Raw genomic sequence first — 71,652 nt, 5'->3', positions numbered from 1 at the left:
CCGCTTTTCAGAAAATCAAAGCTGCGATGACTTCCCCACCGATCTTAGTTCATTATATCCCAAAAGACCCCTGCAGCTCGCCTGTGACGCATCGCAATACGGCATAGGCGCCGTTCCTTCTCAAGTTTCTCCGGACGGAAAAGTTCAACCTGTGGCTTACGCGTCTCGTACCTTATCGGAGGCTGAAAAGAACTACAGTCAGATTGAGAAAGAAGCACTGGCTCTGATCTTTGGAGTTAAAAAATTCCACGTGTATATTTACGGCCGTTTCTTTACCTTGATTACAGACCATAAGCCTTTGCAAACCATTTTCGGCCCGAAAACAGGTATTCCAGCAATGGCTGCTGCACGGATGCAGCGCTGGGCAGTGACGCTGTCTACGTACAGCTACTCGCTCCAGTTCAAGAAATCAAGTGACAACACTGAAGCAGACTGCTTGTCAAGATTGCCACTTGACATTGTGGCAGATGAATCTACCGAAGGAAACGAAACTTTCTATTCTCTGCGTCTAGATACGCTACCTGTCACCAGCCGTGACATTGCTCGTGCCACACGTCACGACCCTTTGTTAAGCAAAGTACTCGACTTGACACACGTGGGCTGGCCATCGTCCATCACTGACAAGGAAATGAAGCCTTTCTTTGACAGACGTCTGGAGCTCACTGTGCATCAGGGGTGTCTGATGTATGGCATGCGGGTAGTCGTACCACCAAAACTGCGCAATCTCCTGCTTGAAGAGATACATCTGGGTCATCCAGGTATTGTCAGAAGCAAGGAATTAGCCAGGAGCTACATCTGGTGGCCTTCAATTGACAATGACCTGGAAGAGCAAGTGAAATCATGTGAAGAATGCTATCAACAGCGGAACGAGCCAGTCCCCGCGCCCCTCCACCCTTGGGCATGGCCGACATCGCCCTGGCAAAGGGTGCATTTGGATTTCGCGGGTCCAGTCAAGGGGAAGATGTTTTTGGTCGCCGTAGATGCACACTCAAAGTGGCCCGAAGTCTATGTGATGGAGAAGACGACATCACAGCACACGATCCAACGTCTTCAGGACTTCTTTTGTCGTTTTGGTGTACCTGAGGCCATTGTTACGGACAACGGTCCTCAGTTCGTCTCAACAGAATTCAAGTCTTTTATTAAGAATCTAGGAGGCCGTCACATCTTGAGCGCGGCCTATCACCCGAGTACTAATGGCCTCGCGGAGAGGTTTGTCCAGACATTGAAGTCTGCTCTCCGAAAAGGGCGACCGCAAGACTCCCTGGAGTTGACGGTACAAACGTTTCTTCTGACGTACCGCAATACCCCTCACACGACGACAAAAGAAACACCTGCCAGTTTGTTCTTAGGCAGAAGACTTCGCACAAGACTCGATGCCATTAAGCCTTCCGTTGGGGGAAGAGTAGGACATCAACAGTTCGTCCAGACCTCGCAGCGAAAGGCGCAAACAAGGATTTTTAGTGTGAACGACAATGTTCTCGTGAGGAACTATAGAGGCTCCCAGAAGTGGATTCCCGGCACAATTCTGAAGCAATCTGGCCCAGTGTCGTTCCAGGTTCGAGTCACGACTACTCGGGGCATATATATCTGGCGCCGTCACTAAGACCAGATGCTTCATCATCGTGAAAACTCGATGCAAGCCACATCAGACGGATTCCTGCCCGACCTGAGGGATCCAGAGAACTGCGTCGACGAGCCTGTGGTCAGTGAGTTTGCAACCACCCCACAGAGGGCAACCGACAGTCCCGCTGTGCAACAGCGCTACCCCACAAGACATCGTCGTCCTCCAGACAGATACGACGCATAACGTTTTTGGCATTGTGTGCAGTGTGTGTTTTCCTTTGGTTTCTTCAATTACGCCTGGGGAAATGTTATATCTGTGGCAGTGCTCGTGCCTTGACGTGCAGCGTGCGCGCGAGACTATCGCGTGAACTGACTGACTGCCTACCCGAGCGACAGCATGCAGCCGTGTTCTAACCGGGCTGATTTCTGTAACCCGTTTTTCTTGTAAATACACCACAATGGGCACCACGCTGCGTCGGTGCTTAAACGCACACAGGCGCGCGTTTCTGCGTTTATAGAATATCGGCTGATCAGGGAAGGGCGAACACCAGTTGCTTTTCGCGGCAATATTAGCGAACCCGAGTTGACGAGGAGGAATGAAGGTGCCACACATATACAAAACTGACACACTGTGAACTTAATGTAGTATTAAGTATGTTTTGCACTCTGCTGCTTCACCATAACAGAGAGAAGTCACGTAACTCTGCTTTCAACACGATTATATGTTGTCTTAAATGATGCACGACCTCCTCTTACGAGTGCGCGCGAAAAGCACGCCCGCTCGTGTAGGTTCTCCTTCGCTCGAGGTATTCGTAAGTGATTATCGGTGCGGGCTGTGGTACACCAACTTATATTCCGCTAAGGTTCACAGCACTCATGGGGCGACGTGACCGCGGCGAAAGCTTGCTGTCACCATCCACTCAACATCAACATGCATGCAATTTAATGTCTACAAACACACAGTCAAGCGTGTGACCTCCACGCCTGTCCGTCGCTCTCCAAGTGCCACACTTAAAAGTAAAACACGGCAGGTATTTTTTTTTTCTTTTTAGTAAGCGTGCAACGGGACACACTGGGTTTGGAAATGTGCCAAACCCTGAACGTATACCTATTGTTTAGCTGTCTATCTAAATGGAGGGAGCGGATGCAACGCTCAATTCAGGTTGCTTCCATGATATTCATTTCGTAACGTATTCCCTAAGAGACTTCGCAGTCAAAGCTCACGATGTACACAAGTGCGCCATAATAGTTATCAGAAGTGTTTTAATGATTTTCGAACATTCCTTGAGAAGTGCTTATTCTGAATGATCAACGGTATATGCAACGTAATTGCCACCAGAACACGGTATGCTGCCATCCTTGAAACTCAAGAAAAAAAAAAAAAGCCCTACTAGAAAGCATAACTATTTAAGATATAAATATAGCCCGGATAGTGTAAAAAAGAAGAAAAAAAGACAAACTACGCGACAGCAGTGGGGAAATGCTCACTTCGAGCACTTAGCCTTCGTAAAACATGACCCCACTATATAACTCGATAAAAAAACACTCTTCAGCTGGATACGCCCGGTTAGTTCATGCTTTTCGCCCATCCACACTGAACCGGTTTCTTTATGGTGACATTAAGACGGTTCCGAGCGACATAAAACAACCTCAGACGCACTCTATAAATACTGCGATAAACGTGTGCCAAGGCACATAATCGGCAAGGACCAACGCGACTAGACGGAAGAGCTCGACGCTCCTTCGAACAAGGATCAAGATTTATTAGTGGAAGTCTCCACAAAACATCATGCATCTAAAAGTCATTCGATAGATCAGAAGCGAATGCTTTAAATCCAAAGCCCTCTTCCGACCCAATACGTGTTATCTTTTCCCCCTTGCCCTGAGCTTGCCGCCGTTATCGAGAATATTCTGGAAGCCCTGCGACGCTACCAGAGGTTTCTTCGCAGAAATTCACGATTGCCACGCCGTGAACCATCGGATACCGGCAGACAGTGGCGTTATCGCTCAAGTGGGTGATGTACGCAGCCTATTTCAGTAATTAATTATCTATTTCAGTAATTAATTATGAGTTGTTTTTACTCATAATTTTCCTTCGTATTAACTGAAGAATACTCTGGTTTTGTAGTCGAAAATTTGCCTTTGTACATGAATGGAACTGGATATATTTAGGTTCGCCAAGAGGCATTTTCTTATTCGTTATTTTATTAGCATACATCTCACAAGACTAAACCATGCAGAGACAGGAATTTCAGTTAAATGTAAATTTTACACTGATATACCCTTGTCAAAATAAATATTACCAGAGCTACGTGTTCTTACATGCCCACCGCCTTCACTCACTAAAAATTCACGAATGTGTACCTATTTTCACGGCTCTGTGGTTTGACACAAAGTTGTGAATGGCACCGATTTAGGAAGTGTAAAAGCAGGTATAGGCGCTTGTTCAATTGTGATCGCATTAGAATATTTTGTGCTGCAGTAACTGCCTGACAAACTAAAGTTTTGGTAAACTCCTACTACTGGGCGGCTTATGCCGATACTCATTGGAACATTAGCATGCGAGCGACAAGTCCATATATAAAAAAGCTTGCCTTAAAATATCTTTTTTGTACAGATTGATAAAGTAAAATAGTGGCTAAAAACTAACATTGGAAAAAAGAAAAAAAAGGAGAGGGATGAAAAAATAAAGGGAGAGTTGTGATAAAGCGTTAAAACCGATGAAGGCACTTAGAAAGGAGAACATTAGGCTTTAATACACCGACAAGGACTCGGAACTGAGACGCAAAATAACATTATACTTAATTTTAGACGCAATTCATATAAATGTTTTTGTAACGATTACTCATCAATAGACCGCCCGGTGGTTAATTCTACAGAAGCTTGTGTTGGATTAATTTAAAACATATAATCAAATTAAAAACAGAAGCCACTATTGTTGGTTGTCCATGAATTGCGATAGCATTCGTCATGATACTCGCGACGCAGCTCAGTGTGAATACGACGACGCACGTTTTAAGTGAACACTTTATTGTATGATTGGTTCACGACGTAATATCTGACATCAGGGCGACTGCAGCGCGCCACTTCAAAACTGAGTGATTGCTTTGTTTCTTTTTCTCTCTTTTTATCACTCTCCTTTTTCTTTATTTTGTTCGATGTTAGTTTTAGCCTCTATTTTACTTCATCAATTTGCGCAACGAAAAATATTTTAAAGCACGTTCTTTTTTTCTCTGATATGTACCATTCGCTTGTGTGAATTATGTTCCGATTAGTATTGGCATAGACCACCAAGTAGTAGGAATTTAGCGACAAATATGGCGTGTCGGGCAGTTCCTGCTGCACGGAATATTTTAATGCGGTCACAAATGAACAAGCGCCTATACCTGCTTTCGCACTTTTTAAATCGATGCCATTCGCAGCTCCGTGTCAAACCACAGAGCCGTGAATATAAGTACATATTCGTGAATTTTGAGGCCGTCAAGACGACAGATCTAAGAAGACGTAGCTCCAGTCGTTTTATTTTGACAAGGCTATGTCATTGCCTTTTGGCGAACATATATATCCAGTTTCGTGCATGTACAACGGCAACTTTTCGAATACTTAATGCGAAGGAAAGTTGCGAGTAAAAACAACTCATATTTAGGATCGCGCGCAGGGACTTTTATTTCCACCGATGCAAGCAGACAAGATCATTGTAAGTCATAGCGAGTTCTTGTCCAATCGTGAGATTGCACCCCAATGAAAAATAGTGAGGGGTACCTCGATGAGCCATTGTGAGCTTGTGTGAGGGTGAAAACGTACGTTCCTTTCTGCATTGAGTGCCGCCAGGAAACAGAGCCCGCAACAAACAAGAAATGGCGACTACTCCGTGGTCACTGCGCGTTCTGACAGTGAGCTTTGGCCAGATTCCTTTTGCACCGTTAAAGCTGTTGCTCATGATAAATTGTTTTACCCACAGCTTGTGCTGATGGCGACATATGTGGTATTTCCGAAGAGAGAAGGAATGCAAACCTTCAGCTTTGATTGGTACCCAAGCACGCGCTCCTGCATCTTTGACTACCGCCTAATTCACGAGAATACATCCCTTTTAAGGCTGCGGTCCCACGGCAGCCATCTTGAACAAGGCGTTAGTTCAACCAATAGATGGCGACACGCACCCGTGGGGTGTAAAGCCCCTTGATAAAAGCGTTTTTTACAAGTACCGCCAACCATTGTTGTGGAAGCGCTCGAGACACGTGCCATGAGCGGGTGCTCCGCCGCCATTCGCTTCCAAGGCCCGCTCATTTCAGTGCTGCGCCGCCATTTGCTTCCAAGGGCCGCTCGAGACATGGGCCTCATGCACTCGCGCATTTGACGCTACTTGCAAGACAAGCGCAAACACATCGAGGGGCTTTAGTGGGGTGGCCTAAACATCGGTTCACAGTGGGATGGCTCGAGCACCATCACGTTCCCCTCATGGCCTTGCTCGCGCCGCTGCCAGCTGTGCTCAGCTGACTCAAGTAGCGTGGCCCAGCAAACGGATGTATGCGAGAATGTCAGGCTTGGTATAAATTGTTCTCCGACATGCGGTTCGGCGGTTGTAACGGGCTTTCGCAATAATCTTACCAAGAAGGAATCAAATGTTGATTGACGTGTTAATATTCTATCAATGAAAATTTTTTCTGCAGGAATGCACGCTCAGTAGGCTCAATCTTCCAAGACACCAGTGGAAGCGGACGTCAAGTAAACTGCTTCGCGATTTATGGCACTTACCTCACCATTTTAATGACGACTAAAATAACGTCACGAAATATCGTGTTTCACGGGGTCCGGAAGATGTTGTGAAGGTTGTTACATTATAGTTTCGAGAAAACAAACGCCGTTGCAATATTTGCGGAAGTACCGACACACATAATGTTGTAAGTACAGCTTATAAGAGGAATATGATGAAAACCATCAGAAGAAATAGGGAGACGTTTATTTGCAATGATGACGCTATGAATGAACGGCGTTTAGCGACGGAAAGTTATGAGCGTTCGGGAATTTATAAGTTCACGTGATTGCTAACTATGGACATGCGTTTTTGTCGGGAGATGGTGTTGCGGTGATGACCTGATATCGGACGATTCGTGGCAGACGAACAAGCAAGTTTCTTCTCAGCGAATGGTAAGTTTCCAGTGTCAAGCACAACACGTGGCTACCGACGTTGTCGACGTTTCGAACACTTACCGCTTTCGACAAAAGTCCTGGCACACAGGCTAACTTTCTGGAAAGAGTCGAAGTCTTCATTGAGTCTAACGCCATCATGAACAGTAACTGAAAACGATCCACTATTCATTCGGTGGGTGGCGAAACGTATCCGCATCTGGGGAGTCATGGGCGATGCGTACTCTAAGTGGCTCGAAGTTTACACGATGCTTGCCACGACGTCCAAACACGTCATTGACGTTTTACGGTCTCTCTTACCTACTTTCGCCCTACCGAAAATACTTTTCTCTGATAACGCGCCAAATCTTGCTTGAAACAAAAAAAAAAAACAAAAAAAAAAACAAGTTTTTGGAGAGAAAAAAAAAGGCATCATGCATCACATTAGTGCACCATACCATCCTACAACTAACGGGCATGCAGAACAGATGGTGTGCGAAACAAAAAAAAAAGAGAAAAAAAGCCCCTTTTGAAGCTTAGGGAAGAAGCAGTTCAGTGAAGAGCCAGGTTGTTGTTCCAGCAGCACCCGACGGTCTCATCTTACACGGTAAAAACACCCGCCGAAGCAATATTCGGCGGACAAAAAGCCACACCCCTCGATCTCATGATACTATGGCTTACAAACAAAGATCGATAGATTCCCAGATCGGGAGTAATTGCAGTTTATTCGGTCGGACAACTCGTCTACGTAAGGAATTTCAGCGAAAGTCGGGCCTTCCATGTAAAACTTGAGTAGAAAAGGCTCTATGTTGGTTGACCAGAAGGTGTCATCTCTCTGAATACGTTGGATATCAATGCCCTTGTGTGTAAATATAACTAAATCACAAAACTCTCTTCGTGTATTGTGTAACTGCCCTTGTATTTGATAGTAGAAGCTATGGTGGTGATTTGGACCTTTCACACCCAGGCTACTTTTTCTAATTTTTCGCCTCATACTCCTTTGCGGTTTAATTATGCCTCAAGAATATTTTGGAAAGGAGACACTTTACGTCAACGAGGCCACTTGTTCCAAGTAGTCAATCAGAGAATGCTGCTAGAAATCCGTCCCTCCTATTAATGAATAAGCCGCACTTCTGCACAGCGCAGTTTTCCTGTTCCACGTACAGTTGTAAAGCAGCATCCTCATTGATTTTACCATATTCTGTTGCGGGTGAAGAAAGTCTTTGGGTACACGATACTTGAAACAAGTCTGGCACTGTACGTTGTGGTTCGACACCCACTAATGTCGTCGTCCTTATAGAGCCTCATCATTTAATCATTAACTCGTCATCTCATATTGCTCTTCATCAACAATAAGTACAATAGGCTACCGCCATATTACAATCCAAGAACAAAAAAATTCTGTCGTTCAGTCTTTCAACAAGTTTATAATTTATATAATGTTATTACGTTACATTACCTCGAGACAATCGACGTCCATCGTCGATCTTCAAATACTTATACCTGTATATAAATTAGACGCACAAGGGGAGGGGAGGGGTCGGTGGCCGAGTGCATGGTCTATACCACTGATCTCTATCTTAGTAGGCTGGATCGCGGATCGGGAGCCCGTCGGTGTCGCCACCGGCGGCCATTGCTTGACACCAGGCAATACACGCAAGTCTATGGGAGAAACGCACAAAAGTAAGCATATTGAAGCATGTACGCTGTGCTCGGAGGCGAGTATTTTGTGGTGCGCTGCGATCCTTATGTCGGGTGTTTGAAGATCAAATCGGTATTTGTCAAACGTCCGGTCGCCGAATAAAAGAATCAAACGTACCGGAGCACCTACTCCTGGTATCTTTTAATGTTAGAGTGAATTGATTTTAATTTTAAGATAATGATTGTTGCAGAACTGTAAGTTTATGCAAGACAATATCCAGGTTTTGAAACAATCTAGATCCTGCATCCATATGATAATTTTTGAGGTTTGGTTAGTTTGCTTGCACATGAAAGGTCGTAAGCGTTCAAATTTTGATTGCAGATTATAAAACTTTGAATGTTGATTTTAAATTAATCAATATATAGTTTAAATACGTACTCCAAGTGCATTTAAAGGGGTACCAAAAGAAACCAGAATTTTGTTTTGTCAAGGGGTGTAGAAATATTTAGACATTTAAATTTCAAGCAAATTCAAAGCACTCTCCGACTGATGCAATCCACTTGTTGAGAAGTTTCCTTCAATTAAAAGAATTTTTTTAAACTCCTAAATGTTGATGCCTTTGAGTGCTTCTGCCGCTTTTAGAGCGCAGCTCTTAGGGGCCCGTTCCCGGCTTGAGCGGCGTCGCCGTCGGCGTCGGCGTCGCCGTCGCCGTCGGCGTCGGCGTCGCCGTCGCCGTCGCCGTCGGCGTCGGCGACGCCGTCGCCGTCGGCGTCGGCGTAACCGCAACCCTCGTAACCCTCGTGAGGGTTACGAGGGTTACGAGGGTTAATCTCATGAGGGTTACCCTCACGAGGATCACGAGGGCCACGAAGGTTACTTACCCTCGTAACCCTCACGAGGGTTACGAGGGTTAGTTACCCTCAAAAGGGTTACCTTCACGAGGGTTACCCTCACGAGGGTTACTTACCCTTGTAACCCTCACGAGGGTTACGAGGGTTAGTAACCCTCGTGAGGGTAACCCTCGTGAAGGTAACCCTTTTGAGGGTTACGAGGGTTAGTAACCCTCGTGAGGGTAACCTTCACGAGGGTTACCCTCACGAGGGTCACGAGGGTTATGAGAGTTACCCTCACGAGGGTCACGAGGGTTATGAGAGTTACCCTTACGAGGGTCACGAGAGTTACCCTCACGAGGGTCCCGAGACTTGCCCTCACAAGGGTTACTAGGGTTACCCTCACGAGGGTCACGATGGTTACTCAGGTCGTGACCCCCCCTGGGGTCACGTGACCTGGGGATACCCCCCGAGGTCACGTGACCCCCCGTTGACGTCATAGGCACTGATGACGTCGTCAGTGACGTCACGGATGACGTCACCGGCATCCGCATCGTCATCGTCATCATCACTGATGACGTCATTAGTGACGTCACTGATGACGTCACCGGCATCCGCATCGTCATCGTCATTATCACTGATGACGTCATTAGTGACGTCACTGATGACGTCACCGGCATCCGCATCGTCATCATCATCACTGATGGCGTCATCAGTGACGCTACTGATGACGTCATCGGTAACGTCACGTGGCCCCAGGTCACGTGACCCCCCGACGTCACGTGACGCCCCAAGGTCACGTGACTCCCACAAGGTCACGTGACCCACAAGGTCACCTGACCCCCAAGGTCACGTGACCCCCCGCCCCCCGAGGTCACTTGACCCACCCCCCAGTACCCTTCCCTGCTCCTCCTCAAGAGCTGCGCTCTAATTCGGCGTTACAGGGAGTTGTAAACGGCTTTCATTTTTGTTGAAACTCTTACATATCGAGAATATATCTAGCTTTTAACTTCTTTTTATTTGGGAGAACGGAAAGCATATTCATATGGGCCGAGGCCGTGTATATGTGGGGAGTGCGGGGCACGGGAACCATGCCGTTTCTGATCAAAAACTGCTGAACACTAGCGCGTTGTGGGCAGGTGCCTTGTCGTGGTGAGCGAAACAGGCTCGAAATACCTCGGCCTCTCATTTTGCCCACACAGCGATGAGTGTTGAGCAGCTTTGGACTGAAAACGGCGTGGCCCACGTCCCCCGCCTTATCTACTCACTCAACCTAGCGCTCGGTGATTTTGTATTAAAGCGTATAAACAAGTTATCAAAACTTAAAGTCTGCAGACATAGAAGAGGTGAAACAAAAAGCGGCGAAGCACTGAAAAGAATCAAAATCGACGAGTGTAAATACTATCACAAGAAGTATTTTTGCACCAGATGGGGAGCACGAAAAACTGAGGTGAGAAAGAGTTTAATGTGTCAAAACAAATACTGATTTTGTAAAAATATTCTTTTCATGTCGTTTGTGCGTTGCCCTCCTATATCTGTATCAGACTTTCATTTGTACCACGCTTTTCATGTGATTATGAACATAACTACCCAGTGAGGCAGTCGGTAATGACTCTCAAGTGTTTGAGTGTGTTTTTTTATGGAGACTTATTTTCTTATTTTGACTCGTACAGCCCTTCAGTTTCTTTCTGTTTCTAGTTGTTTTCCTCCGCATAAATATAGATTTGACAGATTGAAATAAATCTATGACGTTCTGACGTGATGAATTGCGCTGTCACAAATCGTCAAACGAAGAACGGGCGAGTCACAAAAAGGGGGGAGAGGGGTCGTATGAAAGAGGAGCTGTACTACTTTTTGATTACTCAGAGCAAGATTCGGTTGTCGGCAAGACTACCGTCTTGGCAAGCAGTAGCTCGTCTTTTCCTTTGTGTGGACAATGACGCGACTTGTTGGAATTTGCGAACCCGCAACGCAAGCCACTGTTGGGCAATTCACTGGTGTCCTGGTGTCAATGTTGAACCACGATTAAGTCTATATGCGCAGAGAGCGTCAAAATATAATAGGATATTAATTGTGTCCTGTGAAAACTATATTCCAATGATTGAATTTAGGCGAATCTCATAGCGGCTAACTACGCATTATATGTCCGTTCATTTTCCCTAAAGAAAGATGGCGTACACAATACGTCGCCATGTCCGCTCAGCCAATAGGCCTGCGCGTCTTATCCGTGACGTCACGCACTTTGACCGAGTGTTTTGGAACGCGGCTGCTGCCGTCGGCTAGAACGCGTTAAAAAAAAAGGAATTATGTAGTTTGCGTCAATTTTTTTTCATGTTTTTTGTTTAGTTTAGAAGCCTTGACTAGTTCGCAGAGCATAAAAATAGTTTTTAATGGTAATTGAAGCCTGGAGACACGGTGTCTCGTAACTTAACTTTAATGTGCTTTCTCTCATCCTCGCCATCTGGCAGGGGCAACTTTCTGTGGCATTAAGATTAAAAGGTGATACAACATACATTTCGTAACGCACGTCTTTATTTTGCCCGAGTGCACTGAATCATTTCAGAGTTTGCAATTTCTTCAGATGCACTGCAGCTTTTCTAGACCTCAACTGGTCAGTCTTCATTTGCACATAGTTCTTAAGTAATGTGTTGGCGGCTGCCCGCAGGATGTTGCTAAGCACTGTGTCAGGGTGGTGCCCATTGTTGCAAATGTCTAGGTCTTCGTTGTCCAAAAGCAGGTGCCTTGACAAACTTAGAAGCACCTCTCTTTAATTGCCTTCAGCATGAAACCGCGTGGCATTTTCTTCTAATGTGAGTTTTTCTAGCACAAGCTGCGTGTGCAAAACCGCGTTGATGACAACCGAGTGAGGAAACTTGAGGCCACCTCTCGTGAGGTTTTCGATGAGGACGTTCCTGTCCAGTTGCAGTTCCCTTTCTTCCGTTACGAGGTTCAGCGCACATGCCTCACAGGGAATTTTCTTGAGCGCTGCATGCGCACAAAAGCCTGCTATGTATGTTATAGCTGGCAAACTGGGTTCTTTTTCTTTTAAATCATCTTCTGTTATTTTGATGTTGTAGTCTTTCATCAGTTTGTCTGCATCACGAGTCACACCGGATGGCTTGCACAATTCTTGCATATCTGGGAAAACCAGCGAGTCCTGAAGCCTCAGTTTTGTCTCGGACTCAAATATCTGCTGGACCGAGATGTGGTAATTTGTCCCAGACAGGCGACGATAGCAGCCAAACCTGTCCTCTAGACTGTCCGTCTGGAATTTGCCTAGTAAAACATACTCGTTTAGCTCCTCGAGGCAGTATCTCGTGACATCAACAAGTGAGTACGATGTCAGTCGGAGCGCCGTGTGTGTGTCTGTTGTTAATGCCCCAGCATCCATTTTGACAGTGCCCCATATGTCAAGCCAGTTCACAAAATCATTGAGAAACTCCAACTGCATGTCTGCCAAAGCTCTGACTGGTTCTTGATTGGGGTCCCGAAGGCGCCTGCCTTTGCAAGGAGTTTGCACATTGACAATGCTCCACCACCGATGTATCACATCAATTAAGTCTGCGGTTTCTGAAGCATACGGCAAACCAAGTTGCCTTCCACGTGTTCTAAGGGCTTCCGCAACGAATGGACTCATTACCTTCAGGGCAAGTTTTACATTCTGGCGTTCAATGTTCGATGGATGTAACACTTTGTACGTCAGCCCATAGCCAAATTTTGACAAATCTTGTTGCTCAGAAGCATGTAGATCACGGAGCGCCTTAAATGAGGCTCCTTTTATCTCCACCCGCGACTTAGTGCTTGAGAACTCTGGATAGAAAATGCAGGTGTCCGGATTTTTTTGATTGATCCAGTTGTTCCTGATACACTTCAACAGGTGTACAGTGTCTACAATGTAGAACAATGGTCGTGAGGCATCTGCTGGATGTGGGTACACTATATCTAGCTTCTTCTTTTTTGAAAACAAGGACATCACCTTTCTGTTTATTGCATTATTGTCTGTGATCACCGCAATCACAGTGAGCCCCGCTTCCTCAAGTCCTAGAATAACCTTTTGTACTACTTCATGCAACCGGCTCGCATCAATCCTAGAGACTGGCAAAATGTGGACCACATCTTTGTGCGCTGAAAGTAAGGACTGGGTCATGAAGACATGCGCAGTTTTCGTAGCTTCGGAAGTGTTTGATGCGGTTCCGGCAAGAGAGCCTCCTTTGTACTCAAAATACTCTTGAATGTGGATTTCATCCATCATTAATGTTACTACTTTTTCGTGTGGCTTTAGGAGGCCTGCCCTCTTCTTTCTGTAACGCAGGAATCCTTCATCATTCTGCTCATTTGCTGGGGTTGCGTTGTATTTGCTGCAAAGCTTCATCACTGTGGACCTGTGAGGCAATGTTAGTTTCCCACTGCTACGAACAAATTTGTATGCATGAGGCGAGATAGTGTAAAATAAGCTTGAGAATACGAGAAGTTCCGTAGAATACCTGAAAGCTGTTCCTTTAAGCAGCAGGTGCAGTTGCTCCATCAGGAATGCGAGCGCTTCCGTTTTTTCTTGCGGCAAAAGTTCGTTGCTTGCGAGGTCGTCCAGAAGCGAAAAAAGTAACTCGACACAAGCTTTCAGTTTTTCGTCTTTTTCGCACACGTCTGGGGCTTTGAACTCTTGCACTCTGTCTAGAACACATTGAAGTTGTCGCATGTCGTCCAATGTCTCGGGAATGGTGACTTCATCAAAGCACAACGTCACTCGTCGCCAAGAGGCAGTCACTTTCATGGTGTCCGTAACAACGACGGAGCGTTCCACTTCCGGGTGTCCCATGCTGTCATCTATGTGCACAAACAGAACCGCCGATTTGGCTTTTGTATCAGCCAGAAGTCTGCGAGGTGAAGATCTGGAAGCCGTGAAAGGAACTGGTCGTAGGACGACACCCTGTTCTTTTGCTCCTCTTCCTTGTGTGCTGATAGTGAGAGCTGGACGGCTTCTTGTAGCCGCGTTGCCTCAACACGCTTCCTCTTGGTTTCCGGCTTTTCTCGAACTGGCGCACAGTCAGACAAGTAAGCAGGGCTATTGGGAAATATTGTGGGCACTGCATCTGGTGTCAACCGTGTAAGGCTCATGAGAGCTTCTATAGTTCTTCCATCCGAGTCAGTATACGAAGTGGTAGTCCTCAGGTACTCTTTCTTGAAATGTAGCCCACAGACCTGCAAATAACGGAAGGAGGGAGCGCTGTTTAAAGGAGGGACTGACAACTGAAATGCATTGAGTGTAGGTTCTCTAATGCATGCGAGAAAGTCTTGAGCAATCTGCTTTATTCCGCAGTGGTTTTGAGGAGAGTGCAGTCGAACTTCTTAAAACCAATTTTTTTTTTAGCTTTTATTATCTAGGAGGCTGCCTGACTGGCGACTGGCATGCTCCAGACCATGTAACAAGTAGTTACGGCGATTTCACGCCGAACAAGACAGACGCTGGCGTGAAAAGGTCCGATGACTTAAAAAAACAATAACGCTATGGAGTCACACATTTGCCTTAAAGGCAATCATAGCACCAAAAGAGGGTCTGCGATGCCGGTTAGCACCACATGCTGAAAATAAATATTTTGCAGTGCTACCACGCGATAACGTCGAAGCGCACGAAAGCGACATGCTATAAAATAAAACCAACTGTTGTGCAGCTTATGAACTTTTTGAATAAAAAACAAACAAACGCCAAAAATGTTTAATGGACTATCGACGGTTGAAGCGAAGGTCACGACCGACGATGCACTGCCTCGCGCAAGTGAGAAACAAAAATTCCTCTCCGCTGTTGTTTCCAAAGCGGCATGACAGGCGTGTTAAAACAGACCCACGACTAAATCGCCCCCCCTCCCCCTTTTCTCCCCTCGTTGCTACTAAAAGCTTGAATTCTCTGAAACACACAATCTTACCTTGGGATCACGCAAGGTGGCGATCTCAATGTCGTCACGACGTACCGCACGTTCCCACTTCATTCTTCTGTCGTCGTCTTTCGGAAACGAGAAGACACGAACCTTCGGCCCGGTATCGTAATTCCCGCGACAGTTGGGAACACAGCAACGGCCCATCTTGTTTCGTAAACCAGCCAGTGCACAGAACCGACAAGGTCACAACTGCTCGCTCACATCGGAACCACAGTGCACATGGTTTCACGTAAACAGCGACCGAACGCGCACCAAACCGACAAGGTCACAACTGCTCGCTCACATCGGAACCACAGTGCACATGGTTTCACGTAAACAGTGACCGAACGCGCACCGAACCGACAAGGTCACAACTGCTCGCTCACATCGGAACCACAGTGCACATGGTTTCACGTAAACAGCGACCGAATGCGCACCAAACCGACAAGGTCACAACTGCTCGCTCACATCGGAACCACACTGCACATGGTTTCACGTAAACAGCGACCGAACGCGCACCGAACCGACAAGTTCACAACTGCTCGCTCACTTCGGAACCACAGTGCACATGGTTTCACGTAAACAGCGACCGAACGCGCACCGAACAAAAGAATGCTTGGATGGATGGGATGGATGGATGTTAATGGCTATTCCCTTTGTAACGGGCGGTAGCTTGCGCCACCTAGCCTAAGTCTAAAAAGACAAAAAAGTGATTCCTCCCGCCCTTTTAAGACCAATTTTTCTCCCCTAACTATCACCAGGCAGTGTGGGATATCACCAGGATGACCTTCGGGGGATCGGGCAAAAAAACTAAAAAACATCACCCCCCTGCCTCTTCCCCCCGGCGAGGGAGTCGCCAATTTTCCTCTGGTCAAACCTTTTCGGCGTTACCCCAGCACCGGACCCACTGGGAGACAGGGTTGAGACTTTGGGCCGGAGCCACGCGGGAGGGAGTCCCAATTTTCCTCTGTCCCGCCTGTTCCCAGCTGTGCTAGTTAGTTGTCCATCATTTAATTTTCCCTAGATAATTTCCACCAATCTTCTAATCGTCTCTTTGTCACTGTAATCTTTTTTTCTACCATCCCTCCATCGTCGCCAGTGAAGATGACAGTTGTGACCGTTGACGCCGCTGCGCGACCGGCCGAGCGAGCGAGGTTAGCGACGGCGCCGCTAGCGGCATCTGCTGGGCAGGCGGCAAACTAACGTCGCGAAATCGTCGGGCAAGGTACGGTGACGTCAGAGCATGGAAAAAAGCAAGCGCGCAGGCCTTGGAGTTCTACAGCGGCACGTCCAGTAACCGCCTTAACCTGTCAGACGCATAGTTCATAGGTGACGTGACACCAAGTCATGTGACGTCCTTTTCTCCGGTAAATTTAACAGGGAAAGTGAATTGGTGTCGAAGTTACGTGACGTCAATTTTCCCGCTAAATTTGGCGTGGTTACGCCGGCGCCGCGAAACCCGGAAACGGGCGAGTGAGAGTTTGCGCTCTAAAATGGCTTGAGGGACGTGCGAGCAGCTGGAGCGCGGGAAGCAGTCTGAGCTAGGGCACCGTGGGAATCAGTAGTCATCTCTTCATTCTCCACGATCTTTATTTCTGCGACCACCATTGCGCTTCGCTGATGATGAACGGCAAAAAACCCTGACACCAGAGGTCGCCGTTGGATGAGGAGAAGGGTTTGTCCAACGGCGCCCTCTGGTGCTAAGATAGTTCCGAGGTAACGGATCTTTGATACCGATTTTTATAGAGAAATCAGTCACGCATAAATAAACCTTTTTTTTTTTTACTTTGAGCCCATAGATTGAGATTATGAAGAGGCTATCGCAGAAAGTGGTTTAGTGCCCCTTCAAAGAAGCTGTGCAACAATTTTAACGTTTAAAGAATTTGCATCTTCTACTTTTGATATGGTTTATATTGTCGTGTTCCACAAAGGTGGTTCATTTAAAAATCTCAATAACTATAGACCCACATCTGTATAGCCACTTTTTTCAAAAGTTGCGGAAAAAGTTATGAACTAAAGATTGTATAACTACTGTACAGGAAAAAAACTGATAACTAACTGATTACCAGTTTGGTTTTCAGAAGGAAAAATCAACTGAATCTGCCCTGATGCAGATTAAAGACAAAATAATTTCAAATATTGAAAACCATGATTATACAATTGGAATGTTGTTAGACTTTAGAAATGCGCTGGAAATAATTCGTAGTTACTTATCCCGTTTTAGAGCGCAGCTCTTAGGGGCCCGTTTCCAGCCTGAGCGGCGTCGCCGTTGGCGTCGGCGTCGCCGTCGCCGTCGCCGTCGGCGTCGCCGTCGCCGTCGGCGTCGGCGTCGGCGTAACCGCGCCCCTCCCTCTCCTCCTCCTCCCTCTCCTTCTCCCCCTCCTCCTCCCCTCCTCCTCCCCCTTCTCCTCCTCCCCTCCTCCTCCCCCCCTCTTCCTCCTCCCCCTCCTCCTCCTCCCCCTCCTCCTCCTCCCCCTCCTTCTCCTCCTCCTCCCCTCATTGTCCGGCTTGAGCGGCAAGGAGGAAAGCAGTACGAAGGTGGAGGAGGGGGGAGGAGAGACGAGGAGGCGGAGGCGAGGGGAGGGGAGGAGCTTGAAGGACGAGGAGGTGGTAAAGGAGAGGGAGGGGGAGCAGGAGGGGAGGAGGACTAGCAGGCATGATCACGAGGGAGGAGGAGGAATATACCCTCCACTCCTCCTCCTCAAGAACTGCGCTCCAATTCGGCGTTACAGGAAGTTGTAAACGGCTTTCACTTTTTTTAATATACGCTAATAATATGGTTAAAATATAATCAATTGCTTCTAAGCGCTAGTGAAACAAAATATATTATTTTTAGATAAAAAAATAAACCGGTTTCCTACGACTTAAATATTTGTTTCGAAGGATGAAAAATTGAGCGCGTTAGAACACACAACTTTTTAGGTATATTGTTTGTAGAAACCCTGAGTGTAACTTCCCACGTTGAGAAAATGAGAATCTGTATATCAAGAGCAATAGGGTCATTAAATAAACTCCGGAAATATTTACCAAACTGTTTAAAGTTACAACTGTACTATACACTTTTTTATTCGTGACTGCAATATTGTATATAAGTATGGCTACAACTACAAAAACAAATATCAGCAGATTACTTATACTGCAAAAAAAAGGCCGTTCGATTTATTGCAAACCTTCAGAAATATGATCACTCAAGGCCACTTTTTCGGGAGTATAAGATTTTGACTGTAGAGCAAAGTATGATCGTAAAAATATTAATCAATATTTTTAACAAGATAAGACAGAATCAATCACTATTTTTAAACACGTATCCAAAAAAACAACGGAAACTACAGTCAACAATGTAGTCATTACGTAAAAAGCAAAGCTCGTACAAACTATGGCTTCCAGCAACTTTCATGTATAATTCCAGACGCATTGAATGCACACCCTATTATAGCTAAAATGTTGCAAAACAACGCTTCCTTTCGGACATTCAAAGATAACCTTGTAACATATACCTTAGGTCTGTCATGATCTGCAGTTCGTACCCCAGCTTTCGAGTTGCATTCATTTCCGCTGGTGCTACTTCAAAATGCTGTTCTTCCTAAAGGACTTTGTTGATGTTCCAAGATATGTGTGCAGGTCAGAGATAACAGAAATTAGGTCAGATTTAGTTGGTCCACACCAAGCACATCTGCAGATTGATTACTGCAGGGCCCGATTTTCGGCTGTGTACCCTACTAAGGTCCAAATTTTGTTCTCATATCAGGCTAACTTCAAACTTTTTTAGCCGAGATGCCCGATACATATGGAATTTTAAGCATCCACAACACAAAAAGCACGGTGTAAAAAGTAAGACAAACCTGCTTAACCCACATGAAAATTGGTGTCTGTTCTTGATATCAAAATGAATAAACAAATTTTGCTTCGATCACATGGTAAAACATGGCAGTCGGAAATGCTTTATTAAGCAGTGCAATAATTATTGCTTACCGTTTCACATTATCTTTTTAGTACCATAAGCAGCATGGCACAGGGGTGCACAGAGACTCAGGAGAGCGCAGAGGCCGTCCTCAAGGAGATATACAGTGAAAGAAAAGGTAACAAACTAAATGTATTGAAAGAGAAGAAACATTATTGATACACTAATGCACCAGCCGCCTTGGGGACAACTGTACTCCCTGTATACTTTTAGAGCTCTTATAGTAATGCTTTATTGTAAAGCCTGGCCTGCTTGACAATAAGTGGTCAAGACATCTCCATACCTGATGAACTATGAATAAACTCAGCGTTAATTTATTGTTATGACTTTTATGGCACACATTTTTTTCTAGACGCGCTGGAGCAAGATGACGCAACTTTAGACATCCTGAGCTTAGACAGCTCTAGCAGCCTGTTCAGTCAGGCTGCATCACCAAATTCACCACCAAGGCCAGCATTTCAACTGCTCCCAATAAGCGATATGGTCAAAAATAAGTTTTTGTTTAGATAGTCCCCACGCCGTGCTTAGTCTGTGCCTTGTCCGAATGTAAAAATTATTATACACAGCACACCTTGACAAATGCCTGCTGTATAGGCTTCTTGCACCTGACGTCGCTTCGGGTTAGACTCAAAACAGAAATCAATATTGTTGTCTGCTATCAGTGCCTTGGTGCAATGTTGGAGGCAATCGGCTTCTTATTGTGGCAGCAGTAGTGCCGTACAGTCATACAGCCGACCTGGTCAATCGTAAAGAGGTTCCTCAGCTGACACGAAGTGCAGTCCACAAACGCTTAGTTGGGTACGAAGGCTTTCTGTCGAGATAATAGAGTTAATATAACGTGCATCACGCAGTAGAGGTACACGACCGCACGCCGGTACGATGCTCATCTAGATCGAAACGGGCAGGGATGGGGATGGACCCCAGGATCCCTGGGTTCCGCAGCGCGAGCTCTCGCTTCACGTACTCCAAGATGGTGTGCGCTAGCCAACTCGGCCACTGATCCCCCAGCGCTCACTGCGGGCATCCAGGCATCTGACACCCTAACATTTAGCGATTAAAAATTAAAACAGCGCAAGGACACGGACAAGAACAAGAAGGTGGACAAACAAGGCGCTGACTTACAACTGAAGTTTATTCGTTCTAACAGCGAGTATAAATACTGTATTGTCACAACAAACAAACATGAATAAAAAGCTTGACCTGGATGCCACGTGCTCACTAGCCATCGCTATGCACTGTCACTGTTTGTCTAAATAGGAGCGTTCCGTATCTGATAAAGATAGTAATAGTGCATAGCGATGGCTAGTGAGCACGTGGCATCCAGGTCAAGCTTTTTATTCATGTTTGTTTGTTGTGACAATACAGTATTTATACTCGCTGTTAGAACGAATAAACTTCGGTTGTAAGTCAGCGCCTTGTTTTTCTACCTTCTTGTTCTTGTCCGTGTCCTTGCGCTGTTTTAATCTTTAATCATGAAATACCAACTAGCCCAAACTTCTACTTTAATTAACATTTAGCGCTTTTTCTTTCTTTCACGTGGCGTTTCTAGCGGCACATGACGTCAAATGCACATCAAGCTATTCTTGAACACATGTCGCCAACTGTATTTTAAATAAAAAAACTGCAACTTGCTGTAATTGAATGGCGAAAGTTTGAGGTCTAATAACATTCTTCACGTGTAATATATCGATAAGGAACATCAGGAAAGCCTAATATCGAAGGATACTTCATGATTTTATGCCTCGTGTTTTGATTAGTTGACGTGATTCTGTTCTTATAACACGATAAAGTAATACCATTTTAAACTTTATTTTTTATTCTAAAATATGCATTATCTGTACAATTCGTTAATTACTTTTTTTTTTAATTTATAACATCAAATAGACCGTTTACGCAAATTATCGTGGACGATGGAACATTATAACTAGAGAAATGTTTTGTTTTTATATTAGAGAGTGTGGTCTACTAAAAGCTAAATAATAAACAAAAAAATAAACATAATTGTAATATTTTGAAATTAAAACATAGTTGAAAGACAGTTCTTTAATTTGACATTAACTTCTTGACTGTAGGACGCATAGGAAAAAAAGGTTATAACCCGTCAAAAAGGGACCAAAACGTTAAGCACGGTGGGGTTGTACCTGAAGGTCAGCCGTTCTCGTTTATCCGCAAAGAACTGTTGTCAACTGTTTTTCGTTTCTACAGTGCGTCGCTCATTGTAGAAAAAAAAAAACAGTTTACAACAGCGCTATTGAAAATTCGATCAAGATACGTAATTTGGGACACTGACTACCAAGTGTCCCAAAAAAAAAAAAAAAAAAAAGCAGGACCACCGCGGGTCGAACCCGCGACCTCTCGCGTACAAATCGGACAGCTTAACCCCTATGCTATGCCATCGCTTTGGAAAATTGATTTGACGATTTGTTTTATACGAGATGCTTCGGCTGCAAATGCAGTTAAGCCTTCGGCATGTTATGCAAAGCACTCGTACATCACTCGCCGTACTTCAGTTCTACTCACCTGCCATGTAGAGTACTTTGGCGTCGTAGAACGATCCTTTTGTTCGCGCGTCTGCGGCCCAGTAGACCTGGGGACCTATGTTGGACTTTCGAGAAACTAGAAACAGAAGTGACGTAGCGGCAGGAGGCGCGTAACCAAGCAACGGCGCACACCGCGAAACCGCCCTCTTCGACGCCGTGGCGACATGGCAAGATTGGCGTCTGTCACTCACTTGAGAGGCATAAAGAGCCAACCCCCGAAGAGCGGAAGTAGCTACCCTGCTGGAAATGGGCGATGTGAAATGAGGCCAAAATTCACATTGAACCAATGTGCAACTGTAGGTCCAGACACATTGAGCAATATGCATTTATGAACAAAAACCTATGTGCACCAATTGGTAATCCTTTAGGGAATTCACATTGGGCTGAATTGGTAATCCTTTAGGGAATTCACATTGGGCTGATTGCATTTATGAAACAAAAACCAATGAGCAGCAATTGGCAACAGGTACCCCAGTGCACATTGCATTGAGGGTATTTATGGGGCAAAAACCAATGAGCAGCAATTGGCAACAGGTGCTCCTGTGCACATTGGGTTGATGGTATTTATGGGGTAAAAACTAATGAGTGGCTATTGGCAACAGGCCCCCCTGTGCACATTGGATTGATAGTATTTATGGGGCGAAAACCAATAAGCGGCAATTGACGACAGGCACCCCTGTGCACATTGGGTTGATGGCATTTAGTGGGCGAAAACCAATGAGCGGTAATTGGCAACAGGCCCCCCTGTGCACATTGGATTGATGGTATTTATGGGGCGAAAACCAATAAGCGGCAATTGACGACAGGCACCCCTGTGCACACTGGGTTGATGGCGTTTAGGGGGCGAAAACCAATGAGCGGTAATTGACAAAAGGTGCCCCGGTGCACATTGGTTTGATGGTACCCAGTCAACCAGCAACCGTCTATTAAACATCCGAGAGATGTGTTGTTCGGACATTTAACATATCCAGTGGATATCTGCTACAATTCATCCAACATTGAAAGTATCTACTGAGCAGTGCAAAATGGTTCCCCACAAAACGTACCACTAACGCAATCTGGTTGATGCAGCTGGACATTCAGGACCATTGTAGGATGTTCAGCCTGATCCTGTGGATGTACCATGTATATACCTCAGAAATATTACCTTTCCTGGTATAGGGACCAGCCCTATGCCAGGAGGGCAAGGAAGTGCCTAAGCAGCCTTCATTTTATGCTAGCATATAGCGTGTAAACTGTCCTACAGAAAAATTTAAACGGATAAGAGTCCAATTCTTTACAAAACAAGAGCTCAGAGGGCAGATTTGTTGTATGGCCCGTGCATGCTCTCAATGTATACCCAAATGGCGCATTACATATGTATAATGTAGCAATCAGGCCCGCAGCAGACATTCTTTATATTGAAGTTTTTTTTTCACCATCAAGCTCAGAAGCTTTACCACAGGATCAATGCAGACGACACTGACAAGGAAGGCGACACTACTGATGCTGACTCGTTTTAGTGACGTGGACCTCGCCACATGCGAGAGACCTGAAATACTGGACACAAACATTGTCATAAGCTATGACGAACGGCCCTAAGGAATTGACTACTGAAGTCTAAGGCTTCAGTAGTCATATGCTCTAGTGACGAGGACACCAGAATTCCATGAGAGCTGTAGCACCGACTGCATGGCAAAAGATGCCGCTGCAGTCTTGCAGCGTAACTTTGAACGTGAGTAGCGCACTAAATTCCTGCCCAGCCTGTCAGGCATGCACATCCGTTCTGTAGAAAACGTTGCAGTGCCAAACAAATCGCCATTAACTCTTTATTGTTACTGTTAGACAGACGAGCAGTGCTTGATGCTTTTAAAATAAAGTATAATTTTTGAACAATGCTGCATAGACAGCATGAGGTTTTCAAAATACAGTATACTTACTGAGCAATGCAGGATACTTTGCTTAAAAAAAATGTCTGATAAACATAATAAAAAGCTCAGCGCATTCAAGGCCCACTTAAGGCAGTTCACATCTCTCTCTCCTGTGGTGCAGAATGTTCCTGAAAAGCAACGAAAAAATGTTACGTTAAAGATATGTGAGCAGTGGTTTACCATTCTTTGAAACAAAACTAATAAAACAGTGAAGTTCAAAGTGAAGTGACTCAAATATGCAAGAATTGGAACTGATGTAAATAAATCACAAGTATTTTATGCCTTGTTTTTAAAGCACATTCATGCTGGATGTGTACTGTATTGCCAACTTTTGTTTGTTAGATTTACATCAAATATCAGTGTTCTTAAAATTCGTTGTCTATGCATTCTTTTTAATCCATAATAAGGTACTATTACATAATAAAATTTTTCCTCTTAGAGAAACACTCCAAACAAAATTTTTTTTATTTAAAATTATTCAATACTGTTCACACCTGTAGTATTTGCTCTCAAATTAAACCAAAAAAGGTGTCACTGGCTTTAATATTAAAAGCATTCAAATACTCTCATATAGAAATTATGCTTTGAAGAAATTGCACACCATACTTACTGTTCTAGAAAAGTTTGATTTTTGTGCTAACATCAGCTTAATAAGACCAGCTTACCATTTGAGATGACTGATGTCAGGCAGGTGCGTGGCGAAGTTAATCCGTGACCATGGTTTCTACCTTGAAGTCTTCACATTTATGGCAGCTCTGCACTGCATCTGATAAAAGAAAGCAACAGAAGTATGACACCAACAATTCCATAAATCTGGTTCCATGTGAAGCGATCTGCACTACTGTCCCAGAGATTACTTACTTATGATGCACTCAGCAAGGTGAAGGTTCCTGAATGTCACCTTTCTCTTACGTCCTTCCCACAAAAATTTTCGCCCCAACTGGTCAGTCAGCAACCGCTTCGTGATCTGTCTCGTACAGGAAGCATAACCAGATCCGCAGACTTTGCTGAGCTGTCGAACATAAAAAAACATCTACATAGCAACCGCTTAGTGCAATCATAACTATTGATTGGATGTTTCTGTTTATTTTTAGTCAACCTTGGCAGGTGTTTATCGGCATCCATTTCTTCATTAAATGTGCTGCAAAAATATTCCAAAAGCCGGGAATCATAATGATAAAAAAAAACTGCACCGACTTTACTCAACAAGATTAACAATTTAATCAAACGTTTCGTCTCCCATGTGGGAAACATCGTCGGTGAAACCTTGAAGCAGGAATGAGCGAAAGAAACTTCAACAGTCCTATTTAAGCAAGTCCGCATACACATTGAGGAGGGAGCCGCAGCTGGAGTTACAAGCTGATGAGTCATTTCGGATGAACCATGATTCTACGAAACTGCTTGGACCCCACCTTTGTTCACGCGCCAGAGTGGACGCATTCTCAAAGTCGAAACTGTGTCCCGTATTCCAACAATGGTCTACGAGTTCCGTCTTCGCTCTTGTCGCATGCGTGGCCTTTGCCATGTCCCTGTTGTGACTTTCATTTAGCTTTAAACAGCATTGAATCATCAATCCAATTCACACATGAAGTTGAACAGAACGGTGCAAAGCCTTTTCTGTATGTTAATGTGTTCCGAAATAGTACCGGTCGCTTATATACAACAGTGTACCGCAAAGCTGTGATACAGTAGGCAACCTCTTAGGCTTTAACTCGCATCATTCTGTCGAACATAAAAGGGCTGTCGTAAAAAACCTACTACACCGGTCCGAACGCATTTCTTCTAATCCTCAATTGCGCGCTTCTGAGAAAAAAGTCAAATTTGGGGGATTTACGTGCTAAACCAATGACGGGCATCTGGCACGCCCCAGCAGAGGACTGAGGATTAATTTAGACTACCTGGGGATCTTTTGACGTGCAACCGAAAGCTCGGTTACACGGCGCCTGCTCCGCAATAAGCCTCCGCCACATGGGGATCCGTAGGCCAGCGCTCTCGCCTCGGAGCCACCGAGGCGGCTTCCGCGCTTCTGAGGATGCTGTTATTGTTGACCTGCTGATGAAGCGGAATTATCCGAAACGTTTTATTGATAACACGCACAAACAGATGGGACAAAGAAGTCAGGATAATGGACAACTTAGGACAGGGCAAGCAACAATACCCTATTTGAGAGGTGCTTTTGAGTCCATTCGCAGGGCCCTCGCCCCTTTGAATATCCGCACAGCTTTCAAACCCCACCATAAACTATGTGACTTCATTTCTAAACGTAAAGATTACACCCCCCCAGAGTCCCAGTGCAGTGTTGTGTATAAAGTGAACTGTCTAGACTGTGACACATCCTACATTGGGGAGACAGGCTGGAAGCGCTGCACTCGCCTAAACAAACACAGCGAAGACGGAACTCGTAGACCATTGTTGGAATACGGGTCACAGTTTCGACTTTGAGAATGCGTCCACTCTGGCGTGTGAACAAAGGTGGGGTCCACGAAGGTTGGTGGAATCATGGTTCATCTGAAGTGACTCATCAGCTTGCAACTCCAACCGCGGCCTCCTCCCCCGATAAAGGCTGCGGTACCACGGCGGCCATCTCGAACAAAACATTAGTTGAACCACCAGGGCGGCGTTGGCTGTCCGTGTGAGCAAATGCTGCAAAACCTGCGCGCCAATTTCGAAACCCTTTTTCCCGTCGCTTGCGACCTTGAGTTTCCTTCTCCACTCTTACGCCCCTCCTTTCACGTGTTCACCCTCTGGCGCGTTGCGCCCACGTTCATTGTTGGGAGGACAATGTACCAGATAATCCCCAACTTGAGGCCCCTTGCCAAAATTGTCCGGCTGCCAAGTGATTTGAGCGAGATGGGGTTTTGAAGCGGTATGGAAAAGTGGGACCGTCAATTTTGAACTATGCCTTTTCAATACTGCATAAGTTGTGTACGGGGCTGGCCAAGGCACGGGCGCGAGGACGTAACTGTATACAATGCTTGGGTTGCAGGAGCACTCGCGCGTAGAAATGGTAGAACGCGCTTTCTGAAATCACACGCCTACATTCCGCAGCGTTGCAATCTTACGAGTAAAACAGAGTACATCTTCGGACAGTGCGTGAGTTGATGCCGGCCGTACGAAAGACACACCTCGCGCTTCCTGTCACTACTGCCTCTGCTTGCACGCGCTGCCGATTGGCGGTTCTTTCTTTATTTTGTTTCGTCGCTCTTTTGAAAATACTGAAACTAATATTTTCTCAGACCCTGCTCATCGTACCTCTGCACTACAGTTGTGTAAACACATTGTGATGTAATTTGAGATATGGGACGGAGTGTCTACATTCTTATTTCGTGTGTAATGCCGGCATAATATTCCTTTGCTGCCAGAGGGTCAAAATAATGGTAGGGTCGGCAGCAAAAACTATTTCAATGACCGAATTATGGTCAAACACCAGTAAGAACATAAAAAAGAAATCACATGGGGACAATAAAAATATTGCTACAAGAGGATGGTGCGCGGGGCACAAACAATATTCGGAGTGACGTTGAGGGAACGCGACAAGCCAGATCTTTCCTCATGGCAGCCGTAAAAGTTGATCTGGTGCCTCGTTTTGATCGGCTTTGCACGGAAACTCGTCGACTACCGACTATCTTGTTAGTGGTGAACATAGTGAGCATGAACTGGATGATTTTTTTTGTTGTTTTTGTTTCTGTAGTTAAATGAGAGTATGGAAATATGAGACGTCCACTGACGCTTGCGTCGGCTAACGGAACCTCAATCGCCGATCGCGGCCGATGTCATGGGCGTATACAAATACATCAAGTCGTCTGGGCGGGAGCAGTTGAAGCGCCGCACTTTTTTGGCCGGTCAGTAGAGACTCCGCGAATTCTGACTCGAGGCTACTCTGTGCGGAGGGAGCCGCTACTGAGCGCGACCAATCGGAAACCAAGGATGGCTGAAATTTCCTAATTGCCATGAGATTTGCAAATTCGTTCTTCCCGTTGTAGTAAATTCGTCCGAATCGCTATTCTATTTACTAATCGATTATTTGGATGAAAAGATATATTTCAAAATTCGTACGTGGCTCACCAAATGGCAATAAAATTGGTATAGGATTTCAAACCTATGTAGTGTCACCCTAATTTACAAACTTGTTTCACTTGAAATTGTTGCAGATCGGCTACGCCGCCACAAGCACAGTGGCGCTTGTCATCTTATCTTCCACCTTCTCTCTCCCTTTCCCTCTCGCCTTCCCCTTGCCTGTCTACCATATAAAGCGCAAGCTGCGCACGAATAAACGTTGATTACCAGCCGCTATCGTCACGTTCTTGCGGCGTCGTAACAGAAATTAGAGTTAACGCGCAAGCGAGCTGGTGGAAGCCTATACTAAAGAGGCCAGAAACAAGAGAAACAAAAAATAAATAAAGAAGAGCGGGATAAGCGCAACACAGTCTCAAATCACAGCTGAAAATGGTTACTTGGTAAGTGTAAATGTCCAGACATTGTATTAGTAAAATGTATGTATATATATATATATATATATATATATATATATATATATATATATATATATATATATATATATAAAGTCAAAAATGTGTACTGTCGGAGTTATTAATTCGAAGTTTATTCCGACGTTTCGAGCGGGGACCGTTCTTCATTAGGTGATGAAGAGTGGTCCCCGCTCGAAACGTCGTAGTAAACTTCGAATTAGTAACTCTGACTGTACGCATTTTTGCCTTTGTATGTATATATATATATAGAGAGAGAGAGAGAGAGAGATAGGTAGATAGATATTTTTCACTATTTGCTGACGGCCGAAACCAACTATGCAACACAATTTTCGCTAAAGGCTACCGTTATTTACAAAATATGACGAGCGTAGTTATTATATCTGCAAATAATTTAATAGCAGAAACATAATTCGATCAAGCTACTTGATGAGTTGGCGTTCAGTGAAGCGGTGTTCGATGAAATGTCCACTATTCGATGAAACGCCAATCAATAAAACAGAGCTTCATCGGACGAAGATGCCTAGCTGTTGTGATCCGCAATATTTCGCGCAAAAACGAAAGACACCAGAATAAACAACTAGTTTAAAACCACAGAGCTGCCCCGCCTCATATCACCCTCAGTTGGAGATCGACTGACACATTGCGCCGATCAAGCATCACCAACAGCTCAACACCTAAACGCGGCGTTCACTATCTTTGTTTGGGTGATTCCACCCACTAATATAACAACTCATACAATGCGCCGTGATAAAGTGCTTTTTGTCTTTGTGTATGTGTTTTCGTGACATCTAACCTCTGTTTGCGCTCTGACTAAGAATGAAACCATGTATACTAAAACATCGATAGTGGTCTCTATTTTTAGCAACGCTCGCACACGTCTTGTCTTTGACGCAGTGGCATTCTCATCTCCCATACACGGACAATTGGACAAAATAGGTTGGTCGGCCTTCACTCATTAGCTGCGGAACGTTTTGACCGTGACGTATGTATAATTCAAAGAAGCACCGACAGGCGGGTGCCCCTTTGAAAACAAATCATGCTCGCGTAGAGATATTTAGCGGCTCTAGTATAGTCCGTGGGTATTTATTTCTAGGCCAACTCGTCGGCGTCAGTCGGTACAGGCGCTGGAGGCCTGATGAAAATGCTGGCAGATGTCGGCTTGACGAGCCCCACACTCTCCCCTTACAGCAGATGGCAAATAAACCAACAACAATATTTGTCGACGGGCAATTGATTGAAGAGGCCAATCGGTAGTAGGATGACTCGACAAAGGGTAATTCATCAAAAATTCCAACTCGTTGACAATTGTCTGTGAGGCCATTCAGTTTCCACATTGCACTCATCTTCTGTATTAGAACACATACACATGTTAGACATTTTAATATAAGCAAGTTTCGGTTACCGGATATTTTTTGAAAAGCTGTTTCACCGAATTTCGCATCTCCCGGTTCGTCGAATTTTGATATGAAATCATAATATAGTTATTATACTTGTCACTTCTTCAATTAGAAATGGTTACAGATAATTATAAAATAAAAGTAGGCTTTCGCAAAAATTATGTCGATTATAGGCTATGCCAACGTAGCCGAACAGTAAAAAAAATGTTATTAGGGTGTTTTTGTTAGGGTTCAGGAAAGACAAAGGCGATTCTTCAAATGAGCACTGGTCACACAGGCCGACTGGTAACATAATTAAAATAAAAGCACCGACTTCACAGAACAGGAAAAAATTTCACTAGACGTTTCGCCTCCATGAATAAACGCCTCCATGAATCATGAATAACCAACTCGCCCAAGCTGAAGTTCTGACCAGTTTCGCCTCCCTTGCGGGAGGCATCTTCAGGAGTTACACAACAATGCCTGTGTAAGCTTCGTGGAGAGGGCCGCGTTTTTTGTTAGACACGGATGTGTGTGAGTCTGCGAACAAACCACGATTCTAGGAGTTTTCAGGACCCCCGTCTGTCCTCCCTCGCCAAGGTCGTCGCGGCCGGGAAGTCAAAATATTGCCCTATTGTCCACACATAGTACACCAGTTCAGACTTCAGTCGGGTCGCGTGGGATGCGCACGTGACGTCACGCTTGTGTTTACAAAGCAAATTAAAAGTTCAACCTCAAGTCAACGCTATTTATCAAATATGTCCGTACTTCGTGGAGAGGGCCGCGGTTTTTCTTACACACGGATGTGTCTCTGAGAACAAACACGATTTTAAAAGATTTTCGGGACCCCCATCTTTGTCATAGGGTGACTCGTTTATCGGACTTTTCGTCGCAGCGAGAGTACAGGGAAGGATAATAATTCATACCATATATCGTGCAGAAGAGAAGAATATTAAAAAAAAGAAAACGAAGCGAAAATTTCGATTTCCTTTCTTGTGGACAGGGCATTGTAGGTGAACGTGGCTTCCTTGTTTGATTCGCCAAAGTAGCAACAAAGCGGCATTTTACGATCGAGCGAGCACCGTCGGAAACACTGCCCGAAATAATTTTATAGGGAGTTTCACGGCTTTCCACTGCGACATAAGCACGTGGATAGAAAAACAAATAATGACAACAATAAATGTCGAATATTTTTGGCATGCTCACACCTGGTTTTTCTTCATAATTTGATGACACATATGTTGATTTTGTTTGCGGAACCGTACTTCTGACCGGCAATTTTATTGCGTACGCGAAGCTTTTGCGTGCGATCCACTACAGTTAAATATTTTGGGGTGTCCAAGTTGAAGCGGTGCGTGTTATTTTTCGATCTCTGTCCGAATGATACAAAGTTTCACGTTTTCACCCTGTGAGTGAAGTGAGTTGGTCAGTGCTAGCATCGAGGGCTAACTTCAAACTCTAATTTGGAAATGTCTCTGTTGCCGCATCGCGGACAAAGATATATATGCTCTGTAGCAAAATAATGTGGCAGGATTTGTGCTCTTGTTATGATCGTGTACCATTGTAGTCGACGGCATCCCAGCACGGCGTATCGTTTTTGTCTTCGGTTCAGCCCTGCAAACCACACTTAGGAAAAAAATGAAAGTTTGCACCTTGTTTGTTCAATTTTTTTGTTATACTGCAGAAACACATTGCGCCCCGTGTTTTTGAAGGCACGGTAGACGGTGACGGTGAGGTGACCGACCCCCATGTCAGCCGGCGTCTCGCTCGACCTCCTCGGAGGACAGGTCGTTTTTACTGGTGACTGGTGCATACGTGGAGGAACTCCGCGCGCATTGCGTTCTTCATCTTCGAGAACGCAATACATGACTCAGCTCTATCTCGTCATCGCTCCAAAATGACAAGTGGAATTCGCAACTGAAGTCGGTGACAGGTCAAGAACGAAGTGGGAGCTCCTCCCACCCTGTTCCACTTCAGCGGAGCGAACGGAGGAGAGGAGGTCACCCCCTCTCCAGCGTTCGCAAATGGCAAATTTTAGTTTATTAGGCCACTAACTGTCAATTTACGCTCGTTCCTTTACGTCCGCCGCAGCCGATAATGTTATCCCCGGGAATACCAAAAGTATAATTTCTTTCAGCAAAACAAAACAAAACAAAACAAAACATAATAATAAAACGCCCGGTATATCACAGCTTTGAAAACGCTTCACGTGTGTGAGGTTCGATGACCGACAGAAAACCACCGCTGGCCGTGCTCCCGAAGCGGGGAAGTGCAATTTATGGAGACCGATCATATTATCAGAAAGGTGCAGACTAGGGAGCCTTCATGCGCGCGAAGCGCACATGGAGGCACTCTAATGCAGACAATCCAGGAAAAGTATTCTTGCAACTATGAGGTTCCAGTTGTACTTACACATGCATTATCGTCAAATTTGACGGAGTTCCTTCCAACACTAAAGAGTTGTCAAGAGTGAAGATTATAAAGGAGAATATCAGCAGGAATCTATTGTCTGTTTACTGAAAACAAAACAAGCATCAGAAAAACGCATTTGGGCGGCCGGGGAGGCCAGAAGCACGGACTGCGCGCACCCAGCGTGGAACCAGCGAATGAGAGGGCACTCCTAGCAATCTGTTTTCAGAGCCACGGTATGCCGACTGCCGGCCAAATGTCCACTTTAATTCTATTATGGCTTTCGAAATGTAAATACACACTCGAGAATGTTCAACAATATCACGCGAGCGCCGATCGGCCTGTAGATCAGCGCATCGTCACGGCGCGAAGTAGCGATATCAATGACAGTATGCGCGTGCGCAGAAGAAACGCGCCGAAGTCGGCGTCGGCTGCTAAGCTGTTTCCCCAATCACGACCCACCCCTGGCGCGACGCCCACCGCTTGCTCCACCCCATAAGCAGGGGACCTAGTAATCAAAGCGACACACACGGTACGCAAACACGAACAGCAGCCAGTAGGAAGGACACCGACACGAGCTTAGTCAGCGAACGAAAAGACAGACACAAACCTCACTCTAGGCAAACAGAGCAGGGGTAGTTACAAGGATGAGAGGCGTGCGCAGATGGAGGTAAGCAGTGCACAATAAATACGCGAAAACTCGCAGCAACCGAAGAACCACGCAGCAAACACGTACGTGCACACGCACCAGAAGCATGTGCGTCACGCTGCTTATCTACGCGGAACTGGCGATTTTGGCATTTCGGTAATTTGAAACTTCGATATCGATTGCGTGAACAATTTATTCAGCAAACTGAACCGGTGGAGCCTCGCATAAAAAAAAAATCGTTTGACAATATGAAAGCGACTGAAATTCTTCCTAAAAGCTATATTAGCAGAAAGTACCGTGTTATAAAGGACCTCACGAGTTTCGACCAAGTTTTCCAGCACGTTATTTTGCAAGAAACGGAAGAAGCCAAGTGTACAACCAGTTTCCGAAGCTGGCAACCACAGCTGGAATCAGCGCCATCCTCGGCAGTTTCCTGAACCTCGCGTAGTCACATTTCAGCCACCGCCACATAGAGGGCGCAACCAGACATCCAATTTGTGTTTTCTGTATGGTTTATGATTTTTTTTAATAGGCTCGATTAGTGAAAATGTGGGCTAATAATCAGGACCTGGAACAGTAATCTCCATTTAATACTAAAAATATCGGCCTAAATGTCTCCCAAAAAGGGTCAAAATACTCGGTTTTGACTATCAACAAATTCGTGATTTCGCCTATATTCAAACTTTTTTTATGGAAACTCAAAGATGAAATTTAGAAAAAGGGCCTCTAATGACAAAGCAGAATATGTTTTTCTTTGCAGGTCTACAATTTTATTCAAATGTGCCAATCCCTAAGCGCTGTACCACTGTACTACCAAATGAAGTTTGCAAAAAAAAACTGTTTTTGTCACTTTTCACGTGAGCATTCCGAAAAACGTTTAGGCCATATTACAATGAAATTTAGCGTAGCTCTTTCTACCATGGTTGCAAACACATGTAAAAAGTTTCAAATAAAATGACCGAGTAGGCGGCCAAAAATCCGCGACTGAATGTGCTTCCGCGAGGTTCATTTTTTAAAGTAAATATCTGTCAAAATAAAATGAAAAACGAAAAAAGGGCCTCTAATGACAATGAACGCACTCTTCTTCTATAACATTCTAAAATTAGAAATAAATTGCTCCAATTGTGCACCCTGTACCCCTGTACTACGAAACCATGTTTTGCCGAAAAGGCCAATGTTCGCGGGTGCCCACTGAATTAGCGTTTTGCACTAGGAAAACAAATCCTACATCAGAGGAAAGATAATGTTGTACAGGACAAGATGATATATAACACATAATTTTTGAAAGCTTGAACACGCCACAATCGCATTTCGAAAACGTGCGGAAAGCGTCATATGTCATGGCCGCCGTGGGACCGCAGCCTTAAATAAGATTGTTGAAGTTTTTTCGCTCATTCCTGCTTGAAGGTTTCACTGATGATGTTCCCGCATGGGAGACGAAACGCTTGATTAAATTGTTAATCTTGTTGAGTAAAGTCGGCGCAGTTTTTTTATCATTAAATTTGCTGCTAATATTTATACCTGCTCTTATTGAGGCACTTCCGACATTTAAACTGAGAAATTTTGACGTCTTTATCTCAATATGGCGATTGGATTAAAGATTATACCACTGGGCACGGGCTTGGGCTTACCCGAAAGCCCAGGCCTGGGATGGGCTCGGACTTTTGACTGTGGGCTCGGGCCGGGCTCGGGCCAGCACGTTCATTGGCCTGATTCGGGCCAGCACGTTGATTGGCCTGGTTCGGGCTCGGGCCAGCTGTAATTGACCATGATGCTGACAGAGGCCATCGTAGAAATCGGCGTCTCGGTTATCTCAGCAACATCAACTCCAGAACCACTAGACAAGTACCCATGAACGTAGGCCCACCTTAAGACAGTGGACGGCAGCGTCGTTAATCATGAGGTGAGCTTCAGGTTAATCCCAGTGGCGTGATGTTTTTGCTTGTGGTGATAAATAGCGGCAAACCAAAAGTAAACGGACATTGAAGCACTCTGTCAGGAATTAAAAATAGGGGACTCAAAAACATTAACGCTAAACAATCTCAACCTAATTGATCATGAGAAACACTTATCTCTCTCGAATAATAGCTGGGAAGCGCTAACATAGCGGCAATGATGTAGTGGGGAAGCTTACAGGCCTAGTAAACAATTATACACATACTGGGGAATGCCTGGCAGATATTCAGGTATGAATACATGCTCAGATCTACAAAATATTTTAGGAGAAGATACAAACTGCAAATTAGTAGTCTTTCTTAGAAAACACATTGACGTATCTTAATCACAGTGCTAAAACCCATAAAAACACTTGATTACAATTATTTTAATAAAAAAAAGTTCTAAATATGTACATGACACCAGCAGTCATAACTTTGATTTAGTTCATCGCAAGCTATATCTCTCTGGCAGCAAACGAAGACAAACCTTTTAACTGTGCAGTGAACCAGAATTAATACAATACGACGAAGCTTCCGTATACCACTTTAAAATAACCACAAACAACGCTTTTCAGATTAGTATGTTTTGCTATAAAAGGCTTATTATAAAGCCATAGTCCTTACAGTATATTATAAAGCTTTTAGTCTTGCTGCATCCAGTTGTGGCTTTGCTTAGCCTTTGTGCGGTTTGAAGGTCTGCCGGTTACAATTCGCCAAGGAGGCCATCTGTGGCGGAGATAATTACCTAACCTTACCGGATGAACATTGATTCCCTCTTCTATTTGAGAACTTTCGTGTGTGAAGTCTTGTTGAGCCACATGCCATTGCCAATGCACACATAGAAGACATAAACTTCAGTTCATCTTTGAAGCAGCACTATGTACAGGAAATTTACCAGCGCAATATTCGTGACTCCAGCGAAATCGACGCCGCGTAGCGGCAGCGCCGAGAAGCTCAGGAGAGGAGGTTGTCCCGACTCTGTCGTCTGCTATCGCTGCTTGGTTCTCGTAGGCAGCATAGAAACAAACATTGGTTCCAGTAATTATTTTAATGATTCCACCGGGTCCTTCCTACGCACTGAGTAGGCGAACGTTTCTAGGGTCGAAAAATCGCTTTGCACTCAAGTGTAACACCGATTTTGCGCTGCAGTGCAGGAATTTGTGATGGTCCGCATGCTGAACAACGAAAACAACCTTCTTTCGTCCGAATTTTGCCTGAGCAGCGCCGTCTATAGTTCGCTGGGGTCTCGAATAACCTGGACTGGGATTGAAAACAGGGGTCCTATTTGTCAACGGCATGCCTCAAAATTAATTTTGTTGATGAAAAGAAAAAATTGTAGCAATATTTACGCGGCAAAACGCAATTTGAGTTTGGCACAAAACCGAACCGGTGTAACTAGCAGGTATCCTTCTTACCTCATTACTGTCAGAGTTAACGGTTTGAATGATTCGACGTGATCCCTCACCCTCCTCCTCTTCTTCATCTCCTCTCTCTCCCCCAACGAACTAACAAACAAACGAACACGCACGCACGCACGCACGCGCGCACACACACACACACACACACATACCTCTTCTCCAAATAGACACAGACTGCGCCACACCTTGACAGATATAATTCATTCTAACCTGAAGCCTATCAGCACAGAAAAAATGTTAAAACACATAACCTTTACCTAGTTTCTGGGCATATGAAAACAAACACACGGCACCCCTATCGATGAAATTCCTTGTACTTGTGGCGGCATAACTAAAGAAAATCTCAAATTTAAAATACGTCTTATGAATTACTTCGCAAGCGCGAAAATGAAATTACAATTACCTGTCTCATACAAGCTTCCTCCAGCCCTCCCGGGCAGTCACTCATCTCGTTGGAGGTACTAGCACCCGCTTACTGTCACTGGGTTTCCGAGTCACTCTGCGATCCTGAAACAACCGGCGCCGAGAGTTACTCCCACATATTGTGCTTAAAGCTGCAATTTTTAACTTAAAGGAGATGGTCACTAGACTGGGCACAACGCGTGTGGAGACTAGAACTTACCAAACAACTTTAGGATCCGCGCCTTGAAGAAGTCCGATTCTGTTTCGTCACAAGGCTTGACGGGCAGAAATTTGAGATGATATGTGGCTCATGGTCGTCCTCAAGACGTACGCTTGCATAATCGTTCGTAAAATTCCGGCCGCTCAACTGGTCTCGACTCTGCAACGTGCTTCAAGCGGTTAGACTTCCCGCGAACGTTGCTTCGGCTAACTCTCTAGCCACCATACTTCGGCAGCTTCGGTGGCTTCGGTTCTTCTTCCACGCTTCCTTGTCCTCCGGCCGGACCGTTCGGTTTATCACGTCGGACCACTTCCTGACGCAGGGGATGTATCACGTGACTATAATACTTCGTATTTTAACTCTTGTTTTTGTTTGCTGAAGTAAACGAATACTTAAAAAATTTACTTATTGACCTTAATTTAGCAAAAAATTTGCATAAATTGCACTTTGAAAACTTATTTTGGTTTTATATGTCATGCGGGTGCATGCGGGTGACCCCACTGTTCACTCTATTGACTCCAGCTCACTCTATATTGTCACGTGGTGTAACCCGCAAGCCCGCAAGCCATACCGCAAGTGTGACTGATGCACTTAAGAAAATAATAAACGTTTCTAAAAATTATGGTATTACTTAATTGTCAAATATAAATACTGAATATATATTAAACTTATAACGGAGTAATTTTATTTGTCATTTTAATTAGAAAATTGCATTCGCTGCGGGACGACGTCGGCGCGAATTTTAAAATTTGGATTTGAGACACGTAAGGTGTCGCGCTGTGCGACCATGAACCCAAACAAAAAAAATATATTTGGAGCCACTAAGTATACCCAGCTTGCCAAGGACAACAGTCCTGAGACGAAGTTGTGTCCTGAAAAATGCTACAACAGGCCAGGGACCAGAACCGACGTCGTCGACAGCAGTTTCTGTAAGCTCGGTTGTCTCGGAACACGGTGAGACAAAAACTCCCCGTGAACTAAGTAGTACCAATGAAACCAGAAGCGGTCACAGTACTGGGCCAGTTAGTGAAGACACAAGTGATAAAATTGTGAAAGTGACGGGAGATTTGAAGACCAATTTCCTGTCCAAGTTTCCGAAAAGGCTACTGCCAAAGACGAATGTAACGAGTCTGACGTACCCTGTTTCGGCTGGCCCTCATTGTAATTGGACGCAAAATGAAGGGCTTTTGAATCTCGTAAACTTCATTGCTGGAGTGTACACTCTTCCCGGCATTAAGGAAAACTACAACATTGGGAAGCCAGAAGCCAAACTAAAGGCCCAAACTGCCAACAAGCGCGTAAAATGCCTTTCAAAAAGGAACTTCCTTGCTCAACTACAAAGTGGAAAGCGCTGCCTAACACTTACTGTGCGTGAAACAAGGTGCACTCATAATTTCGGGAAGGTCATCCTTATTTCGTGTGTGTGTGTGTGCGCGCGCATTTTATGCGCTTTTTTTTTTAATGACTTCTATGGTGTTAATAATTATTGGATGTTATTCGGCACTACCGGCTTTTCTTTTCTGTTAACGAGCGCGTAGCCTCTGCTAGGGCTCAAACAGGATACGTTCACATGGCAAAATGGAAGCCTGAAGTATCGGATTTTTTCACCAACTCCGCCAAAGTTTTAAAGTACCGACGTCGGAAGTCGGAGAGCTTTGGACCAATCGTGGAAGATGATAATAGGATTTTTGAGTCAGTGTTATTCTGTTTTTGACCCGGTTTTACTCTGATTTGCTCGGTTCTGGAGCGAAATTTATACAAAAACCAGAAGGTTCCACTCCGAAACCAGGTAGAACTGAATAAAGCGGAGCAAAGTCTAATGTGAATACATAATCCAGTTGGTGCAATCGTTTACGCTATTACTGTTACTGAGACATCCTGGAAAACAAAAGGACAGAATACACCGCTAAAACTGCAGAGTTCCGATGATACCTGAATTTCGTGGCTTGCCTATATATAATTATTCATGAATCTTGTGCATACTATGTGCACACACAATGTTCCCGCTCCCTATAGTTTTTTTTAATGTTTTACTGGCAGCCGCATGTTTTATAATACGAAGGAGGACAGTACGTAATCAGGAAATTCTAAAACACGTGACAAAAAAGAGTTCATATTCACTTTATTAACTGAATGTTTTATTTAATTAGTGTCTACATGGCCCAACCCAAGTTATATAGCTAAAAAAATGTTTATTTGACAGAGAGGAACTCATCGGGCACGCACGTATCTGCACGGGGGGGGGGGGGGGAACCATGGGACCCCCCCCCCCTCCTCCCAAACCTTTCATTTGGTGGGGCCTCCTTCCCCCCTCCCCCTCATACAGTATTTTGTCATGGGCGCATCAAAATCCTGGCTGCGTGCCTGCCATCGGGGTATATTTGCGGCAAAAATTATTTTCCTGTGCTCAAAACATAAAACTTTAGTATATAACAACTCTAATTTCTCCACTAAGCATACTGTTTAACCTGATAGATGCCCACTTAATAGATTTTATGTTCTGTATTCCCAGTCGACCATTAAAAGTTCTCGATCCGAAATGCATCCCATTTGACCAGTGAAGCTTTCAGTTTAACCAGTACAACTTGTTATTGATCCTATTGAAGGACCAATAGGCACTTGTATTCCGGACCAGAAAACACTCGTGTTGTTCCCATAGAAGTTTCTATCTTGTCCCATAGAAGTTCCTGCTTGTCCCACAGAAGTTCCTAATGGTACAAGAGAAGTCTGTATTGGTACGATATAACTTGTTATCGGCCCAGTAGAAATGCCCATCGGTACGATGAAATCCTATTGATCGCATAAAAATCTCTATCGGTCCTATAGAAAATTTTTGCAAGGGTGTGCTAATTTGGCGATTGAGCATTGTCACTGCCATACTGCACCGAGTTCACTTCTCTGCAGTGCATGGCTCTTTGCTATCTCCCGTACAATGGCTCTGCCACATAGCGCCACTGGCTGCAATGAGCGGTAATGAGCAAACTGAGTGTCGTGCACATTGACACAATTGGCATCATGGCGCTTGCCCCCTAAAGTTGACTTTTCCTCAACCGATTCTTTGGCCTTCCCCCGTGCTGCGGCTTCTCTGCAGCATTTCCAGTTGCACCAATGTGCAAAACATCGAATTTTCTCATCGGCGCCAATTGCACATTCATGCTCATAGGCTTTGGCTATGCATTTCAATTGGAACAGGCCTGCCATTTCCAGCAGGGTACGCTGTCCCCCCGCCGTACCTACGCTTTCCCGGCGGTGGCCAGAGGCCAGATTTACGAAGCGAACTTACGAACAAAAAAGTACTTACGACAAAACCTGAGAACAAATCCGAATTCACGAAACGAAATGTTCGTAACTTTTGCGTGGTTTACGAACGAATCCTACGACAGCCTCCGAGCTGTCTTACGAACTTTTCTTCCAACATGGCTGCCTATATCGGTTGGTTGATGCGCCTCGACGGACAGAGGGCTTTGAGGCGCGAGCGGGTGTTCCGCCCTCGGATTACGGTGAACGACGTGCCGGAGCACATTTTAGAACGATACTACCGCCTGCCGAAGGAGGCCGTGCTTCGGCTGTGCGACGTGGTCGCCTCAACTCTTCGTCGGCCGACAAAGCGGAGTTGTGCACTGCCGGTCGACGTGCAGGTGCTGGTGGCGCTACGCTTTTACGCGAGCGGTAGCTTCCAATCCGTGGTAGGCGAGGTGCGACACCTGAGCCAGGCGAGTACCTCACGAATCGTCAACAACGTGAGCCAGGCCCTCGTCCTGATAGCCGGGGAGGCGATTTGCTTCCCAACGTCACGGCGAGCAGCGTCCCTCACTTCGATCGGTGAGTATACTACGGCGTTAGCAAAGGCGTTATTCCGCCGGCGCAAACGTAACCGATTGCGAGCATATTAGTCGCTGTTCTACAAACGCGCTAAATATAATAGCATGACGGGAGTGCGTATGCCTACCGTCACTTGATATCAATCCAGGCGCGAAGTCCACCGCCGCTCATGTGTACGCGCAGACACTAAAAATATCTATCTTGACTACCAAAGCAAATAGCTGAACCGCATGTAAACGATTTAGCGAGCGATGAGACGAGCGACGGAGAATTCTCACCGCCGCTCGTCGGGTCGTTCTGTTTTTGTTTTCTAGAAATGTAGCTCATCGCCTTGGTCGCTTGCTCCCGTCTCTTTGATCTAGTGTGCTCCGTCGCGTGACTGACCAAGCGCGGACTACGAAGAACAAACACGACAGGACAGTGCTGTTATTGAAGCATTGTCCTGTCGTGTTTGTTCTTCATAGTCCGGGTTTTCTGAGCTGTTTTTCCAATCAGGTATTACAAGTCCACTGAGCACAGAGTCCTGTGCATACAAGAAACGAGACTGCCTTTCTCGAGCATGCCAGTTTTTGCATTATTACTTAGGGGCATATCACGAGGTTGTATACACCATTTATGGCACTAATAGTTTTCACATGCTGAGCATGCAATTATACCTTGTCTCAGCATAACTTGATAACGAGCGAATGCTACGGCTTTCTTCAGCCAACCTAAGCAACAATGCGAAGCATACAATTCCTCTTCATGGAAGGAGTACCGATATATTGTCACATGCCTCGCACCGGGCTGCCCTTGTAGCTCCTAGGCAAAGCGCCTTCCTGCAGATGCCCAGGTGGCGGGTTGGCTAAGGTCCCTGCAATATCTCGGAGGCTTATTGCACAGAAGGAGGCGTGCCATTAGCCAAAGTTTTGTTTGCATATCAAAAGATCCCCACGTGGCCAGAATGGACTCTCAGTACTCCACTGGGCCGTGTCAGATGCCCTTCATTGGTTTGGCATGTAAACCCTCAAATTTACATGCCCGCACCGACATTGTGATTGGCTTGCTAAGGTCACGGCATTATCTATTCACCATGTTGTGGTGAAATCAAGTGTATGAGGATTACGGTTGTATCATACTTGCATGTCTGTTTTCTTTTAACTCATTCTACAGGTTTCCTCGGGATCGCTGGCTTCCCACGGGTGCTCGGCTGCATAGACGGCACCCATGTGGCCATCAAGGTGTCCAAGGAGGACAAACCAGTTTACCTCAACCGCAATGGATACACTTCGATTAACGTCCAGGCTGTGTGTGATGCCAACAACGTAGTGACCCTGCTGACTGTCAAGTGGCCTGGCAGCACCCACGACAGTTTTATGTGGAGGAATTGTGACCTCTATGAGAAGTTCTGTGCTGGCACTGCCCCTGATGGCTGGCTGCTTGGTAAGTTTCTACTGAAAGGGTGCAGTAGAACATTGCTGCACACAAAGAAAACCTAATATAAAGGCAACAATTTGCACTATGACTGTAAGAGACATCGTCCAGTAGTCTTAAATTTTTGGGAATGTGCTCCGAAAGCAGTAATGATCAAAATGCATTTCTTTGCAGTTTTGTTTTGTATTGACAATTCAAGATTGCAGCGCCACACTATACTTGGCTTGCACCGATGTCACTACAGACACCATGTTGATGGCCACAAACACTATTCTCTCTCAGTGGTGGCCACAAATACTGCGTTCTCTTTCTCTTTCCGTTCTGGATAAGTGGGTAAGGGGGAGGATTGCTTTTGTGTGTGAAGTTCGGGGTAAAAGGTAATTCCTGACGGGGACAAAGGCGAGTTTGAGGGGAACCTCATCTATAGTCGGTGACAGGTCAAGAATGAAGCGGAAGTTCCTCCCACCTCTTTCCACCCTAGTAAAGTGAACGCCAGAGAGGAGGTGACCTTCTCTCTAACGTTCGCTCCGCTGAAGTGGAAAGGGGTGGGAGGAGCTTCCACTTCGTTCTTGACCTGTCACCGGCTGTAGGTCATGATGCCTCAGCGAGCCAACAGGATGTAGTGGTCGGAACGACTCCCAGTGTGGTCTCGTGACGTCACATGCAAGCCACATATATATGTATATGTGCCATGTATACACAAGTATTTATTGCAGAAACCATGGCCACATATATATGTATATGTGCCATGTATACACAAGTATTTATTGCAGAAACCATGACAGTCAAATGTGGTGACATGAAATTACTATTCAAGCCTGTCTTTGCATAATGCAGGGGATGCTGGCTACTCCGTGCAGCCCTGGCTAATGACCCCAATCAGGGCACCGAAGGATGAACCGGAGGAAGAGTACAACGAGGCGCTGACGAAGACCCGACAGGTCATTGAGCGAACGTTTGGACTCCTCAAGTCCAGATTCAGGTGCCTGGACAAATCTGGAGGAGTACTCCAGTACAAGCCTCAGATCTGCTGCCGCATCACTGTGGCCTGCGTAGTTTTACACAACTACTGCATGCGCCACCATGTGTCCTTCAACGAACCACTAGGTAATATAATAGGCCCTTTCCACAATTTAAGCGCTCCTGGCAGCAAGGCAGTGTATTTGGGGTTTCAAAAGACCAATCTCACTGTCGAAATGCGCTATGCCACTACTTCCGCAGTGTGTAAAGAAAAATTTAGTTTTGTTTACGCATGGCATTGCAAAGCACCAGATGGCACACACAGCGGTCTCTCACTGTGAGCTAGTTATGGCGATGTCACTTATGCAGAGGGTTTTGTGAGCTCGGTCTATTGGTCAACTACTGTTCACGGCATTGTGTTGCAAGCAAATGCATTGCTTGCATTGCTCAAATATGCAGAAATGTATAAACCTGTAGGCATTGCTGAACACGGTACACCAGCAAACTGGAAATTTGTGCCTATTGTGTCCGCAGCGAAAAAAGAATCAGCAACGACTGGGAAAGTAGGAAGATCATGGTACATTATTGCTCAGGAAAGCTAATTGTTATATTCTTCTTTCATTGTATACGACATACACTGTCGTTTCAGTCATTCAGAATGCGATGAACGTTAAGTGTCTGAACCAGGCCTCGTGTAAACAAGCAAGCTCGGCGTTTGGACATAGCGGTTGTCACAGCACATGTTGGCTTCGTTGCAGATAACCAACTTAGCCAGCAAAGTATGACTGCAAGCCTGGGGTTTTTAATTTGCACTAAAATGTTCATCTAGATTGAAACGGGCAGAGGTGGGGATCAACCCCACGATTCTAAGATTCTGAACAGATTAATGTGCAGAATCCCCAATGATTGCACATATCAGGCACTATTCAGTCACCCGACATCCACAGCTCTCAAAAATAATCTCGCAAGGGAACAAAAGCATATGGAAATGGAATAATCCCTATCTATGAGTGTGCATTTTGTCTGAGCTTTGGAAAGCTATCTGCTAAAAGTGCTAAAAGCAAGGTACCCTTGAAGTGCTCACGAGAATGAAGCCATTTCTTTCTTTGTTTACCAGCTAACAGAGTTTGTGTAGTTGGGTGCCAGCTAACACGTTATACACAACTGACATTCCGAGTTAATATAACTAGGAAAGCTTTAATGATTCTTTTTTTGTTTGCAGTTGACTTATCCGAGGACGAGGAGGAAGAGGAGGAGGAGGAGGAGGAGGAGGAGGACGACGACGACGACGACGATAGTGTTCAACCCACGGCAACAGCAAGAACTCGTAGGGCACGGCCCATGGCAGTGGGTGCATCTGTGAGAGATGCACTTGTTCGCCATGATTTCACTTAGAAGGACAGTGAGGTTGTTCTGAATTTTTTTTTATAATGTGCGTTCTTGAAGATTTTGGGTCACACATGCGACAATGGTATAATAAAGTTCCCCCCAGTGTCATGTGCTTTGCTCTGGCATTGTTATCAGCTCACTGGGCCATTAGAGTCTGCTGTTATGCAAGATACTATGTTGATATGGGGCGTAGTACATCGTTTATTCCTCAGGAAGACTTGTCGTCAAAGTGTACACCATATTTGTGAGCCTTCAGCGACACCAATTGCTGGTGCGTCACTAGGAGCTGCTGCTGCGTTGCCAGCAGGCCCTGCTGTGCACTGACCAGCAAGTCAAGCTTCTCCAATATTGCCCTTTGTGACTTCAAGATGTCGTGGCCAACCTCGTCGTTGCTGCCTGATGGGGTGGAATAAGGATGAAAGTTTTGTTAACAGAATGCACACATGTACGTGACAGGTACGCATACGGCACATTGATACTTTTGCCCTATGTTGCAGGTGAAGGAAACCAGACTCTGAAATGCAAAAAAAGTCTACATTTTTATATAAGCTTTACCAAAACATTCGGTACTGGAGAAAATGAGACCTCAGCATGGCATATTTATTGGAACTGTTTTTGTTTACGTTCAGCTCACCAGTTTGGTTTGCTTGTTGCCACCATAGACACATGCCCAAGCCCATCACCTGAGGCGATTGAGGGCTGACATCATTTGTCTAATGTAATGTAAATGGCACCCGACACTTCGTTGCCATGATGGTGACAAACCAGGCTGCAGATCAAACTAGACCTCACCGGCAACATGGGGTCGAAGGTACCAACATGCCCTACTGACCTTCAAAATATTGTCTCGTCTTTTTTTGTTTCAGAATTTCTGAGAATAGCTTTCCTCGAGAAGTGGTCATGTTTAAGAATGAAAACATAGAACAGGAATAACCATCCACCTTTCCTAGCAAAGCTCATTTGCAGTGCGGCACGTTAAATTTGTGCTGTTCGACACTCACTCTGTCGAATCGTTGCGGGAGTGGTGGCAGGTCTCTCCGCAGTTGAGGCACTTGCAGCCCTCGCAACTGCAGCTCTTACCGCTGCAGGCCGGGCTGACCCAGGTCGCGCCGATCCTGGTCTTGCTGAGGCAGGCCGTGAGGCCGTGGCACACGCTGCTGGGTTTTCACCTCTGTTGGGGCCTTTGAAGTAGACAAAATATGATTGGCCCATTATATGCTCTGAGACTACCCTGTAATGACCGAAGCGCCACTGAGACACTACCTTAAACAACCAAACCATTCTATAACGCGTCTGAATGAGGTTAGGTGGAATCGTGACCTCGGTGTTTAACAGTGCACACCAGCAAAGTAGGGTTTTCTGGCATTTAGTGTTATTTAATATGTTGACAGAATTCCCAAACGCATTATCCTCAATATGCTCTCTCTCCCTAAACCAAAATATCCTTTTCCTTCGCTACTCTCTCCAAACCAAAATATCCTTTTCCTTCGCTACTCTCTCTCCAAACCTAAATATCCTCCTCCCTCTTTCCTTTCTCTCCCTGTAAGCCCAAGGGAGGAAGAACTTAGTTTGTAACTTGGGTTTACATTGGATGTAATGCCATGTGAGACTTAAAATAACTGGAAACGACTTCAACAACCCTGTTAGACTAAAAAAAGTAATCTTTTGTTGCCACTGACAATGCTCTATATTGTACAGAAAGCTATTAAAAAGGTGTTCGACAAGTCCGAATGCCACATTTTTTCTTAGTATAATGGTATGAAATAGTACCATATTAATAAGTTATTTGTGACTAGACTTTCACATGCATTAATTTCCTTTTGGAGGGCCAGACCTCAAACACTGCTCTGAATTTAATTACACGCTAACCGTACTATACATTTCACATGCTAAATACAAACATTTATATATCAACACTTGACCTTATTGTGGTTCATAATACTCACTCTGGTTGGAAAGGTCCCCCATATCCCCCAAGCTGTAATTGGAAGAGACAAGAGCACCTTTAACAATCATTTGCACCTGTATATGTCACTCCCTCACTGATCAAAATAAGAACTGACTTTGAGTGCACGGGCCAACCTTGGTCTGGAGCGCTGCTGGGTCCCGCTCCCGGATCCGCGACGAAAGCTGAGAGTACCATGATTATGTCAGGATTTTGTAACAAGCTGAAATATTGCGAACTTACATATGGGTGAAATAAACACCGAGCCGCGGTCGGCGGCAACTGCTTGGGGTGGTTCCCGAGCGTCTAGAAAGTTGAAAAGCAAATAGGATGACACTCAAGACGACGCAGTTTTCGATGGCTCCTAATGCCCGCAATGAGTGTCAATCGCACAGTGAAGCCTAGAAGTGCGGTAACGGAACGAATAATATTCCTTCCCGCAGCCGCGCGCTTGAACGCCAGCACCTCGGGCATTGATGAGCATTTAGCACTTACCAGACTGGCGTGCTGGGCGCACACCTATATCGAAGGCCCCTTCTATGCCCACGAGGGCATCTTCACTAAGGAGGCCTATGACGCGCTCCTCAGCCTCCGTCAAATCGGGTTCTCCCGGGCCGCCTCCCGTGGCGTTTTGGCTGCGCCGGACTGCAGCTCCTATGAATTGCGACAAGCTGGAATCACAGTGAGCTCCACACTACATACGTAAGTTAAGAGCGTAGAAATCGACCTTACCGCGGATTTTGTTGGCACTCTTGTAGTCGGCCCACTTTTGTTTTACGTCGGCGACCTCACGTCGGATCCCTGACACCGCGAATAGCGTCGCCGTGATGCGTTCCCACGCCCGCCGCTTGGCTTGGGAGCCGTGCGGGCCGTCTCCCTTCGCTTCGATTGCTCTCTTATTTTCTTCATATCCGTCCACCAAGGCGGTGATCTCGGACTCAGTAAAATTTGGCATCCGCAACTTCTTTGGTGCCGACATCGTGGAAGAGCGTAGCAGACAGCCTCTGTTTTGTGTCTGGCGCACGTGCTCTGCAGCCCGCCGTGGAAACGAGCTCTCTGATTGGCTGATCAGGTTGTTGTAGACGCTGTTGTCATAGCAACAGCCCGCTCTCGCTGTTGGCGAGACACCGGAAGTCGTCGTTTGCCCGCGAGAGAATTTCGCTTTCCTCCTCTCACTTAAGAACGCGTTCGTGAATACCGATTTCTCCTCTTCTTACGATGTTCTTAACTTACGAACTTCTTAGCTAAGTTGTCGTAGCCTAAGAAGCTCTTCGTGAATCTGGCCTCAGATTCACGAAGAGCTTCTTAGTTTACGACAACTTAGCTAAGAAGTTCGTAAGTTAAGAACATTGTAAGAAGAGGAGAAATCGGTATTCACGAACGCGTTCTTAAGTGAGAGGAGGAAAGCGACGTTGTCGTACGGAAAAACTAAAACTTACCGGTGCTTTTGCTATGGCGACGGCGTCTTCGGCAGCACGAACAACCAATCGGAGAGCTCGGCATTTGTTCGGAGCCGTTCGGAGCCGTTCGGAGCACGTGGATTTTTCATAACAAACACAGGCGGCCTTTCTGCCACCGCTGGTCTGGGGTTCGTATCCGTGCAGTAATATGTCGACGCTAACACGATTTAAACTCGCCGGAATGCCGAGGCCGGGATGCGTAACCATCCCCATTGACTGCTACGAACTCGATCGCTACCAAGTCAACACAACTGTCATCGTTGGTAAAAGACGGCTCGCAGTCGTTTGCAGAGCGACGTAGATGGGAACAAATTGCCGCGGCGTTTTTTGCGGCCTCGGAGATGCAGGAGCGAGCCGACGTTAAAAAAGATACGTTTAAACTATGACAGTGTAAGCAAGAGCCACGTAAATGCCTGTTCACACTACGGAACGGACGCGCGCGTTTGATCTAAGTGCTGGATTTGCGCTGTTGGACCGGGACCGGTCCTTTACAATTGCAACTCGATGCTGACGTGACACCCGGCGAAGAAAGGTTGGACCGGCATTGCGACCCACGAACTGTTGCAGCGATCGACTGTGAGGTGCAGTCGTGTCAGAATAAAATGGAATACAAATAACAAAGTGTACATACCATGTTGCGAAGGTAATCCATACGGCGTTTATTTGAGCTTGATATCACACAAAACAGAGATAGAATCGATGAGAGCCCCTTTTCGACGACAGCGTTCGTCACCGTTGCCTCGGAAAACAAGGAGATGACAAGAGGAAGAGATTGACCTCTTAGTCTAGAATTGAGGTCAGCGATCAAACTATATACGCGAAGGGTTCACAAGGGTCGCGCGGGCATATTCCATTCAGCACGCCAGCCGGTCGTGGGCAGACGGTCTTCGCCAAGGACCGTCAGATCATCGCTGCGCCGAGTCGGAGTGCCTGCTAGGCCTATCTGCCGATCGGTCGGAGTCCGTACTCGTGGCCCTTGGAGTTTTTCCCGGGTGTCTGTGGATCCAGCGTTCTTGTTAGTTCGTCGTGGTCTGTTTCAAGTACTTTTTACTTGTTTCTTGCTGCTTGAAGTCGGGACGCGTGAGAAGCGCACGTAGAAAAATAAACATCCGTTGGTTGTCGCGACCAACTGAGCGACGCTGTCGGCCATGCCAGCCATGCTGATTTGATCGTAAGAAGTGCGTAAGACAGCTTCGGAGCTGTCGCAGGATTTCGTCGTAACCTGCGCAAAACTTACGAAAATTTCGTTTCGTGAATACGGATTTGTTCTTAAGTTTTGTCTTACGCACATTTTTGGCGTAAGATCGTTTCGTGAATCTGGCCTTCGAACCTACTCCCTACGCAAGCGTCCGTTTCTCCGGCAACCGGGGGGGGGGGGGGGGGGGGGCATTTTCTGCTTTTAGTCAAGCGATGGCAGCCAATCCCTTGCGGCGGCGACCTTCACATCGGCTCTATATTAAAGAAACCTGGCAAACTAAAAAATACACGTGTTCTATTGAAATGAACAACTGATTTTCTAGTGGTTCCAGAAAATATTAGATGGAGTAAACTCGCATAAAAGGTTGGAACAACATGCGGGATGCGGATGAGCGCCTAGTTCAAATCACTGTCGCTGATGACGGCTCAAGAAACGGGGGGATGTGGCCTGTCATGCTCACTCTTCTTGCGTCGTGATTGGTTCCTCGGCGTTCTCATCGGCTAATGTGGCTATCTCATTGGCTGCGGAGCGATAATAAAAGGTTCCAGTCTTGCAGTACCCTGCGCTTCTTAAATTGTCAGTGACTATGGTTCAAACAACATGGACGACGGGAGCAGGCAACGCGTGACCGCGGCCCAGAGGGAGGAACTCGATACATTTATGTTCGAGAACCCCTCTCTGGTACGCGGTGCAACTGAGCTTAGCCCGGCCCTGTCCAGAGACGACAAAGTTCGTCTCTGGACCGAGCTAACCTTCCGGCTCAACTTCCTCGGGCCTCCGAGGAAGGAGCCGGAAGGTTAGAAACGCTACTGGGCCGTGCGGGTGTCGAAGGCGCGGGCGCGGGCAGCCGAGCTGGCGAAACAGGCGAGGTAATTTGCGTAGTCAACTCATAGTGTGGACCAAGCTATTGAATTACTTCCTTTACTCGCAGGCAAACTGGGGGAGGAGGCGGCCGGGTGCGCTCACTGGCGTCATCATTCGCACGTATTTTGACGCTGGTGGGCGAGGACTCGGCCTTGGGCGCTCCTGGGTTTTCCGTCCCGGCTTTTGAGGACGAGGCCGAGGTGAGTGCACACTTGAACATAACATATACTATTGCACATGTAGCTGTTCAATCCCAATGGGGAGGAGAATATCCGTGCAGGGTTTTATTATCAGAGAGCTAAGATGTATACCGCAGTGAAATGTGATAAATATGAATGCAGGGGCGGATGCAGGAATTTCCTGAGAGGGGGGGGGGGGGGGTCAGGTGTTGGTCAGCGTAACATATGCAGTGATGTGAATGGCCTAAGCCATTTTGGAGCACCTTTGGGAGCAGCCAAAACCGAGTTTTGGAGCAGAAAAAGTGACTTTTGGAGCAGCCGAAACAGTGTTTCGGAGCAACAAAAGCGACTTTGGAGCAGAAATTTTTAGAAAAATAAAAATATTCGTTTCAAGTGCTGGACAAACGAAGGGCACTTTGTGTTGTGTTGTGACGGAACTCGCTGCTTGTGTTTTTACTGCTGAGACATCCCAGAAGTGTACAGTGCTGTAGGCGTTGCCGAGCAATTCCGAAAAACCGTTTGCCACCGTCTTACTGGTTCCTGACGTGCCAGATTTTCGTCAAAATTAAGCAAGCGTAAAACAATAGATTGCAAGCGCCTAGCTGGTGCCTCTGTCATGCAATCATGTTCCCATGAACGTGAGGGCAACTTTGGCAGACTTGCAGTTGTACGTGCTTCGTCGTACGAGTGTAGACAACGGCTGTTCGATCGAAACCGAAACCACGCCACTCCGTTTCGTCGCCAACTGGTTCCTAAACGTTTATGCAAAATGTAACTGTCCAGCATACAACAAACAACAGACCAGCGGCACGTGCTTGCCAGGCTGGCAGGCGAGGTACAATATAAACACACATAAAAAAATAACCTGAGCGCATCGATGCAAGACATCACGAGCTAGAATCAAAAAAGTTCTTGGAGCGCTTTGTGCAACAACTGAACTCTAGAGAAATAAGCGCCCTGTGAGGGTTCACCGTGCAGACATTGCCTTCTTTGGTTTAGCTCACTTCCCTTCACCAACTTTCTTTCGCGGCAGTATTTTCATGTACTCCCTCTCGAAAGAAGGCCCACTGAGAGAAACCTAGGTAATCAATACTTCGGCACAAGTGTCTTTAGTTAAAGGGGGATTTTTGTAATAGCGTATGATTTAAACAATCATAGGAATGTTGATGAACATACGGTGGTACTTACGTTAGTTTAGAAAGCGCCATATCTGTAGCGACAAGGGGCAGCTACGCCCGACGTCGCGCGACCACAGTGACTGGCGGGCAGGGACCAAATATAGTTTTCCCACTGCCGTGGCTTCCAGGAGCGAGTGCTTCAGCTCATAAAGTAACCCCCGCCGCGCAAAAACGTGGTTTCATTTCACAGCATGACGGCTTGGCTTGTACCTGGTATGTTAGCATCGAAGAGTCCGCACACACCCGCGTTTATCATTAAAAAAAATTTAAAAATGCGCGAGACGAGATTTACGAGACGACGAGAGCACGAAAAGCGAAACGGAGTTAAAAACCATGCAAGAACAGATGGACGATTGATGCAGGGTACTGTAGTGTGTCGGGCGGCAGCTTACGTTACCTACCTCACGCATGCTCAATTACGGTGCTCCGTTCAGTTTCGCTTTTGAAAGGCGACCGAAATTGGTCCATTGGCGCAGGCTTGGCGCAACTTACCCATATTTTGGCAAAATGTAGCAGGATGTAGCAGGGTTAGCCCCTTGGCGCAGTTTGGCGCAATTGGCGCAGCAATCACATCACTGCATATGTTTAGGAACCCCCTCCTCCCCTCCCTTGTTTAACGCCCTAAATTTTACACATGCAGAAATCAAGAGGGGGGTCAGGACATCCGACGTACCCCCCTCTAAATCCGCCCCTGTGAATGTGAATATATGCATTAAAGGTACTGGCACTTTTTATAATTCAGCGAATTGGAGGGCGGATTAATTCATGCACGTAAAGGCAAAAGCTAAAACAAAAGAACTGACGAGAAAAAAACACTATATTGCAGTAATACTGGAGTTTCTAAGGCCAAAACATGTGTAGTTTTTGTGTAGTCCTTTTTCTTCTTGCTTTTGTGGTTGTTGCAACCCTCAGTTGTATTGTGTGCACACTGTGGTAAGATTCAATTTCTGTATCACAGAGGTACATTTTCGCAAAAACAGGGGAAGTGCAACCTTTTGAGCTGCTACTAGACATATTTGGGGAGTCAATCCTAGACATGAATGGCACTACCTCTGAAACAGTCAAATTTTGTTTCCCCTGAGTTGGAATGCAGCCTCAACAAACCCACTCTCAGTATCTAGAAAATGCAGACAAGTCCTGTGTGCTGACTAGAACTTATAAATTCCCTTCTGTGGGAGACCCGCAGAAGCCCAGGCAGGTCACGGGCAGCAGGCAGCCGAGCCGGTGCCCTCCACCTCACGGGGTGAGATCTCTTATGAAGACAACTAGGATTGTTTGATATGACAGAAGCATTCTTTGTTTCCTGGCAGATGTGAGGCCACCTGCAAGGCCCCGGGTGCGGCCCACGGCGCCTCGTGCCACCCCCCGAATGTCGAGGCAGGAGCGGCGCGACGAGGCTGCCATGCAGGCTGTCGCCAACCAGACTCTCCAGCTGCAGGAGAACGAGACGAGGGACGCGCGGGACATCGAGTTCCAAGGCCAGGTATTGACTCAAACATAGAACTCCGTAACATGACTAAATAGTTACGAGTTTAACAAAGATGCCACTGTGAAAGTGGGACTGCAGCAGAGGGCAATGGAGATCCAGAAAAGCATAATGCAAACCGAACTGTGACATATGCAAGGTTTTCACGCCCTCCGCGTGTCTAGAAATATGTTGTTGCTGCGCTTTAAATGCCCCGTCTTTCCAGCTCCTGCGTTCCATCGAGACCCTCAGCCACCGCATGGAGGCTGTTGCGGAGTCGAACCAGGAGCAAGCTCGTGCCACACAGGCGGTGTCCCTGGAACTCCAAAACACGACCCGCGTGCTCGTCGAGGTCGTTATGCTGCTGACTGCCGAGAGAAGTCGAGCCCTGGGAAGCCAAGACCTGCCGAGCCCTGCCCAGCCACCCCTCCAGCCCAGCCAAGTCCAGCCCCGCCCCGCCGAGGGCCCCGCCGAGCCCCGCCCCGCGGAGCCCAGCCACGCCGAGCCCAGCACCGCCGAGTCAAGCCACATATAATTTAGTTTAGTGGACGATCATTTTATGTGCCAAGCCAGTATTCATTTTTTTGTTTTTGTTTTGTTCTCCAGGCGGAGACAAGAAATATGTTCTTTTGTGCCACTGGTATGTGGCACAAAACAGTTGTTTATTGGAGTCACTATAACCAGTGAAGCAAGTTAGTAATATGCTCTTGGCAACAGGCATGACAGATATATGCTAAAACTAGCCATTCCTCAAGTTTGTAGGACAGCAATATGTAGTGTGTGCTTTTTCATCAAAGGTGCCAAGTGGCTTGTGCCATGGGAATTTTATACTTGTAGTTTTCTTCCGCCTGAAACTAGCCTCTGGGTTTGCGATTTTTCTTATATCGCAATAAAGTGGAGATTTGGACCAGTTGGTTCATGGCAAACAAATAAAGTGCTGAAAAAAACACAGGGACGCAGACGAAGGGAAACAGGACAAGGCGCACTCTCAACAGAAGTTGAATTTAACTCCAGTTGAGAGTGCGTCTTGTCCTGTTTCCCTTCGTCTGTGTCCCTGTGTTTTTTTGTTTTTTTTTGTTTGTTTGTTTTTTTATATCATTGTTGATCTCAACCTGCCTCAGCTATGGAATCTGTCATGCTTCCATGTGTGACAAAACACAAACGAAATGATAGTGTGCTGAATTAAGTGAGGTGTGAAATAATGTCTGTGATATATCCTTCATAATGACAAAGAATTTATACGGCGTTTACTAGTCCATGCTCAATTTCACTTTAAAGAAAGTATTGCAACCTGTGTTTTCAAACATGTTTATTTCTCACGTTACGGCATTGTTATAAAAAAAGAAAGCACTTTCAAAGACAAACTGCTTGTTTTCTTTATACATTCAAACTGACACAAATCCAATATGCGATTATTGAGTAATACACCTGGCTCTGTGGTAGCCATAATAGATTGTAAAATGGAGCAGGGCAATGGAAATTTAGAGAAAATGAATCAATGTCCAAACCCGATGCAAACAATATATTGCACTAACAGAAGCAAGACGGGTCTCACCAGTAGCCTCATTGAGTTCTCCGTTTCCTACAAGGGCGAGCCAGATGCCCCGTTGGCTAGCTAAATAACCCTACAAAACCTTCTGTTATTGTCCCACGGATTTTATGCACCCTGCTTGCAAATTAAAAAAAGGCTCTATCAACATCACCGTGATGCACCGAATAGCTTTTCGGAGGCAGTTCTACATGCCCGTAAAGGTAACACGGTGGTTGTGCGATGAACTGCGCAAAGCGTTGGAATTGACACTGTGGAGCTTATGGACGGCCATGACTGGAGCAACAACTGAAGCACATACTGCCACGGGGGGGGGGGGGGGGGCTTCTCTGGTGGCGAGGGCGTCAGTCGAGGTGAGGACAACGAGGGGTTCGCTGTCGCCGGTGGCGTCCCTGATGGGCGGGACTTGCGTTGTGGCGACGGACTCCTTGGCGCTGGTGGTGTCCCTGGTGGGCCCGACTGCCATCATGGCTTGCGTGGGGCTCCGGGAAGGCACGGCTGTGGCGGGATCGGAACTGGGCAACAAGGCGCTGCCTCAGAGCCCTGCCCCTGTCCGAGAGGCTGACCCGAGGGTGGGCAGGAGCCAGCCTCTCGTCCTCCGCGACTGACCCCTCCGAGCTCGGCCCAGACTCCAACCCTGGCTCGTCAGGGTCAGAGTCTGGCTCCGGTTCTGGCTCCTTCGATGAAAGGCAGATATTGTGGAGCACTGCACACGCCGATATAATGACGGTGGCTGTTGTGGGATGATAAAACAGAGCCCGGTGCCTTTGCAGACACCGGAATCTGCACTTCAACAGCCCAATGCAGCGCTCCACAACGGACCTCATCGAAGAATGTGCCTTATTAAACCGGCCGCATGCGGTGGAGGTCGCGTGGAATCCAGGGACAGGGGTGATGAGCCAAGGCTCCAAGGCATAGCCGCTGTCACCTGCACATTCAGAGAAGGAAATGTATGATATTAATGCAGTTCTCTCTAACAGAATACTTCAACAAAATTTGAAATGTAACCGTCATGTTCAGAAATAGGCTGAACATGATCCACAATACCCGTAAATGACAATCGCACATTTCTCTTTTGAGCCTTATGGCTATATTTTTCGTTATAAACAGGCCACACTGGCAAGCGCTCGGAGAGCAGCCACCAGAGAGCACGTCACATCCTGTGCAATTGTGATGTAGTTTCTCTTGGGATGAGCAAAGCTGCGGCGAGGCAGACATCGTCAGGATGCCCTAGCTGTTCAAGCAACAAAAGCGGTCGAAGCATGCCAGCGATGAGGCCACCGCAACAAACCCCAAAGCTGCTTTTGTGTGAATTTTGAGTGACGGGTTAATCTTCTATAATCTTGGGACGCACAAAAGAGAGTCCCGTTGAGTGTGGAGTTCCTCCCTCCCCTTGTCTGTTCTGCTGGCCGTTGAGCTGTCAAGATGACGTCAGGTTCAAAACATGTATAGTTCTAGGCGAGACAGTTATCGTCACTACCTGTCAAGGCTCCTAGACATCTAGAAGATGCTCTTTCCTAATCGCCTAATTTTTTTTAATGCCTTTTTGTTTCTTTTTTAACAAGATATTGGCGTGTCCGATGTGATACTGCTCTTCTGAACACGTATAGACGAAAGAATAAGCACCGGAATTTTGTTGTAGTATCCCTTTAAAATTGTTGAAACTAAGCAAAGAAAGGCGCATGTTTGTAACCTTTCCCCCCTTTACTTGACAGCTGCGTCAGAGTGTTTCCAAGGAGACGTGTCACAGGTATGGCCAGAGTGCATGCCAGTTATCGATGTTCGGAACAGTATGGGTGATATTGTAGCTTATAAGTGGTGCAGAGCCCTCACGTACAGTGCCAACAAATGGAGTATGCTTACCGAGCAGAAACCTGCCGTCGTCTATCAGCCGGCCTTGCTCGAAGTTGCTCCGTGTTTCCCATTGCGAAGAGGCGAAAAGAACAACGAGACTCGTTCTTTTTTCAGACGAAACACCGAGGAAACAATACGTCAAAGTGTTGTCACTTCCGGTGGGGGCGGTTCGCCGTCTCCGCCCACATATTTGTAGGGAACTTTCGTCATTCGAGCCTCAACCAATCAGACACGATGTCGTCACTTCCGTTTCTTTTAGGAGAAACGAAACATTTGTCCAACATAGGTCCCCTGGTACACCTTGTCGTCTTCAACTACACCGCTAAAGTCCCCTACATCGTCGGAACTCACAACAGGCTGGGTCTTGTCGAGTAGAAATTCTACTAAAACATAAGGCATTGTAGAGCCCGGGCAGGACCGACAGGTTGGAGCAAGCGGGCAAACAAAACGAGTCGAGAGCGATCGTTCATGAAAGCTCGGCGAAGCAGCGAAGCCTCTATGGGTGAAGCGAAGTGGCGTGTTCGGTGGCGTTTCGGCGGGCTTCTGATCAAGGTTGTCGGTCGGCTGCGTGTCATATCTCTAATATCAGCGGTTTATGGGCTCACGTCCCGAAATCGTTTTCTTGTGCATAGATTATTTTTCGTATTCATAGATTTGACGAAATAGTGGTATCCGAACGAACTTTACGCCCTTTGACCGTACGTCTGTCTGCACGTCAAAGCTTTTTGACGTACAGTCAGAGACAATCGATGTACAATCAGAATCGCCACCAAGACATCTTGATGGCATTCCGCGGCGGCCGACTGCCACCAGGAAACCATCAGAAAGCCGACAAGTGGAGTCTGACTTGAGTTTGACTGTCGGTCAGAGTAACTTGTTGGCCAATCAGGCATGCTTGACGTACAGTCGGGCACAGTCAGCGGTCCACTAGAAAACATTGACTGCCAAACAGGGTTACATTGATGGATTTTTCCTTCGGGAGACCAATACAAAATTTCCTGTGCGATACATATTTTACGCAAGAGCACAAGCTGTCGCACCTTGCGTGCTTGCGTAATATACGTGTCGCACAGAAAAGTTTGTATTGGTCTCTGCCAGAGTGCCCATTTGGGAAAATTAAAAAGGTTCGGTATAATTTCTTTACTAATTACTTTCGAGTAGCTAACTTTTTAATCGGTGAATAGATATGTATTTTTTTTTTTTAATTGAAAACTTTCCGAGCATCATGAAAAAACTCTAAATTAACTTATTCTGTAAATATAGAAGGAACACACAGCTTTTTAACGTGTTCGAGGAAAACGCTAACTTTAGGCTCGTCCCTAGGTGGCCGCATTTTCTTATCTTCTGCGAGGGGAGGGGGGGGGGGGGGGGCAAAGTGGTAGTCGCGCGCCTCGGCCACGGGGGCCAGTGAAGGATTATCAGATCGCTTGCCCAGCACCTGCTTATCGCTGTGTCATGTTGGCAGACTCGATGCCTCTATAAGCGGCGCCCACAATAAACGAGGAATCTGTTTTTCTATGGAACTGCGTGTGCGGTAACCATTCTTTCGCGTCTACACCGCAACGAGGCAGGCAGGACCGATGGCGCGAATATGATTCCGGTAAAAATCCGGCACCTAGAAACACGGCCAAGTTTAGCGTTTTTTTTTTTCTTTCATCGGGACGCCGCAAAATATTGCACATTCCTTCAATCTTTTTCAAATAAGTTGATTTAGTGATTGTTTTTTCTCTTCAGACTTTGCCTCCAAATTCACCAATTGGAAAAGTTATTTACTTAGAGTAATTCGTACTCTACTTAAACCGAACGTTGTAAATTTTCCCGAATGGGCCCTTTAGCAGAGACCGATACGACATAAACTATTTTGCTCTGTACTTCTGGATGTACTATCGTGGACACTGTTAGCTGCAACACGGCAGCGGCGGCCGTCCCGTAACCCCAGCGCAACATAGCAGGCGCCGTCCGAAACTCCTCGCAAGCGCTGTGTGGCGGACTCGCTCTTGCCGCATGCGAGCACACCCTCGCTTTGTCGTCTGCTAGGCACAGAGCAGACGACGCCACAGTAGGGACGTGCGAATAGTGGTTCGAATCGAATAGCACGGCGTCATCCCTAGCTCCTGTACTGTTGAAAGAACCGGCCGTCTTGGCTTTCCCTTGCCCTGTTAAGGCTATCAGCTATTCGATTCGAATCACTATTCGCACAACCCTACGCCACAGCGCTTGCGAATTTTCGCTGAACACGGTTCAGCGAACCACCGTGTAAAAGAAGCCCACGGTTGATTCCCTGACTCGTGGATATGTGTCCGCTGGCTAAGGATAATCATCGCCACTAAATGTAATATCACGGTAGATTACATTTTTTTTTGGGACAAACTTGCAGTTATACTCCGTTTCACTTTAGATCCGAGGGTAGCGGACGCTTCAAGGAGATAGGGCCAACCAAGCAGCGACGAAAGTGCACTTTTTGCACCTGATTGGGTCCACCGGTGATGCAATTCGTGACGTTGCACCATTGCCGCTATTTGATTGGCTCTGTCGTTTCGTAGCCCGCGCTGCGCTCGAACTTCAGGTAAAACGGAAAATAACCGTTTATTTTTGTATCACACCTGCTGCGCTCCTACTGGTTTGCGAATGTGTATTGTTAAAGATGCATTGTGCACGCCCATTTCTGAAAAAGCAAAAAAAAAAAAAAAAAACAATAAAAAACGTACTACACAGGGTTTATGCCCTAATTACTCTGCAATCTGCCCCAATAAAGATTGCCGGTTGAAAATGAGTTCAAGACCAGTTTGCTATGGCGAGGGTACCAGACGAGCAGAGACGGCTCCTAGTCGCTCCATGCCTAAAAGAGTAATCTCAGTGAGCGATCGCGGAAATGACTGGCAAGCCGCTGCCTACAGTCAACCAAATTATCTAAGCGTACCGGGACCATGGGCGGTAAGCAACCCTGCACGAAAGCCCTGTTCTATCTCTACGAAAGTTGAAGAGGACCGGCTGCTAGTTGCTTCTCTGGCAGGAAATCCTTTCCAGTCTTACTCTGACGTTCGCGAAGCAGCACGCGTAGCCGTAAGCGACCGCAAGGTGAGGCGCAGGTTTGTGGAGGCTGGGCTGTCGAGCCGATCCGCGCCCCAAAAGCCACGTGTCACTGGCTACAAGAGCGCTCGTCTCCGCTTTGCTGCCGACCACGTGATGTGGACCACGGACGACTGGGGCAGGTGGTCTTCACCGACGAGTCTACCTTCACGACTCGGTGGGACCAGCGGCTACGAGTATGGCGACCCGACTACCGCCGGTAAGAGTGTATATCACTCAAAGGCCATTTATCTAGCCCCTACGCGGGTTTACTGTTGCATTGTTTCTGCAATTAAGTAGTTAATAATTTGGTTTTTACAGATACCACCCCAACTTTGTGCAGCAAGTCGCCCCTAGTGGCCGCAGCGCCGTTAATGTCTCAAGCGCCTTTTCCCGAAACGGGCTCGGGCCACTGTTCAGGATCATGGGAAGGTTGACGTGTCAAAGATACTGCAATATATTTGACCATGTCTTGCTTCCCTATGTCCTGAACGGCCCATTCCGCGACGGGGACTACGTGCTCTAGCAGGACTTGTCCCGAGTTCACACGGCAAACAAAGTCCGCAATTTTCTCAAAGAACGCAGCGGCAGTGTGCTTTTGGGTCCGCACCCAAGGGTGCGGACCCAAAAGTATTAAGCACGTTTGGGGGCGCATGAAGGCAGCGATGGCGCGGCGTCCTCTCCACAGCGCCACTGTCGACGACCTGCGGCTCTTCGTCCAGGAGGATGTGAAAGAGGCTCCGCAACGAAAGGGATTTCGTCGCCCAGCTCTATCATTCCCTACCATCACGGACGAGAGCTGTGGTCGACGGCAAAAAGAAAGGTATTTATATATATATATATACGACACCATATTAAGGATGTCGCCACAAATCGCACCGTGCCCCTTGACCCACCATTCCTTGCGCAGACTGGAAAGGAATAAACGGTTTTTACAACGTCCTTAAGGGTCAGTTTTATGTTGTTGTTTTTCTTTTTCAATATTTTCTATTGCAGGACAAACCTAACAAGTCGGTTGTGTTTGTTATGTCATTCAAAACGTTATTGATCAGTTGCGAAATTATTTCTATACGCAACATATACTTGTATGAATAATAACGCATCTTATTTGATCATTTGTAACGATTTTTTTGATAGACTCGTATAGTACCCACACTTTATTAACTGAAAGAAATGGCTCTAAAGGAATTAATTGTTCTATCTAATTCAGTGGGAAAGCTTAATTTAATATTCGGCTTTCTGAAACGAAATCGGGAAGCATTTGAAGGAAGAAGAAATCATCAACAGCCGTTGGTATATGAACGCATTTAGGCTGCCGTCATACCTAGCTTACATTATCCGTAGCCCGGTAGATTGCGGTCACTGGTAGACAGTGACCGTAATCACTGGTTGGCAGACACGATTTCGTGAGTCACGGGACCACCCACAGCGCAAGATGCGCCACAAGATCGTGTTGAGCGAACATTGGCAAACGCTGTGGCGTCGTCTGCTCTGTGCCTAGCAGACGACAAAGCGAGGGTGTGCTCGGAGGCGGGAAGAGCGAGTCCGTCACACGGCGTACGCGCGAAGTTTCGGACGGCGCCTGCTATGGGGCGCTGGGGGTAAGGGACGGCCGGATTCATCCATCCATCCAGCCGCCGCTGCCGTGTTAGAGCTAACAGTGCCCACGATAGTACAACTTGAGCAAAGTTGCAAGGAACACACTGTATAAATGTGTGAGCTCGATAGCTAAAAATGTTAGTGCTAGTTTTTTTGTTTTTTTTTCTCTATGTAGTTTACATTTTGCCAGCACGGATTGGATACGAGTGCTGTATCCACGATGGCTCGAGAATTGTATTCTCACGTGGGGAACACACGGCCTTGCTATGTAAGTGTCGGTTGCATTCACACGCATCTCAGTTCCGGCGGGTTTTCGTTCCAGGGCCCGTGGACGTCCGGGAAGTTCGGCAGTACGACAGCGGTACCGAGCACTTCATTCGACAACTTCCTTTCCATCGGCTCGTCCGAACGATCACCCCGAAGTGCATCACTGCCTTCTGCTTCAGAGGAGAAGCCCTTGTACTTCTGCAGCGCATCAGCGAGACGTACCTGACCTGCCGGTTTGAAGAGAGCAGCGAGTGCTCCTACACACTAAACATTATAACACCCATAATCGTCTAAGATGGGAGTACAAAGGGTGCAAGTTAGACAAAAACACCCTTTTTACAGCCCTTTTTACAGCCCACTTGCAGCGATGTTGTCTGAAATCGTGTAAAAAGGGTGTATGGGCGAATTTTCCGCCCTTCATTCACACGGTGTGAAAGGGGCGTTATGGTGATGCAGTCGAATACCCCCATGGTTTCATATCCGTTAATGTTTATTGCTTTGGTGAAACTGTTGTTGATTTACGGCGGTACAAACATCCAGTATAATTAATCGCCACAGGAAGTCGCGTATGATTAGGAGGTGCTAAAGAATAGTTTTTGCAACTCCGATCGAACTCACCGTCCGACACGAGCCGACAAGTACGTGTTGCACGTGAGTCAGTTTTATCAGTTAAACTTCAATAAACCGATCTCACCAGCCAGTTTGACTACGCCAACGCTGACGCAAAGCATCGAGGAAGGTTTAGTCTTTCTGCACGTGCAACAACCTCGCTGGAGCTCTGCGCGTGTGGAGCATGAGGCGGCACGAGCCGTCTAGTGCACTGCTGCCTGCCTCCTGCGAACTAAAGTTATGGCGGCGTCACGCATACCCCGAACGCTTGGTGAGATCAGTCTATTTAAAAAAAAAACATCTCCACTCGCAAAAGATGAACGAAGACGTGTAAATATACAGCCCAGGCAGCACACAGTATTGTGCCCATATAGGATCAAATCTGAAAGGTTGTGCCGTTACCATTTTGGTCATGCCGACGCCATCCTGGCATACCGTACGTGACGCCGTTCTTGGTTGAGTGTCAAGAGTGTTCTGCGTGAATGGGCTATGCCGGCGAGGTATTTCTATTTCTTAATTGCCCAAAATCCGACGTTAAAAAAGAAAAGAAAAACAAGATTAACAAGCAAGACGGAATCTGCTTACTTTTAATGCGAGAAACACATCCTGCTCTGAGGCCTTGAGCAAACTGTTGCGCCCTCATTTCGGGTATTACAAACTCACCCGACTGGGCTTCGCACAACTTATAGCACCTTCACTGAGATTTTATTTTTGTGTGTAGTTCTGAAGAAACAATGCCGCAAGACAATCGAAAGTGCCGAATTCATGACACCCCGGCTAGAGGACACCATTCTTATCTCTGCGTGGTGACACCAAAATAGCTAACGTCCCGATGCTTTTTGTTTTCCCTTTTTTTGTTTGGTACGCGTGACATTGCGTTTTTCTTTTTTGTTGTTGTTTCATGCTCTCAACGTATAATAATGGCGAAATCCACTGGGCGTTTTGGAGTGCGCCGGGATCAGTTGACCAGATCCGGAATGGAGCACATGATCCCAACGGGGTCGCGCCGGTAATAATTTCTCCGTAAATACTTTTTGATGAATTGCTGCGGGGGTCTGTGCCCTGTGGATCTGTTGCACAATTTGTATTACCTCTTCTAGTTGGATGAAATGAGAGTTACTGCGCAGGCGAGCTGGTGAAGGATCATGGTGAAAAAAAACCGAAACTAGGGAGAAAAATTCGGGACAACACAACACGTCTCAAAACTTTTTGAGTTGATGTTGTGTTGTCCCAATTTTTTGTCACTAGTCTCGGGTTTTTTTCACCGTGCTCTTCTAGCTGCAGTACATCCTTTTAGAAGGGTGTACTGCTGCCCCCCATCACACCCTACACTCTTTAGAAAAAAAAAACGGTGTAGTCGGGTGCATCGGGCGCATATGAACCCTTTCCCTGAAAGATGCACCCTGCATTGCCCAGCCAGTGTACTTGTACACCGACAATGAGCATCCTCCTCTCCCTTAAAAACCTCTAGGTGTATCAGTGCAGCCCCACGCTAGTCACGCGCCCCGATCAGCTTGTGCCTGGATTCCTCCTTGGTGGTCACTTGTTGGGTTTGGCAGTTTCTTAGGAAGTAAGGAGCTATCCTGTTCACTCGGTATGGACAGTAGAGTGGACGCTAGGCTTGTTTTAGGCCAATCGGGTCTCCGGGTGCGATCACGTGACTACAGTCTCAAAGCTAGAGATAAGGCAGAGCACGGCACCTGCCTGATGGCCAAGGCCACGGATAGCATCCATTGCACTATTAACTTTGGGTCAAACTTTCAAGAGGATATAAGTGACAAATCCTCTCGTTATGTTCATTGTTAGGTTGCCCCTGAAGATAAGCCTTTGCGAGGGCGCCCCCTCTTGGCCTTGAAGGAGCTGCGATTTTCATACTCTTTTCTTTTTCCTTTTCTCCCTAAGCTGAAAGCATGGAAGAAGGTAAAGGTTTCACGAATGACGTAGTAGCTTTTTTCGATCTCGGTGCTTCCCGGCCTAGTTTCTTATGTGCTGTGCCGCGACCAGCGGGCTGCCGTAGATTTCGCCCGCGACGACGTATTCGAGTGTACCAAGATTTCCAGTGTTTGAAAAGTCCTAAGCGTATATCGGCCACAAGCGAGTTCTTCAGAAAAGCCCAAGGAATTCATGTGATGAGTTTAGTGTTCGGTTCGGAAAAACTACTGCTTTTGCTACATTGTGTTGAATTTTCACGGACCCCTTCCGTTTTTGTGTTGTTCTGCAGTGCCCGTGTCGACATATATTTCGGATTACATATTTCGAGTCCTGTGTTTTCATCGTAAGTGCTCTGCAACCTACTCCTTTGCAACAATTGACCGTTCCATTCCCGATTACCTCTAAAATTAGGCAGTGTGTTTTCTAGCAGCCGGGAGAATAATTTCCCTGAAATTCTATCGGCAGTCGCCTGCCATTAGCCGACTGCAATTATGTGACAACCGCAGGTAGAATACCGACTTTCTTATTCTCCTGGCGTTTTGTGAAAAGTCGTTTTCGTTGATACACGTTTTGTAGACACGTTTCGTCGTCACTCGTTACGCGAAATGCACGCTATAGAGACATTTTGCCGCGCTTGTATCGTTGAGGGAGCGTGCTCACCGACCCAGCCCACCCATTCACCAGCCTCCCCCAACGAGCCAAGTGAAAATAAATTGGCTGTGCCTCTGCCTAAACGCTGACCGAAAGCACCAGCACCCCTAATCGGCGAGCTTGAATTATTCCTAACGTATTCTCGGGGTCTTCTACCTTCCTGTATTTTTGGTTTACCATCTTAAACTCAAACATATCACATCTACTGCGGAAACTCGAAGTAAATTTGGGGCAGGTGTTCAGCTGAAACCCGGCGCCGGCCTCATCAAAACCGAAAGACGTTCCAGACCCAGGTCGTTTTTCGTCTAAGAATGTTTATTTACATCAGTATAAACATCATGATGGTGAAACAGAAAGAGCGCCGTGTACGGCACAAGTTGTTCCTTTAGAAGCTTTTCGCTTCCCTTGTCTGTTCGAAAATGCTTCCCTCAGCAGGTCCACAGCGAATCGAGCAACCATGAAGATCCATCGGAACACTACCCCCTTCTTCTTTCTCAAAAGCACAGGTGCAAGCCCCATGCCCGCTTGACGAAGTTAGTTGAGAAGGGCAAAGACGTTACTTTTCACGTGGAATGAGACGGCAGGAAGGATCATGCTCGCCCCCACTGTCGAGTAGCCGTTCAATAATCTCCCCGGCACCGATTCTTAACAAAGAGGGAACTTATTTCGCCGGACCGCTGAATTAGCCGTCGTTGCGGCCCATTAGCTCGCTGGGTTCAGGTGCCGCTGCGGCAGGGAAAAAATCCTCCTAAACATGAGGAAGGTGTCTCCTAGCCGTTATGAGTCGGGGGAAGAATAAGACGAAAATAACCGAAAAGTCATCACCAAGGTTCGGTGCAAGGGCGTCCCAGTGGTGGGGGAAGAGTGCTTTCCAAGTAGATGAAGGGATGTCTCGTAGCCGTTCACTATACACTACTCATTAATAGAGCAACGTTTTTAAACCATAAAACTTTTTTTTTAAAAATGCGCAACATTTTACAATGTTTAAAAAAAAAACTCGATTTGGACGCTTTTTTAAGCTTCGGTGTCCTATCAGAACGCATCTCCGTGCCAGCAGTCCTGCGCCCCGTGGTCAAAGTGCACGATTACCACCTCGCCTCCCTCCTAGGAAAAGGAAGCGTGGTGCCAGCTGGAGAAATGAGACGCTCTGCTGCTAAAAGTACATTGCAAAAACAAGCTTTGATCTCTGGGTTCACTTCCGTTATGCGAAGAATAACTGGCGGCGCATGTTAGTTGCGTTATTTGGCTACAAGGAGCAGGACCACCGACGGAAAGATGCGTTCCGATAAAAAACAAAAACTTAAAAACGCGTCAAAATTCAGTTTCTTTTTTTTTTTTTTGTATGCCGTGAACAAAAATCTACTCATCCAGACCTTCACCATGGACGGCCTTTCGGAAGAAGAGGAAGCAGGGGCAATGAATGCAGCATAACCACCTTATGAAAATGTCTTAGACCAAGGAGAGCCAACTGGTCGACATCTTCAAATGCAATCAAGCAAAAAGGCTGCATTCACTATCAAGTGGGGACATAAAGCCAGCTGGGAATAAGGATGCCATTCGTCTCCTCCAGGACAAGATAACACAGCTTGAGCGGCAAAATGCATTCCTCCAGGCCGCACTTTGCAGCAAAATATTCGAAAAAGGTATGCAAGCACATCATCCTGCATATACATTGTCTGCTTCTCTTTTGTAACCAACTCTCAGTGTTCCACTGTATGGTGACGCTAATGTCCAGGTGGTTTTTCAGAACAAGAGCGAGCGTCGCAATAAGTGGCCAGGCAGGCTACCCATGTCGCTTCGGCAGCAGGAGCTGCACGCATCCATAAGCAACCAGGCATGCCCGTGCAAGCTACCCTTGCCGCCACGGCAGCAGCAGGAGCTGCTCTGAGCAATAAGCCATCAGATGTACTCAGGCAGGCTACCCATACTGCCGCTACGGTAGTAGCACGAGGCACCTGCAGCCAGGAGCAGCCAGGTGCAGCCAGGCAGGCCAGACAAGCAGATTCTGTCCTTGAAGGAGCTGCCAACAGCCAGCATCAACCATGCCAGCACAGGTCTGCAAATGACCCTTAGGAGCCTGACCTTGTTGCCACGGTGAGCAATGCTAGTACAAAGCTTTTTAAAGCTGTGGGAGATGAGGTACTTCTTTTGTAACTCTATGATGTGCCCAAAAGTCTTATGCTAAGCTTCTCGTAATCCCCAGCAATTTCCTTCTTTAATTTTTCTCAAATTCTAAACAGCCTCACAGGGCAAAGGGAGTGAATATAATTTAAACAAACATGCTTCATAATTCAAGTAAAGGGAATGTTCCTGCATATATGAGCATTAAGTTAACTTAATTCATATGGTGATCAGTCATGCACTCCCAGTTTCACCCCAGAACAGTATTTCCTCACTTAACCCAACATATCAGACATGGTCGCATGCTAGCCGCACTGTTGCACCGAACCATGGTAATGGAGCCAGTACTTTCATTGTGTAATGTTCCAGGTATACCTGGGTCATGGCACCTGGATGCCGAAAACTCGTTTTGACGAACTCATGAAGAAGAACAAGGACTCCATGTTCGTCAGAGGTCTCTGTGGCGCTCTTCTCGACTGCGGGCCTCTTGGGAAGGAGCGTCATGGGGACATCATCGAACAGGACGAAGAGTGCCCCAAAGCCCGCGCTGGATGCTGTCCCCTTGCTGGTGCTCACTGGTATGGTTATCATGAAATTCCAAACTATAGTATTACCCAGGGAAGTGTCCTCCTTGTGTTAGAAGAGTTCTACGAGCCAAATGGCAGCAATGCGCTATCTGGTCCGAATGGCCACTTTCATGCTGACACACATGAACAGGTGCCATCGCTGCCACATCAGTCTCATAATGTAAATATCGCTCTAGTTGCATCTTATGACATGCATCATTTATCCAGTATGAATTGAAAACAATTTATTGGTTGCAGTGTTACTTTAGGCACAATTGGGTTCTAGCTGCCACGTAGCCAAAACAAGTGTGCTGTGATTACATAGGACTGATCTTTCTTTTTCCACACTTCTTTGGGCATTACATTGACCAGAGGAGCACCAGTGAGGAGGACCGCAAAAACGCAAGTCCTGCATGAACAGGCTTTTAGCAAGAAAGATAGCTGACCTCGAGTAGCGACTTTCTTTTATCACCACGTGCTGGCGTGACATGCTAGAGAGAGATTTTGGGGGTTTATGGCGCAATAGCTACGAGGCAATTTGCGCCAAACAAATTTTAGGCTTCATTGTACTATCAAGTGGGTTTTACAAACGGATAACCAAGAAGCTAAAATCGGTGTAAAAGGCCAACACTACCAAGAAATTCTATTACTCGTTCAAAAGAGACCAGAGGATTCTCGCCCAGAAGAAGAGCAGGATGAAATGGGATATGATATTGAAAAAATTCAGGGAAATGAATGCGGCGCTTGGGCTCAAGGCTGGGGCACAACCACAAGATATGCAAAACAGTGAGCCTATCACCACACTGATCGCAGACTGGTGGATCTTCTCCCGAAAGCAGATACCTATGGGTTATAAATGAGTGTCCGATTCTCAAACGGCACAACAACGTTTCATGAAGTCGGCTCTTGCATGAAGAGCTTTCCCAAACTCCCAAAGCCGGTTTGGTAACATGAAGCTTGTTATCGCACTCCATGTCCCATTCCAATTGCCAAGAATGATGAATCGAAGACTTCACCAAGGGCTTAATATCTTGATAGGGTAAACACGAGAGAGATTGTGGAAGATTACCGGCAGACCCTGCAAGCCTGTCGGCTTCTTCATTGCCTTGTATGCCAATATGACTTGGTACCCAACAAAATTTTATATTTTGACCTCCATGCAAAGCAGAGTTAAGTTTATATCGAATCTGTTGTACAAGCATATTTTTAGTATGTTTAAGAGAGCAAACTACAAGAATCACACTTTGAGAGTCAATAAACAGGACCGCCCTCAGTATTTTCCTATTGATAATGCATTCGATCGCCATTGATACCGCATAGAGTTCCGCAGTAAAAATGCTGGCAACACAATCAAGTCGTTGAACCTTGGAGAATAAGCTTTCCGAATACACAGCGCAACCGACAAAAGAGGAGGTCTTGGCACCATCAGTATAAACATGAAGATAACCGTCATACTTAGTTTGCAGTTCACCAAACTCTTGCTTAATTACAGCATGGGAAATGCCATGCTTGTTAAACTTCGCGAGAGACCAGTCGGATTCAACTCGCTGTGCTTTCCAAGGTGGAATACCGTTGACTTTCCTAACGAGGCCGACCTGGCCCAGAGGACGGTGCAGAGAAGTGCGAAGACGTTCAATACGGAAGCTTAACGGTGTCACAATGCTTGGTTTATTTTCAAAAAGGCGAAAGAACCTCGACCTTGTAAGTGAAGAGTACGTCGGATGCTGGAGGTCGGCCAGAATCTTGTAAGCATATGTTAGACTAAGATATGTACGTCGTTTGTTAAGGGACAGCTCATTAGATTCTGCATACAAACTGAGGACGGGCGACGTCCGGAAGGCTCCTGTCGCCAGTCGCAAGCCGAGATGGTGAACTGGGTCCAACATTTTAAGGGCAGAGGGCCGCGCTGATCCATACACTACTGCACCGTAGTCAAGACGGGATCGTACAAGGGCGTTGTAAAACTGCAGGATACATTTTCTATCAGACCCCCAAGACTTGTGAGATAAAACTTTCAACAGATTTGTGGACTGAAGGCATTTCTGCTTCAGCGCTTTAAGGTGGGAAATAAAGTTAAGCTTTTTATCAAATATTACACCAAGAAATCGATGCTCCTTTCTAACTGGGATAAGGGTTCCATTTAATTCCAGGGATGGATCCAAAGACAACCCACGTCGCAAAGAAAAAGGCACACAGACCGTTTTTGAAACAGAGAACCTGAACCCATTGTCGTCGGCCCACTTTGACAGTTTGTTTATGGCTAACTGCAACTGACGCTCACAACTGGAAAGGTTACAAGATGATGATGAAATCTGTATATCATCAGCATAAAGAGAATATGTAATTGAAGGTGGCAGCAGTCGTGCAAGTGAATTCATTGCTAGTAAAAATAAAGTCACACTTAAAACACCCCCTTGAGGGACTCCGTTTTCTTGAACAAAGGAATCAGATAGGACTGAACCGAGACGAACTTGAAAAGTCCTGTCCATCAGATATTCCTTTATGCATCGTAGCATACGGCCACGGATATTACAGGCATGCAGGTTTCGGAGAATCCCATACCTCCACGCTGTGTCATATGCCCTTTCTAAGTCGAAAAAAACTACAACACAGTGCTGCCTGTTTACAAATGCTTCGCGTATCACAGTTTCCAGGCGCACTAAGTGGTCAAGGGTAGATCAACCTTGGCGGAATCCACACTGATTATTATCAAGGACCCTCTGGCTTTCTAACATGTATACCAGTCGCCTGTTTATAAGCCTTTCAAACGTTTTCCCGAGGCAGCTCGTCAGGGCCATTGGGCGATAACTTGATGGTTGTGAGGGGTCTTTATTGGGTTTTAGAAGGGAGATGATATGTGCATGTTTCCAAGCCTGAGGGAAGCATGCTTTTTTCCACAAAATATTGAAAAAGAGGAGAAGGTTTTCAAGGGATTCTGAAGAAAGGTGGCGAAGCATTTCATAGTGAATATTATCGGGCCCAGGGGCAGAGAGTTTAGTTACATTATAGCCATCTCAAGCTCGCATCGCGTAAAAGGTTGGTTATAAGATGCTGAATTTCCTCCCGACATGACAAGTTTTTGTCGCTCCGCACAAGCTTTCAACCGTACACAAGTAACACTGTAGTTGGCCGAACTAGATGCATCATAAAAATGTTCCCCGAGTATATTACCAATGTCTCTTAGTGATGAAGAAGGAGCATTAAACGTTGGGATAGCAAAGCACCTATAATCTCCATTTATTTTTCGATATCTGTCCCAGGCCTCTTTGGCCGGGACAAAACTAGTTAGAGAGGAGAGATATTTCATCCATGACTTCCGCTTTGCTTGCTTCCTAGTCCAACGAGCCTTAGCTTTTCGTCGCTTGAACTCAACAAGGTTGCATGAAGTGGGCTATCTGCGAAATCGGCCCCACGCCCTATTCTGGTCCGTCCGGGTTTTGGCGCACTCCTCATTCCACCACGGTTTGCATTTTTTGGGTATATTACCAGATGTTTGTGGAATGGACTGCTGAGCAGCCCTTAGTATCTGCTCTGTAACATAAAGAGTAGCGTTTTCAGGGGACATAGAAGAAAGAATCGAAGGATCTAAAGCGGAGTGAAGATTAAAAAGCGTCCAGTCAGCCTTGTCTAACTTCCACCTAGGGACCCTCTTTAAAAGATTAGGCAATGGAATGGTGCTTTCTAAAATAACTGGATAGTGATCACTTCCAAAGGGGTTATGAAGAACCTTCCAGGAAAAGCAAGGAAGTAATGAAGGTGAAGCGTTAGAAAGGTCAATGGATGAGAATGAGTTGTGTGCCGCACTAAAAAAAGTTGGCTCTCTCCCGTTAAGAAGGCACAGCCCAGAAGACAATAAAAGACGTTCAATTACACCACCACGGGAGTCCTGACGGGAACTACCCCACATGGGATGATGAGCGTTAAAATCGCCTAAAATTAAAAAAAAGGTTGAGGAAGCTGTCCTACAAGTCCCTGCAGCTCTTGAAGGTTCAAAGGAACATTTGGTGGCAAGTATAAAGAGACAACTGTTACAAGGCGGTCCACGAGGAGACGCACTGCAACAGCTTCCAGAGGCGTGCAGAGTGGAACTTGAGAGCAAGCGACTCCACTCTGCACAACCACTGCAACACCACCAGAAGGAGGGGAAGCAGGACGGTCTTTCCTAAAAACTTGATGATGTCTTAAAATGTTAAAAGAAGTGGATTGAAGGTGGGTTTCTTGCAAAGCAAGAGCGATGGGCCGAAGCTCATCCATGAAATAGTTAACATCATCAATGTTTCTTAAAATACCGCGACAGTTCCACTGCATAAAATGTAACTTCGTCATCTATTAAAAGGTGTGTAAATATGTAAATATATAATGAGTGAAACATAGTAAATAAATAAAACCATGGAGAGCCAACAAAAATTAAGATATGGCCACAATACGGCTACTGACGGGGTCATCATTTGGGCGGTACTACAGGCTGTTTCTTTTTGGATCTGCGGGAGGGTGTCTCCCATTCCATGCCATCCTGGTCAGAACCAGGAGTGGACAGAGTGTCAACATCTGTTGGCATCTCTCCCTCCTGAGAAGTGTCCATTGGAGTAGATACGGAGCTTGTTCGGCCCGGCCCACGGGGGGCAAGCCCCGACCACGGCCGGCTGGAGGAGTGGTGGACGAACTGGGCAAGGGGTCACCCGAGCTCGTCTTGTCCCCTCCTTTCACTGGAGCTGCATGGGCTCCATGCTGCTCCTTTGGTAGGGGGGCCCTCTCCAGCGAGCAAGAGCGAGAAATTCGCTCCTTCTCCCTAGGAGGGGACCTAGGAGAGGGAGAAGGCGCGGCTGTTGCCGGCCTGTCCCTGGATGGAGGGGCAGCACGCGTGCTACCACCAGGGACTGGGGGAAGCTGCCGCTGCCCCTGTTGGGGAGCTGGGGCCTTGAGGTCGGCCGCCAAGATCTCGGGAGAGACCTGGGTGGCCCTCGACTCCGAACGTGGTGCTGGGCCCCTGCGCACTACGTCGGCAAAACTCCCCCTTGACACAAAGGAGAATCGCTTTTTTGCTTCTGAATACGATACGTTCTCCTTCACTTTAATGGTAAGGACGTCTTTTTCTTGCTTCCACGAGGGACATGTACGATAGTAAGCGGGGTGTGGTCCACCGCAATTAACACAGTGGGCCACAGCCTCCTCACAA

General features: G+C 46.3%; 2 protein-coding genes, 3 long non-coding RNA genes and 1 pseudogene across 5 annotated transcripts; 2 read left to right on the top strand and 4 right to left on the bottom strand.

The window, feature by feature from the left end:
• Positions 1-11,544: 11,544 nt before the first annotated feature.
• LOC115314541 lies at positions 11,545-15,443 on the bottom strand (annotated as a pseudogene).
• Positions 15,444-23,563: 8,120 nt separating this feature from the next.
• On the bottom strand, positions 23,564-34,102 carry LOC121835529. Its single transcript, XR_006077634.1, has 4 exons — positions 34,041-34,102; positions 24,347-24,497; positions 24,151-24,251; positions 23,564-23,613 (listed from the first exon to the last, which is right to left on the bottom strand). It is a non-coding gene; the product is annotated as an uncharacterized LOC121835529 (long non-coding RNA).
• An 806-nt stretch (positions 34,103-34,908) lies between these two features.
• On the bottom strand, positions 34,909-36,587 carry LOC120839827. Its single transcript, XR_005715397.2, has 3 exons — positions 36,387-36,587; positions 36,168-36,271; positions 34,909-35,072 (listed from the first exon to the last, which is right to left on the bottom strand). It is a non-coding gene; the product is annotated as an uncharacterized LOC120839827 (long non-coding RNA).
• Positions 36,588-39,826: 3,239 nt separating this feature from the next.
• LOC115309577 (putative nuclease HARBI1) lies at positions 39,827-43,807 on the top strand. Its single transcript, XM_040500852.1, has 4 exons — positions 39,827-40,208; positions 41,361-41,630; positions 42,459-42,780; positions 43,804-43,807. The coding sequence occupies exons 1-4, from the start codon at positions 39,827-39,829 to the stop codon at positions 43,805-43,807; spliced, it is 978 nt and encodes a 325-aa protein (XP_040356786.1).
• A 371-nt stretch (positions 43,808-44,178) lies between these two features.
• Positions 44,179-46,346, bottom strand: LOC115309578. The gene is made up of 4 exons (XM_040500851.2): positions 46,034-46,346; positions 45,917-45,948; positions 44,972-45,151; positions 44,179-44,366 (listed from the first exon to the last, which is right to left on the bottom strand). The coding sequence occupies exons 1-4, from the start codon at positions 46,111-46,113 to the stop codon at positions 44,179-44,181; spliced, it is 480 nt and encodes a 159-aa protein (XP_040356785.1). The 5' UTR covers positions 46,114-46,346.
• A 5,646-nt stretch (positions 46,347-51,992) lies between these two features.
• LOC120839828 lies at positions 51,993-52,565 on the top strand. Its single transcript, XR_005715398.2, has 3 exons — positions 51,993-52,037; positions 52,105-52,277; positions 52,486-52,565. It is a non-coding gene; the product is annotated as an uncharacterized LOC120839828 (long non-coding RNA).
• The last annotated feature ends 19,087 nt before the right edge of the window (positions 52,566-71,652 follow it).

The sequence above is a fragment of the Ixodes scapularis genome, unplaced genomic scaffold, assembly GCF_016920785.2.
Source record: "Ixodes scapularis isolate PalLabHiFi unplaced genomic scaffold, ASM1692078v2 PGA_scaffold13__105_contigs__length_92229423, whole genome shotgun sequence".
Taxonomy (NCBI): domain Eukaryota; kingdom Metazoa; phylum Arthropoda; class Arachnida; order Ixodida; family Ixodidae; genus Ixodes; species Ixodes scapularis.
This window is presented reverse-complemented; position numbering and strand designations above follow the sequence as displayed.

Bases quoted from the DNA above. Each gene is read 5' to 3' on its own strand.
- LOC115309578 (XM_040500851.2), bottom strand. From the start codon at position 46,113: ATGGTACTCTCAGCTTTCGTCGCGGATCCGGGAGCGGGACCCAGCAGC. The intron at 45,152-45,916 runs GTGAGTATTATG...TCTACTTCAAAG, and splicing joins GGGGGACCTTTCCAACCAGA to GCCCCAACAGAGGTGAAAAC. The intron at 44,367-44,971 runs GTGAGTGTCGAA...CCACCCCATCAG, and splicing joins TCCCGCAACGATTCGACAGA to GCAGCAACGACGAGGTTGGC.
- LOC115309577 (XM_040500852.1), top strand. From the start codon at position 39,827: ATGCGCCTCGACGGACAGAGGGCTTTGAGGCGCGAGCGGGTGTTCCGC. The intron at 40,209-41,360 runs GTGAGTATACTA...CTCATTCTACAG, and splicing joins AGCGTCCCTCACTTCGATCG to GTTTCCTCGGGATCGCTGGC. The intron at 41,631-42,458 runs GTAAGTTTCTAC...TGCATAATGCAG, and splicing joins CCCTGATGGCTGGCTGCTTG to GGGATGCTGGCTACTCCGTG.